Source organism: Dipteris shenzhenensis, chromosome 20, assembly GCF_047967505.1.
Source record: "Dipteris shenzhenensis isolate YYH24624 ecotype China chromosome 20, Dip_SZ_1.0, whole genome shotgun sequence".
Lineage (NCBI taxonomy): Eukaryota > Viridiplantae > Streptophyta > Polypodiopsida > Gleicheniales > Dipteridaceae > Dipteris > Dipteris shenzhenensis.
Genome location: NC_141615.1, coordinates 38,699,816 through 38,771,904, shown reverse-complemented (window position 1 = coordinate 38,771,904; position 72,089 = coordinate 38,699,816). Strand labels below are relative to the sequence as shown.

Here is a 72,089-nt window from a genome sequence, read left to right as displayed (position 1 = left end):
TGCATCAGACTGATACAGTGTACCCAGACACACTGATTACAATCCCAAAGAGGATTTCAACTATCAAGTCGACCAAGTGGAATAGGATCCTTGGTATATTGACAGTAATGCATCATCTCACATGACAAATCATCAGGAATGGTTCACAGAAATGAAGCCATTAGAAGGACAAAAGAATGTCATCTACACAACAGACAATACACCGAATCCAATTCAAGGGACAGGTGTTATCCCTATGAACAATTTCACTGGTATGAAAGGATTAGTGAAAGATGTGCTCTATGTTCCGAAGCTCAGCACGAACCTTTTGTCAGTAGGTCAAATGACGGAACACAATTACAGGGTCATCTTCGACGGTGATGAATGCACTATCGAAGACAAATCTAAAAGATGTCAGCTAGTAGCAAAAGGTGTCAAGGAAGGATGCTTATACAGAATGCTAGCTATAGTACTAGATAAGCATGCCATGTTAGCTCAACTGCAACAGATGCCACTATCTGCAAAATGGCACAAGAGATATGGTCATGTCAATTTCAAGTACTTGTTAGATCTCAAGAATCAGAATATGGTAATTGGGATTCCGAAGCTACAGTTTCTTGGAAAAGTTTGCGAAGCATGCTGCTTTGACAAACAAAAGCGAACCAAATTTATCAGAAGTACCTCTTGTGCACGAGGTATTCTTGATTTGATACATATAGATGTATGGGGTTATGCCCAGACCTGCAACATCAATGGTCCACTTTACTACTTGACTTGCATCGATGACTACAACAGATATTGTTGGGTCTACTTTCTAAAAGAGAAATTTGAAGTGTTTTCCAGATTTTGAGAATTCAAAGCCATGGTAGAAAACCAGACAGGCAAAAAGATCAAGGTCATGAGATCAAATAGAGGAGGTGAATACATGTCTTTAAAATTCATGAACTTTTTGCAGAAGTCATGGCATTCAAAGACAATTCACATGTGTAGGTACTCCTCAGCAAAATGCAAGAGCTGAAAGGAAGAATGGGACTTTAGCAAACAGTGCTAGAGCAATGCTTAGTGAAAGCATCTTCCGAATCAGTATTGGGCAAGAGCAATAGCTACAGCAAACTACTTGCTCAATCGGCTTCCTACCGAACCGATACAAGGAATGCCTCCTTATGAAGCATTCACTGGACACAAGCCACACATTGAGCATCTACGCATATTTGGTTGCATAGCATATGCGCACATACATGATGATCATTGCAGGTTGTTTTTGTCTATTCCTCATGCCTCCCTCACAAGCACTGCTACTAGGCTTGCTTACAGTGCTAGTTGTTTTTGTCTATTCCTCATGCCTCCCTCACAAGCACTGCTACTAGGCTTGGCTACTCTAATCCTCATTTGGCCTCTCTTTGCAACTCCACATCATGGTCCTCACGAGGCCACAAAGAGCCTCCTTGCTTTGGAAAGTCTCTATAGTAGTGTTGCTATCACACTAGTTCGTCGCATGCAGCTATTGCAAGCTTCAAGTCACTGCTCAAATGGGCTTCTATCAAGTCTCTTGTTCTGTAGTCACGCTCGACCATACTCAAATTCTGTATACAAAATACAAGTAATCATCACTCATCTAGCCATAACTTCTTCTTCTCAATTATTTAGATTAGACTGTATAAGAAAATTTAGATGATTTAGATTAGACCATCTTCAAATATTTGCCAATGAGTACTATTCATTTATTTCCTACCAAGGCCTAAAACTAGCCATAGCTCGGGCTTAGTTCATGCACACTTGGCACATGACTGACTATCACTAGTAAAATGTGTATGTGTGTGTCCTTTTGATGTTTAGGGGGTAAAAACTTGTATTTTCCTACACCCATCCCTCTCCCCCCCCCCAAAAAAAATTTTAACTCCCCATAACTTAAATTTGAGACTGGAAAAAAGCAAAAAGGGCCCCCACCCCTAATGTATAATAGCTTATGCCTCAACTCCCAAAACCCCCCTATTGTACACTCATGTGATATCATAAGTTTCCCCTTGTGAATCTCCGAGGATGACCAGACAATTTGTTCATACCACAGGACCACAGTCTGTAGGGATTCAGCTCTAGTGGCTCAGGGACTTGCAGGCACATATGCACACAAACCCTCAGGAGATCTCAAGATGATCACGGTCTTCTACCGACATCTTTTTCCAGTTGGAGGAGGCTTCCCCTACCACTTTTCTGGCTAGAGAGGTGATATGGGAGTAGGTTCCCCGAGTTGTTATGCAAACTTTGAGCAAATGGTTGGAGGTGCCCTCTACTAATGAGGAGCTTTGGGAGGCCTTCTAGGCCCTTCTAGCCTAGAAGTTCCCTGTAGAGGAGAGCTTGACTACGAGCTTCTGTCGGTGCTTCTAGGAGTATATCTCCACCCCACTCAGGTTAGCCTGCTAGCAGATCTTTGACTTCGTATCTCTTCCACATTCCTTGAGCAAAGGCTGGACATGTCTAATTCCAAAGGGGGGAGATAGGTCAAATATTTGTCAGTGGAGGCCGATCACCCTTCTTGACACACCTTACAAGATATTGGCAGAGGTCTTGAGCCTACGTTTGAGGCCCCACTTACCACATTCACGAGACACGAACCAGTTTGTCTAGCAGCATAGCATCTTGGATAATATCTTCACTTTCTGGGAGCCATGTGGACTGGTCTAAAGACCTCTTGCAATTCTTCTTCTGGATTTTGAGAAGGCATATGACAGAGTGGAGTGGTCTTTTTTGGAGTGTACTATGTAGAGAATTGGCTTCTTAGAGAGATGGATTAGAGGAATTTCAGCTCTTTAGGCAGGCAGCTCCAGCCAGGTGATTATTGGGGGGCACACAGTCGAGGCCTTTACTATTTCCCATTCAGTGAGACAGGGATGTCCTCTGGCCCCTTATCTATTCTTCTTTGTAGTAGCGGAGGTCCTAGTTCCTTTCTGCGCTCTCAGGAACTTGGCCTTACAAGGATGAGGCATCTAATCAAATAGGAGGAGGAGCTCCTAGACTCGGAGTTTGTAGATGACACATCTCTCTATGTGGATGGCTCAACATCTAGTCTAGAGAGGGTCAGAGAAGCCTTGTCCATTTATTGTGAGGCTTTCGAAGCTCACATAAATTCGACTAAAGCTTTTGGTTTCTTCACAGGCCCACAGGAGATCCAACAGGCTCAAGATTGGGGAGTTGATTTTGGCTTTCAGTGGATCTCGAGAGGGGAGATGGCGAGATACTTGGGCTTTATGTGGTCAAAATCAAATGGAATGCATAACACCAAATCCAGGTGGCTTGGCAGACTGTGATCTTGCCCTAGGTGTAGGGTGAACTGGGCATTGTTGATCTAGAGATGCAAAGCTGGGCCTCTTGGGAAAGTTGGTAGTGAGAGTCCTCACCCCAAGAGCAAAAACCTGGAAGCTCCTCTCCCAAGGAAGGGTTCTCCACTACTGAGGAGTCTCTATAGAGTGTGGTAGAAATTGGCAGGATGACTCATTTGGGCTAGGCCATCATGTAGAGAGGAGCCGCTATGTAGAGAGGAGTTTGAGAGACAGCCGCTAATATGGCACTTGGAGGTCAAAGGGGTGCATGCTAGGTCAGCGGACTCACATTGGATGGGCACAGTGAGACAATGGACCAGCTAGATCCTTTAGGGCTTGGCCACAGAGACCCAGACAAGCCTTCTCTCATCTTTGCGGGGCCAGTACCAAGATATTGGAGTTTGAGGCCCCGATTCCAAATTCATGGTGGGATGGATTATGGATCCCTTGGACCCCCCAATGTTGGTCAGGACAGTTCTCGTGGATAGGGTTACCTCTCAAATATGCTTCTTTCAAGAGTCTCTTGGATCTTACCATTCTCGATTTTATAGGGTGGGACCTAGAGGCTCACCGCAAGTAGAGATAGAGGTGGATGATGACAGGCCTAGAGGACTTAGAGTGACAAAGAGGGTTAGGATAGTGGGACGCTTGGGTAGAACCTCATACATTGATCCCACCATAGTCTTATCGACACAGGAGGGAGCCATGTGGTGCTTGTGGATTTGGGAGGGTAGACACTTATGCAACATTCAATGGGATCTAGGTGAACGGTTTTGGCTAGCCCATATAGGGCAATCAGATCGAGTGGAGGAGGTCTCATTCTTTTCCTACACGACTCATATTTGGGTGTCTCTTACAGCTTGAGACAACAGCATGGTCCCACTCGAGGGAATGCCATTGGCTAGAGCAAGATGTCCCAACAGAGATTATTTCCCATTTTTGGTGGATGAGCTTGCACCCATGGAGCACCCATGCAAGATTTCCTATTTCTTTTGGTTGATGGCTCACTGAGGTCTGCCCATTGGCCCATGGCTAGAGCAAATGCAAGTAGATGGCAGATGCATTGGTTGCGTAGAAGGTGTTTTTTAGACGATTCCCCATTGCCTATGGGTATGCCCGATCGCACGGTGCATATGGTTGGCATCCCTCAGGATTGTGGCTAGCACACAAAGGATGGTGAGAGACTTCACTTGGGGGATGGAAGCGTGGCTCACAAAGGGAGGACATGCCTTCTCGATTGATCCTGTCTCATTGGCATACAAAAGACATGGACATCAGGCCTACCGAGAGATCCATGATGCATCTCAGCCCTCTTGATCATGATCATGCCCAAAACCTCTACTGAAGGATAGTGTGTGGGAGATGGTATCCAACATTACTGCTTGGAACATCTGAGTCACTCGATGCACTCGGGTGATGGGAGGCTAGCCGATATCTCCAATGGCTACCCTAGTAGCCATCTGGCAGGACATCATTTTCACTTTGCACACCATTTGGGAGCACGGTACTCCAAGTTCAAGAGCAAGCACTGAAAGGCAGGAGCACTTTTGCAAGGCTTGGCCTGCAGGAGTCTTCTACATCCTTTTTGCAAGGGGTATTGGATGTATAGACCACCATCTTGGTTGCTATCACCGATTTCAAAATCTCTCTAGGCGATGAGCCGAGAGATATGAAAACAAGTGGCTTCCATATAGCTAACAACCTGTTCTTTTTTGTATTTTCATCAGCAGCTCCTTTTGGAAGATGTTTGTATGGCATTTTCAAGCATTAATAGAATTTACCTATTTACCTTTTTTTGGAAAAATAATAATCTCTCTTCCTTGGCTCATGTGTTTGTGTGAGAGAGGAAGGGGGGGGGAAGGGGAAGGGGGGGGGGAGAGAGAGAGAGAGAGAGAGAGAGAGAGAGAGAGAGAGAGAGAGAGAGAGAGATAAAAGTCAATAAATATAGTTGATGTACATATCTAAATCAAAAGTATAAAAAGGTAGACATAATTCCGCCCTGAATCCCTGGACTACCAAAAATAACTATAGAAGTGTTACAACTTGTCTACGAGTTTCATCACTGTTTGAGCTAGCGGCCCTAACACCGATGAGAACTCCTGACTAGAGGCCCTCTAAGACTCAATAGTCTCCTTATGTTGCTTGTTATGACCCACCTCTACCTCATGTAAGGAGTGCATGATGGATTTGTTTCCCCCCTCCATGTATTGCTCTATCGTGCGTCACTTTGACTTCTTCCGTAGTCCAGTGGACAAATCCATCCTCTCCACTAGAACAATGTCACAATCGTGGTCCCCACCTCTACCTCATGCAAGGAGTGCATGATGGCTTCATTTCCCTCCTCCATGCATTGCTCTATCGTGCACGCCGCTTTGACTTCTTACATAGCCCAACAGACGAATCTATCCTCTCCATTGGAACAACGCCAACATTGTGGTCCCCAGCCTATCCCACATGCATACGTGGGCTCCTCGCATTTCCCTCTTGATCCTCGTTTCCTACGAGTACTACAAATAAGCATCAAGCAAATAATTGAATGTCATGCTACTTTACATTACTCAAGCAAAAGGTATGTTTGAGAAGTACCATCATCAGATGTGTCAACCACATCAGCACTAGGATTGCGAACTCCCAAATATTTTGTATAGAAGGTTGTAAACATCAAAGGGAAAGTTGTATACTTGTGGCAGTCTGGTTCCCGCTCCTCAACTGAAATACTCTAATAGAAAGCCTTTCCTAAGTGTATGTTATTTTTGTAATCACAAATGGTGGTGAATGCAGGCCCAATCCACTTGTACCTATTTTTCACTTGCTTTATCGTAACATATAGGCCTCTCTTGTCACACATCTTGGCTATGCCGTCCACTTCTCTTGTGTGGTGCATATCTTCCTCATCACACCACCCTCGTTTGGCGATACTCCCCATACTATTTTACTTCTTCAATGACGATCCCAATGGACCTCAAAGAGGTCCCACTCCATCCTTCATTGCTCTCCATGGAATACATTACAAGGTTTAGTCTTCCTTTGCCTAGGTTGTGGTGGCTCAATGGGATGGCTTGAAGCAGTAGCCACAGGAGGGGTTTGAGGAAGAGGGGAGGTGGTCGGGTGTGAAGGAATGAAAGAGAAGTTGGAGCCCTGACCAGCAGATTGGGGGATAGAGTTTGAGTCAATGCAGCCCCGCTAGATGTGTCCTAAAACTGAGTAGATAGGACAACATCAATTTGAGAGAGAGATGCATCCAGGGAGTCACTATTTAAGTCTACAGTATGGCGAGAATGCATATAGAGCGCGATAGTGGGAATCGAGTGGACAGTGAAGGGTGCATGGCCGAAAATTGGCACAGGAGGAATGTGATGGGGGTCATGGCTAAACTCGGGCTTAGCTAGATCCAGACACCCTAGGGACCTGAGGAGGGCGAATGTCAAAGAAGGAGAAGGGGAACTGGTGAGCCATGAGGAGCTGCACAATACAAATTCAAAACAAGTCATTAATTGTACTTTTGAGCACAATTTTGCTATCTTAATCTACATAAAAAACACACTTCAAGAGGCATACCTTATAAATTAACAGCATTTTGTATTTGTAAATTTTCTACACAAAACTATGCACTAGGGGAAAAACATTATTCTAAATGATATCCTACATTAATGCTAGACTACAGTAACAACTTGAATGTGCAAGAAATAATGCCGTGTACAGAGCACGCATTCAAGAGATTAGCGCAGCCAGTCAGGAGTATATTGCATCCCAACCACATCATACAAAATCAAATATTAGACCAAAGGGCACATATAGCTTCTTCCTCCACTCTTCTGATGCCACGTGCAACTTGGCTCAACTTAGCCATAAAGGGTTTCATGAAATTAAAAAATCATTGTGTTCCCACCAAAGGTTCGTCCTAAATCCCAATGACAATAGAACTCATCCAAAGTGCTTGTACAAATGCTATATGAATTGTTGCATGCCTTCTTGTTCATGCTGACAAGTCATATAACATATGCCCTGCATGAGGTTTCTATTTCCTTTTTTTGGGGTGGCCACCAGACCACCGCCTATAGTTGTTGTTGAATGGATATCCAAATTATCTCCATTTAGACAAACTTGTGTCGTTTAGATGCAAAAGATGATTGTAGTGGAATCATGCATGCCTGAAGAGCTGACCTACTCTGTTGAGGGGAGTAAAAAAGGTGACCTTTTCCTTGCCCTTCCTCACATATGAGGGTCTGTTTACTGCAGATCTGGGAGGAGTGCACGAGGAAGAGGCCCCAGGCAAGGCTACTACTATCTGAGAAGGTGGAGTGGGGGGTGGAGCAGGGGGGGGAGGGTAATCACATTTGGAGGAGTAGGTGGAGGAGGCGGCGGGAAAGGTGTGGAGGGGAACTACAGAGAAGGGGCAGGCAGGTGGGGGGGACAAGGGTGGGGGTCCGATGGGGGCATGAGATGGAGGTTGTGTGGTATCTTTCGCTACCAAAGTCGAAGGTCACTGCGGCAAAGGCACTTGAGGCTCCTGCTTCACACTAAGGGGAGGGTGAGTCGGAGGGGCTATGGTCATTGATGCTATAAAAGCCTATGGTGTCTACTCTTGCTACTGTGGAAGATCTAGCAGGCATGAGGTCTCACCTCCAAAGGGGCCTAAAGAAAGTCCTAAAGTCGAGGACCCTCTCTCTAGATCTCATGATACGCTTGGAGTGTGTGCGAGGAGCAAACTTTTTGAGCGAGTTTTTTTTGGCAACCAATGTGTTTTGTTCCATGTATTCCACTTATAACATCTCTCTCTCTCTCTCTCTCTCTCTCTCTCTCTCTCTCTCTCTCTCTCTCTCTCCCCTCCTTTTTTGTAGTGATAATTTATCTTTTTTCCCCACCAGTTTGGGCAAATTATTTAGCTCAAAAAAGCTTCCAAAGGAGACTAGCATGCACAGAATTACATTAGAGATGGAATTTCATGAAAATAACAAGAGAAATGAGCTCATTTGATGTATTCCGATTGTTTTGATACCAAGCATGACTATATTTGAATATTTTTAGCAAAAGTTGTGAAATTCTCTTAAAGCCCAAATCGGCGTCCAGAGGAGGGCGTCGGCGCCCTCCTCTAGATGCTAATTTGGGCTTTAAAAAATTTATTTGATTTCTTGTTTTATTCTCCCTCTCTCTCTCTCTCTCTCTCTCTCTCTCTCTCTCTCTCTCTCTCTCTCTCTCTCTGTGCCAGTTTGGGCTAATAAAAGTTTCACAACTTCTGCTAGGAATGTTCAAAGTTAGTCGTGTTTCGTATCAAAACAATTGGAACACATTGAATGAGTTCATTTCTCTTGTTTCATGAAATTCCATCTCTTATCTAGAAGCCCTGTTGGTCAAAAATTTTGCCCAAAATGGTGGGAAAAAAAGACAAATTATCAAGGCAAGAGAAAGAGAGAGAGATGCCGCAAAGAGAAAGAATAGAGAGAGATGTCCTAAGTGGAATAGGTGGAACAAAACATGCTGGTTGCCAAAAAAAACTCACTCCTAAACTCGCTCAAAAAACTCGCTTCTTGCCCTTCCCCATATGCCTGCTGCCTAGGCGCCTCCAACCTGGTCTCCCTATGACTAGGCTATGCTTGTGCTCACCTCTTACGGTTGGCACACTATCGTTGGTTCTTTCTGGTCACTTACTCTTCTTCTTCCACCTTCCCTCAAAAGGCTCAACCTGGGGGGTCTAGGACTCTGGCTAGTGTGATTGAGACTATTGCTATGTTTGCTTGGGTGGTCGTCATGTCCCAACCTCTAGAATGTCACTATGTTGTTCTTGTGTCTCCTGTGGGGGGTTATGGGCCTTGCTCAAGCCTCTCTTGCAATCCCTAGCTAGGTGCCCCATCTGTTTGCACCTCAAACACTGGCTTGGTAATCTAGAGACCTCCAGTCTCTACCAAAAAGTACCTCCCTCAAGTGTCTCTGAGAGAATCACCTCTAAGAGAGAATCCAAGTTCTTTACAACCAACCGGGGATCAAGAACCCCATCATCTATCACAACAAACATCTCCGACTTCAAAGGGTACTTTAGAATTGTGTCGACTGCTTGTCCAATAGAAGGAAGGATGTCCCTATACTCCCTCAGAAGCCCCGGAAAGCTAAGCATCACTAGAAAGTGAGGAACATGGTGAGTCGAGTCCATGTCCTCCCCCATAAATCCGTGATACCAAGGGCTAAGATACACCAAATGTGGGCCTAGGAGAATAGGGCTCCTCTCCACGAGAGCCAAAGCAGTATCTGAGGAGCCAAAAGCTAGAGGAGAAACACACCCATAGATGGTGACCCCCTGGATGTGGTTGCATCTAATGCCAGGCTAGCCACAATCCCTTATCTATTTCCTCGATGGAGTAAGGCCAACTATCCTACCAACAATGGCCCTATCCTATAGAAGGTTCACTGCTTGCTGTACCTATTACTTATCATCTGGTGATAGGAGAACTTTGGTGCTGCCATAGAGCAGAAAGGTCGCCACCAAAAATCCAATCACTGAACAAAATAAAAAAGCTACACCATCCGATTGAGAACATAAGAGGGGGACTAGAAGAGGTAGAAGGAAAGAATGCTCTAGATAGGAACAGCTGACGCACATTTTTAGTAAGAGAAAAGAGAAACTCCCACATGACAAAGAGGACCACCATGCGCCTGTCTGCTAACAATGGAAAGGAAGTACCTACTTAATCGTCAAAAGAAGTGATATATTAGCCATGATGTATTAACAATGGAAAGGAAGTACCTACTTTATCGTCAAAAGAAGTGATGTCTTAGCCATGATTCAGAGGGGAAGGAATATGCAAAAATGAAGACGCAGCCCCAAAGTACTTCCAAAAATTGCATGCCCTTGAGGAAAGCTTGTAAGACAACCAAAGGCAGTGGCTCAGACGACTGGTCACGCGCTGCAAGCCCAAAAGACCAAAGGCCAATTGCGTGAAAATGATTGGATGCCCAATGAGTAGCCTATACACCTTCATCAAGGTAGGATGTGCAAAGCTAGGCTGCCATGTTGTCGGGGAGAGCCAAAAAATGTGAAGAAAGGGGGTCGACTTGCAACACCCCCTCACCTGCTACTACTGCCCGCCGCTGATAACCACCTTGCCCGCATGATAGGCGGAGCACTATAGAGTTGGGCCTAATGCAAGGGGTGGTTGCAAGCATCGAGTTGGATCAGGGTTGGCAACGTCAGTGGGTAGGAGCAAGGCCGAGAGGTGGCCTCTGAGTTGGTAGGGACATAAGGGGAGGGGGGGTCACATGACAATGTGCCCCAATGCAGTAGGTTGTTGTTGCCACACGCTAACCCACCTAGGGCTTGGAGCCTGAAGGGGTGGGCTTTGGAGCTAGAAGCACATGAAGGGTCGAGGAAGGAGGGGGGGTGCACCTCTCAGCATGAAGTAGCTGCAATGCATGGCATATCTAAGGAAGAAAGAGAGATTATTTCATGGAATGTCTAAAATTCAAGAGTGTTTGAATTGGAACGTAATGGAAATGAGGATTTAGTCATGGAATGTCTTAGAATCAAGTGCTTCAAATCAAAACATATTAGAATCATGGAATTATTGCATAAATTGCCTTATATTCAAGTGCTTGGAATTACAACCTATTTTGAACATCGAATTATTTCATGGAGTGTTTCTGAACTTGTTACATTGAAATATATTAGAAAATTATGGATTGCTTTATGAGATCTCTTCAACTTCTTGAAGCATGCTTGAGTTCTTAGAGGTTTAAGTAGAAGCAACAAATATCCATTACAAAAGATTCAAAATTATACACCATGGATTCCATGCTTGTGTCCTTCTTGAAGAGTTTTGAAGAATTCCGCTAGTCCATTCTACACTGTGTTATGTACGTCCCATGGCACTCTCTTGTGCATAATTTAAAGAATTCCACTATAGCATTAGCTTTGCATGCATGCATGAATACATAGTACATAGATGTGTGTGTGTGTGTGTGTGTGTGTGTGTGTGTGTGTATGTGTGTGTAGATTAAAAAGTCCCATCAATAATTGAGCCATACAAAATAATTCCATCAATTGGATAGAAAGTTAAAAAAGGAAAACATATAAGGAAAAAATGTTTGAGACATCTAAGCTGAAAAATGCAACAACTAGAGTTAACAAAAATTAAAAATTTTTAATATTATTGAGTTTCACAAACATAATATTGAAAAAAGACGTCGAATCCTCAGGCATTCAAGGTTTCGAGGTCAGGTCCACTTACCGGCCACCATCCAAACAAACTAGGTGTTAGAACATTGTAGTTACGTTTGGGTAGACAAGTAATGCTTGTTTTCCTCGGCTTGTTATTGCTTTACCTAGGAATATAGACAACCATATGGATTCTTAGATAATTAAAAAAATAATTTAACCACAAGTGAAGTTTAAGTCACAAGTGGAGTAAGGAGCGAATGAGTGCATGGGTTAAGAAGGGACTAGAGGAGGTATGGGACGATTAGTGGGCTTGGTATGTGGGGTGGTTAAAAAGAAAGTGTAAAGGGAAGATTTCACGGGGGTACATAAAAGAATAATTCATAGTTAAGGAAGTATTCATGTGTGTGTGTTTTTCCTATCAAACAACTATCCTAATTTACTACTGGACCAGTTTCCAATGTCAAAATAAATCAATTGCAAACATCTGCTATTGCCCTTTTCAAACACTTAATTATAGTAATTCATTGTTAACCAGTCTCTTAATACTGCCTAAGTGAGAATAATTCATACCATACCATTCCTTCTGACAAAGTAACAAAGTGAAAGTGAATTTTTTTACTCACATTCATGTAGTCTCCAATAGAATGTTCAATTTTATTTAATAGTACTTGGAGATAATCTGCTTTTGAGTATGCTTCAAAGTTGCCAACACCATCTTTATGCTTCAAAATTTTCAATGCAAATCTGATGGAGAGGTATGCCAACTCACTTGCATCCATCCACAAACATAGCATGTTAGAACATGCACACTATGAATTGTGGGACTGCAAGCTTCAATGTCGGCACACAGTTGTTATCCGTGTCACTCGATCTAGATTAATCAAATCTTGGCATTTTACTATTTAATAGTAATCAGAGGTGGGCAATTAAAGATAAGAATAAATGCATATAAAATATTAGTGAAATTCAAGTAATAAGCAACATTGTCAAGTGCTAGTTCCCAGAGCCTATCACAGAGTCATAACAGTAAGATAATATACTAGTTTACCTTCTCATGCAAGCTTCATTTGTACACTACAACCTCTCTATGTAAATGTAAATATTTGATTCCGCAAAGAATATCCCCTTAAATAATATAGATTTCATAAAAGTTGAACAAAACATAGTATATAATGACTATAGACAAGAAACTATGAATGTTGTCATATCGTAATGCCTCCTTATGTGGTAATACTTTCATAGTGTCTGTCTCAGGCCAAAAGCTTCATCCAAACGCATCAACTTGGACCATCATAATCATGAGGGTCTTGCTCAAGGATTCCCATGATTTCGTCATCGCGGTCAAAAGACCAGACTCTATCCGAAGAGTTTGCACTCGAGGTATAGGCTCAAAAGCTTGCTAGAAGTGCATAGAGTCATTTCTTCTAGGTATGCGACTAAGATGGCATCTCGGCTGATCAAAATCTCTAAGGTCACAACCATAATCCACTGTAGAAAATTAAAATGTAGGTGCTGGATCTGTCTACCATCATAGAGGTAGTTTCTCCACTTTCCTTCATCCGAGGAGCTACTTCGTGAAAATAAATGGTAGGAGTAACTATCTAGTGCCTGAAGCACAACTACATAACTGTTTTATGGGCAGCCTCCATAGCCAGTAGAGCAAGAAACAAACAATCTACTAGACTAAGGTTTGAGAGACGATGCTTGATGGTCTCTCCAATTTTGCTTTGTGGGGCAGTATATGATCTCCTGTAGCTAGCACGTATCATCACAAGAGGAGTCTAAAGCTAACGCCAACTAGACATAGCTTAATTCCTATTGTAGGGAATGAATTTCCAAGACTGAGTTAGACAGGAACTCTATGTGCAAGCTGTACATATATACGCTCAAGTGCAACTCTACATGCAAGCTATATATACTCTATATCATGGTCCCAATAATCTTGCTACTATCCAAAATCTTATGTCTGGGTTGAAATAGTGTGCTAGTCTCCGGAATCCAGGACTAAGTCCTTCCCGCCAACTCGAGCAAGTATTTATATCTCATCCTGCAAGCTTAATCCTCTTGTCCAAAAAACTCTCCCCAACTAGCGCTATTGGCTCTAGTAGAAGCATGAATAGAATAGTGGCCAATCGAGTGGCTCAGAACAAGCTGGATGGAATGTGCAAACCTCCCTGATAGACAGATATGGGGCATTTTGGTAAGGAGTAATGGAGAGATCTACAGAGAGATGCAACGAAAAATCCTCTGCGAAAAGAAATTCAAGAAAACTACTGATGCTCCCACTAGCTCGTGGGAAGAGCATTGTGTTAAGAGGCAATATGAGTAGAGTAGTAGTGTATCTCAAGTCTATTTGCAAAGAGCTCATCTCATTAAGCAAAGGTGACTTCACTGAGGGACTGCGTCAAACTAGTGTTATCACGTCTTGAACTATCTCAAACTAGTTATCATGTCGCGACCTAGTAGTATGCTATGTTCCCAAAAGGTAGTTGGCCTGGAAACTCCATGGGTGGAGCATCTAACCCACAAAAAACCTCGGTGCTCATGAACAAAAGCTTGGAAAATAAAGATATTTAATGCAGACAAACCTGCTAGTAGATGCATGTCCCAAAGTGTGTTTGCAAAATGAGTCTCCCCCAAAAAAAATCCCCAAAGATCTTACAAGATCCTAAGCCATCTTTAGTCATTACTTTTTTTCCCTTTTGTACATTTCCCACTACTATCCGTGTTTAATAAAAAAGGTGGGTACCGTGTTCTATTTATATACCATCAACTAAAATGTACAAGTGTTAGTAAACCCTTCTTTTCATTGTGGAAAAATAAATATTTTCCAAGCCATGAGGACAATTACTATCTAGCTGTGGCCATCCATATATCGTCCAAGCAATATAGGTGGTGTGGTCATCCATCTCATTAACTATAGTTGATGTGGTCTCAAATTATTTTTCTTTTGAGGTCAATACCAAAGAGGAGACAAGATAAAGACCAATTAGGTCTTATACATAGTCCTCATACAAGGAAACCGTAAAGATCCACAAGGTATAATAAATCTATAGGGTCTAAGCATATAATATATATATCCAACCCATTTTTGTTCCGAGGCAAAATCACTTTTTGTTGTCAAACATGTAGAGAACCTTTTCTAAGTGCATGCCAATAATCCAAATTCATGGCAGATATCCGATCATTGCCATAAGCAAAATTCTCCCATTGAGTATATATGCATCCAATGTTCAAGCATACACATCATCACCCAACCATCAGTTGAAGGACACCATGATCTCCAAGGTGATGTATGGTGCTTCCGACCCATAGGCCAACACAGAAAATCTCCTAAGCTCTAAGTACTCATCCAAACCTTTTCAAACATGATTAAACCCCCAATCACAAGTCCAAGTTCTTTTTGTGGGGGACAATGCCAATAACGTATCCCAAATTCTTCCTCTAAAGTGTTCTCACGCATAGACTAGGTCCCCCAGGGGGATGAGTATGCATACTTAAAAATCACAAGGGACCCCAAGGGGAAAAGTGTGTGTGTATGTGTGTGTGTGTGACCCCCAACCCAAAGGGTAAGCCCACCATGTGGAACTTACTCCCCACCTACTGATAATAAGTGAATAAAAGTGGATCTGTATTGTTAGATATCAATGCTCCACTCTCATGTAACTACGCAGGAACCAGCTAACTCTATTTGTAAGCCTCCCATATGAGGAGAAGGCATTTGAGTAGCTCGGTTATCCGGTAGGTCCTAGTTTGGACACCAGCCATGTGTGGCCTGATGGTTGGATGGAGTTGGCACACTGCCAACTAGGCTACATGCAAGTGCAGGAAGACATCCCATGACTGACCGCATTGAGGGTAGATGGAGCATTTCCCAGGGCAGCCCACTCTTGGGTTGCGGGGCCCATTTGGAGCCCCAAATGATCCCGGATGGCTTTGGGCCGAACGGAGATCGTAGGTTAGTTGCTCTATTTTACGCCACGGTTCTATCGTGTGGTCGGTGGCCTATTTCAGGGCCAACCCCCAGTCGACCGTTTTGGGCGAACTGGGTCGGTCACCCAATTGGGTCCAACCGACTACGACTAATGGCTATATAAGAGCAAGCCCGTGAAGCCCGTTTCATCACTGGCTACAGCAACCCTGATTCCTTAGCATCTAGCCTCAGTCCTTTACTGTTTCCAGCTCACCATCGAAGCTTCTTTCACAGGAGCGCACGGCTGGGAGGCAGCGCCATCTATTGTATCAGTTCTACAGTAATCAAATTTTTGATTCTCCATACTATCTGTTTTTCTCTCTTGCGTACGAGATCCTGTTATCTGTTGAGCACAGACGTTGTATTGTTTTCTTACATGGTATCAGAGCTTGGACTCTAGCAAGAAGATTTGGTAGTGTGTTTCTGTTTGTGAGTAGATTGTGAGAGATGGCCTAGCCTGCAAGACTGCGAATCCCACCATTTGGCGAAAGCAGAAAGTTGGACGGCTCTAATTATCCACTCTAGAAGTTCAAGATGAAGACCATCCTAAGCGCATACGAGCTTTGGGATACTGCTACTGGGGTGGACGTGAGGCCAGTTGCGAGATCCAGCCAATGCAAGACAATAGATAGTACCAACTACGGATGAGATTCTCACGTGGACAAGAAGAAATGCAGATGCGCTGTGTTCTATTGTCTACAGCACAAGTGATTCCATCATGGCGTTAATTCAACATGTCATCACAGTGGAGGAGGCATGGATGGTCTTGGAAAATCAGTACAAGACCACGAATCAGATGCAGATTCAAAATCTGGAGACTCAACTTGCGAACGAGAAATTGTCTGAGTCGGAAGCGACAGAGAAGTTCATCACAAGGGTGAAGAATCTGTGCGATCAGATGACTACGATTGGCATCACCATCACCAACGAGAATCTAGCATGAAGGTGCACACGGATTCTCCCACCAAAGTACGACGGTCTTGTTACGGTGCTGAATATGCAGAACAGAAATCCACCCCTCAACTTTGAGGATTTCAGCGCGATGCTTCTGGAGGAGGAGATGCATCATTGATCAAATTCTCATTAAGTCTCCTTGGGTAACTCAATCCTGGTTGCTCCATCTTTTCAATGTTAGCTTGAACTTACTGTAGTTTGGAGTTTGGTATGGCTCTTTAGTGACAAGTCAATGCAATGCTCAAGAATGTCAATAGGAACTCCTTTCAGGTTTTTGTGAGACCATGCAAAGATGTCTTGGAAGATGTCAGTGATAATAGTTGGTGTAGAAGTTACATCGTGAGAGGGAGAGTGAAGAGTGAAGGTGTCAAAAGAGATGGTGACAAGACAGAGGCAATGACTGAATCTGATTGATTTTGATAGCAAGTACAATGCCTTATTTTATAGGTCGAGGATGCCTTATCTTCCTCACACACATTCATCATTGATGATGTCAGTGAGTTCTTCTGATGATAAAAAGAGAAAGAAGAAGATCAAGTGCTTCTATTGCAACAAGGCAGGGCACAAGCAGAATGAGTGTAAAACAAGTCTGAGATATGGAGCTTAAAAGGACCCCTTGAAAAAATTAAAGTTTCATTAATGTTGATCAATGATTTGCCTTCCCCTTTTTGTATAAACTGTTGGTATTCAAGAAATGTAATTATTTGTCTTCTCCATTCTATTATAAACTGTTGGCCCTTCAAGAAATGTAATGCATTAAACTACAACTGTTGGTGTTTACCTAATTTTTTATAGAAAATCAACATAATTAGAAAATTTGTCTTGCTATCTTTTACTGATATGACCCTATTCTTTTGCAAATCAAAGTAGTCATAATTCTATAAAATATATATCATTATACACCTAACCTTTTCAATAGCTTGCAAAAATGATCCTCTAGTAATTTCCATTACTTTTTATAAATAGTAATATTGAGCTTGAAAATCTAGTCTCTATATCACATGAAACCATGTCTTCTGTTACCAAGGTAAATGCGAGCATCTATTTATAGTCAGTGTTCAGAAGTATGGCCTGAATCAAAAGCATTGGACTACAGCATAAATAGAAATAAACTTTTTAATTTAACCAAACTATAGTGCTTCATATGGTCAATCATAACTAGCAATGGTGTTCTTGCTCAACCATCTATCCAAATTATTTCATTTCAATAAAGTCATCAGATTTTCACTAGTTACTACCAATGGCGCTAACAAGGGCCTGGGTGTTGAACCTGACCCAAGCATTTTGCTTGTTCTAATGCATTAGTTACTACCAATGGCGCTAACAAGGCCTGGGTGTTGAACATGACCCAAGCATGTTGCTTGTTCTAATGCATTCACTTGCAAATTCTCAAGTTTTGAGGATTTTGCGCCTTGCAAGTGTACCTTCTAATATTTCTAGATGAGACTGTTCCCACAAGTTCATCCAGTGTGGAACTCACATCTTATTGTTGGAGCAGCATGATTTGTGTTCAATGTGGCGCTTGGGTCGGGTGTGGACAGTGTAGCTCGAATAGGTTTCACTACTGATGATGGCAGTGATGGAGAGGCTACAACTGTAGGTGTGCGTGAATGTACGAGAGTGCATTGTGTATGGGAGAAGATGGTATAAATTGGAAAGAACTCCAAATGTGCAGGGGTGGCATAAGTGGACATGCAATGGACAATATCAATGGGGTAGGAGGAAAGTGCAGACGCACTGGAGGACATGTAAGAAATGGGGGATAGAATGGTTGGTGTGCATGCGATGGAGGATGTCCCTAGGCTTGATGAAAAATTGGAAGATGTAGATTGTGCCGACTTGAAGAAATGGAGGTCGTGGTATGAGGATATCTAGCTGGTGAATGCATTTTTTGTTGTGGTGGAATAAGATGTGCTCCGCCTTGTGCATGGTGTGGTTGCTTGTGAGGTGGTGGTGATTCCTTAACCTTTGAATGACTTCCAGGCATTCTTAATGCAATCCACTTTAGAAGCTACACCTCATCCCTCCCACTTTCTGTCACACAAGAGGTGGTCTTGATCTATTTGACCGATACATGGTTGAGTCTCAAGTGCAAAGTGATGTCAATATTGTTCTCCACGTTTATCAGGTAAGACATCTAGGAAACGTTTTCTTAAAGTCCTTAGTTCCCACTCAGCCATGGTAGAAATGAGATTCTGTACATTGCTTTCACAACTAGTCATTAGTCATTCAAAAATGCACATTGTTGTTCTTCAAGACCTTTTTTAAAGGCCACCTAAGCTTTGGATGCTCATGTTGCTTCCTTTTCTCACCCATGCGAGCCATCCATGACTTCGAACTATCAAAATCATTGAATATTATAGAAAATAAGGACTAGAACGTAATATTCATATTTAATACATGTGATATCAAAATTTAGCTAGGCTATGTTTTTAATCTTACCATAATATGCATGACATACATGTTGAATCTTTACTTTGTGTATGATTTTTTGATATTATATATATGGTACATCCTATTGTATACAATGTTGATATGTTGTCTATCCTACCTTATGTGCATATGATAATATAGATGTTATCTTTGGAAAAGGTAAACAATCAACTACGGGGGTACTATGGATGGTTTCTATAAGTTGGTTGCAATACACAGTCTTTCCTTAAGATTGAGTGTCAACAGCAATTCCTATTGCTAATCACGATGACAATCTTTACTTTGTGTGTGTTTTTTAGATTTTTTTATATGGTACATCCTATCATATACAATGTTGATATGTTATCTATTCTACCTTATTTGCATGTGAAGATAAAGATGTTATCTTTGGAAAAGGTAAACTATCAACTACGGGGTATTAGGGATGGTTGGTTGCAATACACAATCTTTCCTTAAGATTGAGTGTCAACACCAATTCTTATTTCTAATCACGATTTCTTTGGTTTGTAACACACTCTCTACTTAGCAAGAATAGAACAATGTTTCAACCTGAGAATGGTTGTCGCAGATAATCTAATCTACATCCCATAGTTGTAACGCATTACTGAAACCGAGGTAACATGCCAACTTGGGATCATGATGCAGCATGCTACAATGTCTCAAAGTTGTAAGTTAAAGTACCAACATCATACAAGTAACTACAAACAATAACTTATGCATGCAAAATAATCTCAGAATTGCAATAAAGGATCCAAATTAGGATAGAGTGTCTAAGACAAACCATAATGAATACATAACACAACATGTCATAGTTGCAACACACCATCCAAAATAGTATCTAGTGTTAACTAAGACTATGATGAAGATCTAACACAGAATCAAAATTAGATTCAATTCAAGCCACGACATACAAACATAACCATTTCACATTTTTTCAAAAATCAGCCACAGAATAATAAATTAAACCCAGATTGCAATTCACTGCTCTCAAGAGAGTCGAGTGTCAGCCAAGTCTTAAAAACCTTCAAAAGCAAATAACATTTAATATTAAAAAGCAATGGCTAGACATCTTAAATTGAACTCAAACTTTAACACATATTAAATTTAATTCTCTAGAGACAAGAGGGCCTACCTTTTTAAAAAAGCTAAAAGCTAAAAAAAGTAACCTAATGCAAGGTTAAAAGTAGCAAGATATGGATGTAAGAAGGTGTATGAACATGGGAGAATAGAGCTAAGAGCAACGCCTAGAAGGTATTTGTAAGAATAAGAAATATTCATAGTTTCCCATATGTACTCTTCGTTTTTCATACAAATACCAATTCATTCATACAAATACACGAATAAAATAGGATAAAACGTTGAATATGTTTTACATCAAAATTTACACCGATCTTTAAGGAAACTTCAAACGATTTAATGCAATTGGTGTGTGTTTGCATGCACATGCATGTGTGCGTGCACACACACACATACACCTTCCATTACTACTCTCATCCTCAATAATATTGCTTTCCACTAAATATGTAATGATTCTCTAAATGGAAATTGCAACTTAGTCTAAAAACGTTTGGCTCTACATATCACGTGAAGTTCAATTTATGTATTGCCTTATAGGAATATTTGTTTATTGCATATGTATGTATGTACACACACACACACACACACACATTCCATTATTGCTCTCATGTCAATATTTCTTTGCGCTGAATATGTAATGATTCTCTAAATAAAAAGTGCAACTTAGTATCTAAGAGTTCGGCTCTACACATCACATGAAGCTCAATTTATGTGGTGCAGTGTATTTAGATTTGTTTATTCCATATGTTAATATGTGTAGCCCATTCAAAGCATGGAAGTAATTAAAACATTAGTCTAAAAATTATTTCTTCTCCCTTGGAATCTTTATTTAACACCTAGACCTTTTGTGGTAATCACAAGCCTATCTTTAACAATAATAAGTGTAACAAGGAAAAGCACATTGGAATTTTAACTGGTTATAAAATGTTAAATGCCTTCATCAAATCAGGCCAAAATTTGCACTTATGATAAAACATATTATTCTAAATGATAACACATATTAGTCCGATAATGATGATCCTTAGTCCTGAATGTCCAAACTAGTAAAAGCACACTTATTCAAGGCATGTAAACTACATGCCTAGTTGATTGTGAGGGTAGTACATTTTTAGTCAGAGGGTGTAAACATTACAAGCATATAAGTAGGATAATGTAGGACAATAATGCTGAGGCTCTGTTAGTCAGCTAGCTCAATGTATATCATATTAGAATTATTGTAGGAGGCCAATGCTGTTGAGAAAATTATGAGTTCTCTATTAAAGAAGAACATAAAAAACATATGCATACACACATATGCACACATCTAGGGATGAAGTTTAAGTCAAGTATTCTTGCATGTCACTAAGATTATTGATATGGCATCAACGTCATATCCCTTATGGTATTGTTATTAGGAAGTATGCATAGAAAGGGTACTTACTATTAGCCTTGGACATCTTACATAGTAGGGAGGACATCTCTAGCATGAGTGTAACTTCCACCTAAAGCTAGAAAAGACAAGAAGCAACTCGACCAGGCTATTCGAAAGGTCACCTCCCCATCTGTAAGCCCCCAAATGAGGAGTGCGTGGGGGAGGGAGACCTAGGGCAGGATGTGCCCAAGAGAGAAGAAAGAGAGGGGGCTGCCACATGGGCAGCACCTAACAGGATTGGGACCTGCAGATGGCGTCAGCATGGTGAGGGTAGTGGGCAAGTGAAGGGCCTGCAACAGACCCTGATGATGGCGCAGTACAGGCGGGTTAAGATAGCAGGATGTACAGGTTCATTCAAACATCCAACAGTTTAGCAGAACCGCAGGAGCAGCCAGAAGACATTTTCTTGGGCCTCATCTTAGAGGTGAAGGAGAGTAGAAGGTGTGCTGCAGACTGAGCTCTCAAGGGCTGAACCTTGGCTATCTCTCAGGGCAGCAAGGTGTTGTGATCTCGACGGAAAGTCTACAGAAGGTCCAGGTGGAGCACGCGGGCTCGAGTCTAGAGATAGCCAGCAGATAGGAGAAGGACCTTGTGGTAAGATCAGAGGACCACACCATTGGTGGGACTCTGGATCTATCTCTTTTGTATTGTGTCCATAGTTGTGGACGGAAATATATATTTTGGTGGTTTCTCTATCTGGTTGGTTCATTGTCTATTGATGAGTCTACACACCTATTGTATGCACATAAGTAAAGAAGTTTGTGATTCCACAACCCACACCGCACAATGTGTGAGCTCCTGGGCATTACTATAAGTCTTCTGTTGCGTGTACCCTTGCGTGTACCCTCTGTTGGGTATTTTCTAACATGGTATCACAGCCCAAGTAGGAGGCTCACAGGTGTGGGAGCCTGAAGGCAGGGACCTTGCTGAAGGACGACCCTGATTCAGAAGCTCTAGGGAATTGACTTCCACGACTGGAGGATTGTGCCCTTGCGAGAAGGAGGGTGACTCAGGTTCAGTCAGGTCCGTTCAAAATTCTGGTTTACTGAAATTGAGTTTTGGTTAACTTTGCTGTGTGGTATATATAGCAGAGATGTCGACCTCTACAGCCTCTTCAGCCCCTGCTTTCCCTTCCTCCTCCCCCAGTTTTCTCTCTTTCACTATCCCTAACTTTGGAGAGTCTGGGAACCTGGACGAGACTAATTACCCGATCTAGAAAGTGAAGATCCGGAGTCATTTAGTGGCTCGGAAGTTGTGGAAGCTGACCACGGGAGAGGAGTCAAAGCCGGAGGACATGGTGGACAGGAAAGGGGAGATACTCATGGCAGTAGACAGAGAGGAGCTTGAAGCTTGGGAAGATAGAGATGCCCATGCCCTGGCAATAATCATAGGGACTACGGTGGACTCTGTTCTTCCGCATATCCAACTGGCCGAGACGTCAGTAGAGGCGTGGGCCACCCTGAAGGATCTGTATGAGACAGACAATACCTCCCGAATTATGCTTCTTCAACATCAACTCTACAATCTTGATATGGAAGAAGGAGATACGGTACATAGCCATTTGACGAAGGTCAAGGTGGTGAGGGATCAGCTGGCAGCAATTGGTCAGAAGACAGACTCATGCCATCTAGCCTTGATGGTACTGAGGAGATTGCCTCGAAGTTTCAAGAGCTTTGTTACGGCTGTGACAGCAGGACAAAGAACCAAACCTCTGACATTTGAGGAGTTGTGTCCATTACTGCTACAGGAGGAAGCTCAGGAGAAGCTCTACAACGAGGATAAAGATGACAAGGCGATGCTAGTGGGATTCCGCTGGCAAAGGAAAGGGCAAGCCTAACGGTGGCAAGTCCAAGCAAGATGACTCTGACGACGAGGGGACTTCGAAGAGGAAGCACAAGAAAAAGTGTTTCTATTGTGATACGCCCGGACATTTTGCAAAGGACTGTAGAAAGAAAAAGGCGGATCTGAAAAACAAAAAGGAGTCTGGCTCAGATTCAGAGGGAAGGCCAAAGCAAATGTGGTAATCGAAGAGTTGTTCCTAGTGACATCACCGAGTGTTACCGAGGTCAGATATGTTGATCCAGAAATCACAGTGAGGATGTCTGACATAGAGATGTGGGTCGACGAGGAGCCAGATGCCTTTGTGAAGGTGAAGGACAGCATGGAGCGCTTGGTACCTTCCAGGTGTGTGGCTGTTGACACTGACACGAGGGTGGATTCCATGGAAGGCCCTGGGGTCTCATGGTCAGATGGATGCTGGAGTTCAGAAGGAGACAGTATAGGATTACACAAGCGCTTGGTGGGTGCCTCAATGAGAGTTTGCTTTCAGAGCGAACATTCAGGCAGTACAACAGTCTGGTATGTATTTGATATTTTGCATTTGAGCCTTTATAGCATGCTGTGGAGAGACTCTGCTCTTCATTTGTCTCAGGTGATAAGAGATTATAAGGAATTGGCCTTCTTCGAAGGCAGAAGGGGAAGTATTGGTGCTTCTTTAAATCTTGGATGCAGATTACTAGAAGGTGATGGACAAAGAGTACTGAAGCCAGAAGAGTACCTGCTTGAGAACTCAGCGAGAGTTCATGGTCCAAGTTATCTGGAAATATTCATTGCTTGCAGACCTTGCCAAAGGAAGGACGGGTTGAAACAGACCCTCAGGGCATGGTGCCTGGAAGACTCCAGGTTGTTCACTCACTATGAGGGGGACGACTAGAAGATCATGACAGCTGGATTGCTCGAGTTCAGAGGCGAGAACGTGACTAAAGGAGGTGGTATCGAACCTGGTGGAGCAGGAGCCACTGGATGAAAAGCAGAGGACTACGACCAGGGAGTTACTGGAGCATCGTCATCGATGTGTTGGCATTAGGCCGAGATGTGTCGGTGAGAGGGGGTGTTGGAAAGGTCACCTCCCCATCTGTAAGCCCCCAAATGAGGAGTGCGTGGGGGAGGGAGACCTAGGATAGGATGTGCCCAAGAGAGAAGAAAGAGAGGGGACTGCCACATGGGTAGCACCTCACAGGATTGGGACCTGCAGATGGCGTCAGCATGGTGAGGGTAGTGGGCAAGTGAAGGGCCTGCAACAGACCCTGATGATGGCGTGATACAGGCAGGTCAAGACAGCAGGATGTACAGGAGTACGGCGTAGGACACGTAGCTGGGAAGAGGACCTGGCAGAGGCGCAGATATGGCAGGATGTGCAGGCCCAGATGTGGAGCAGGAAATGTGGCTGTCAGTGGGCAGTAGGCATGCCTTATATAGGCTGGACCCTTGCCTTGAATGGAGGGCCAAAGGGCCCTGGAAGCTTGGGCCAAAAGCCCTGGGTTGTGTGCCCTTATAGGGCTGGACCAGCCACAGACTGGTCGGCCAGTCTGCTGCAGGCTGGTCGGTATTTTGCCAACCCCCTTGGGGCCTATATAAAGAGGCCATTGGGCCTCATTCAAACATCCAACAGTTTAGCAGAACCGGCAGCAGACAGGAGCAACCAGAAGACATTTTCTTGGGCCTCATCCTGGAGGTGAAGGAGAGTAGAAGGTGTGCTACAGACTGAGCTCTCAAGGGCTCAACCTTGGCTGTCTCTCAAGGCAGCACGGTGTTGTGATCTGGACGGAAAGTCTATAGAAGCTCCAGGTAGAGCACGCGGGCTCGAGTCTAGAGATAGCTAGCAGATAGGAGAAGGACCTTGTGGTAAGATCAAAGAACCACACCATTGGTGCGACTCTAGATCTATCTCTTTTGTATTGTGTCCATAGTTGTGGACGGAAATATATATTTTGGTGGTTTCTCTATCTGGTTGGTTCATTGTCTATTAATGAGTCTGCACACCTATTGTATGCACATAAGTAAAGAAGTTTGTGATTCCACAACCCACACAGTGTGTGAGCTCCTGGGCATTACTATAAGTCTTCCGCTGCGTGTACCCTCTATTGGGTATTTTCTAACACAGGCACCCCAACAAAAAACATTAAGAATGGGGGATGCGTCAAGGATTAGGTTATAAAATGTAGACTCCCAACAACTATTTAGACATGTGTGCAAAATCTATATAAATGAACAAAGATATTATATTACAAAGTCCTCACAACATTTCACCATATCAATCCAATTGCTTTACCTATCCTAAGAAAAAAATTTTGTTCTCTTTGATAGAGTACCCTCTGAGCCAAGGTTGGTGGCATCTTAATTCACCAAAAAATGAACCACCACCACACTAAATACTTGAGAAAGTGCAAAGAGATTTCAACCCATGGCTTCCTTAACCAAGCTGAGAAACATTGTTGTTCTAGTAAGGAAGTACGTAGATATTACATAAGGGAAAGGTTACACCATCCTTGGGTGCCCTCATTACTCCTTGGATGCCCTCATTAATGTTCTCTATAAATAAGATGACAAGATCCCCTTCCTCCAAGCATGCCTTCATTAACATACCTCTCTCTCCCCTCCCCATTTGTTTCCTAGCATTGCCTTTTATCCCTCTTCTCCTCCCCCAACTAACTAAATCTCTTTGTTACTATAAGGGCCCATATTCTACAAAGTTATTCTACTCTAGTTTAAATACATATATTAGTCCTTTTTGCTCAAGAAATTAGCACCATATCAAAGTGAAACCCAGTAAGGCCAACTAAAAGTTGCTAAATATTATTTTCTTCAATAATAAAATAGCTTCTTATATTCAAAGAAGATCAGTAGCAAACTTGACCTTAGAACTTATTTGTGAATAAATTGCTAAAAGTAGCAATAGAGACTTTAAAAAAGAATCTTTTCGAGGCCATATAAAGCTTATGGCAAAGTATCAACATAACAACACTACAATGTTCTCTTCAAGGATTAGGAGTCCATTTCAAGGATTTGAATTTCTCTTCCAAGATTTGACATCCACTTCAAGAGTTTCAGTTTGACCACATAGCTTGAGATGATAAAGGTGTCTACAAGACTATTTTATTTGTTTAAAACCATTGAAGTCTACCATACCAAATCATTTTTTAATTATGTTCTTCGCATGTTTGTTCCTTTTCCTAGGTAACCACCTTCACTCATGCAAATAACCAATGGCAAGATGTTTGAATAAGAGGCTATAATAGATGAACCAAGGGACTTTTCAAATTTTAACATAAGGTTATTTTAAGCACACTAAAAGATAAAACACATGGGAAGAAATAATGGATTTTACCACATTTCACCGAGGAAAATGGTTCGTTGGTAGTTAGTTGAAACTTTTAAAGACTACAATGATAGTGTCATGTTTGGATAGCGTCATGGCTTGAGTCTATTTTAATGTATGGATTTGTGCAAGTGGGAAGCTATAAAATTCAAAATTACTTTCCAATATTTAAAACCTTCCAAATAAGTCTTAAAATGATCATTTCATGTTTCTTCACGTTAATTTAAGATGATTGTCATGCCATGCACAAAAAGTCACAACAAACCCTTCCTCCCAAAAGCTCACAAATGAAGACCTTAACCCATTCGATGTATGAAACATCCCAATCCGATTTCTTTCAGCTTTTCGTTGAATCATGGGCACAGGCACTTGGTTTATCCTCCCAGCCAACCTCGTTGGTTGCAAGCTTCTCTGCTGAAAATCCAGAAGGATATGTTTTTCGTAAAAGCTTTTGCTTGCTTAATCCCAACGAGCCCCAAAACTCCCTAGATAAATCTAGTATGCCACATGTCTTAAATTTACGGTCCTTCCTTAATGCATTATTTACCTCTCTCTTGGGATATCTTTGAAACATTTACTCCTAGGCACATTTCATGCATTTAGGTCCCTTAGCCTTAGATCCATCTAGTCTAATGCCATGTCACCCACACCAAGGACCTTGACCTTTATTCTTTTTTTATCTTTTACATGAAGTCCAAACAAATATAATACAAACATTGATCCTTTAAAGGAAAATGTCGACTGACCCTTCCGAGGTCATGTTACCTCGACTTGAGCGTAACATTCCTTTCCTCTTCAGCATCAGCGTCCTCGATGATAAAGTCTGAGAACACTCTCAGTAACTGGTATACGGATTCCCAAGTAGCTTCTGATAGAGGTAGACCATGCCATGCAACCAACACCGTGGGTACCTTCCGATTGCATACTTGCATTGTTTTTCGGTCCAGGATTCCTGTTGGTTTGCGTCTTGCATTATATTCTATCTCCTGAAACAAAACAACACCCTCGATTAGTGAGTCACCTGTATGCAAAAATTTCTCTAACAAGAAACATGAAACACTGGGTGCACCTTACAACCTTGTGGCAATTCTAATTTATAGGCTACCTTATCTATTCTTTTTAGAATTTACCATGGCTCACAATATCGAGGTGATAACTTAGCACACTCTCCTGCACTCAAAGACTTAGAGTGCGAAGGAACTCTGAGAAAAACTTTTTCTCCTTTCTTAAATTCTCTAGCGGATCGGTGCTCATCCGCATACGCCTTAGCTCTATCCATAGCTTGGCGGATGTTAGTTCTCACAAGTGCTAGCATCTCCTGCATCTGAACCACAAAGTTTGCGGCACTAGGCACTTTCTGAGGTATTCCAACTATTTCACTGGCCTATAACCATAGTTTAGCTCAAACGGACTGAACCCTGTAGAGGAATGTTTTCTATCATTGTAGAATTATAGGTTGAGTTTTACTGAAGAGGCAGAGGTGCGAAGACAACTGGAAGAATACCTCAAGTTAAGGCAGATTCAACCAAGTTTCTCACCTTTTGCTTCGCCGGTGATATTAAAGAAGAAGAAAGATGATACTTTTCGAGGAGCTAAAGTGCCTAATATTGCCATTCGAGGAGCTGGGATCTTGTTTTACGGGATCAGAGAAAAGACTAAGGTTGTAGATTGTTTGCATCGTCTGATTCAGGCGATCGAGTAGTTCATCAGTTGGTGGACGTTGAACATCAGCGTGGCGCATGCTCTGATACCAAATACAACATCCCAATCCGATTTCTTTCAGCTTTTCATTGAATCACGAGCACAGGCACTTGGTTTAGCCAGGCCCTGAAAGAAATTCCTTAAAGTGTAATACAAATCTTTCCTGTCGATTAAAGAATAGCCCTAGCTATAAGTTTCACCGAGTTCTGACTCTGATCTTCCATAAAATTTCAATGTTGTAAAGCCTGAATAGTATTACATTTGGTCCCCATTTGATAGCCTAACATGCCTTGAGCTGAAATTAGAACTAATAAAACTCTTTGCTGCGATCTTAAAGAAAGAAAGTGTGAACATCACAGCATACATGTCAGACTTATCCTAATCTAGCCTCTATTGCTGATCACGGGAGCAGCACCATAATTCTCCTCCCAGCCAATTCTTGCTAAGGCTCACAAGCGAGGCAGAGATCTACGTTACTAAAATCCACATGAATCAAATTCTTCTCTTCTCTCTCTAGCCTTAGCAAACCCCAAATCCCTAGATAGATCTAGATGCCACATGTCATCTACATAAGGCCTTCCTAATGCAACATTTCACCCCTCTCTTGGGATGCATTTAATTCCTTGCCCCTAGGCAATATCTCAGCACTAGGCCCTTGGTCTTAGATCTATCTAGTCTGGTGCTATCAGCCCTCACCTAGGACCTTGACATTAAATCCCTCCCGATCATTTACATGAAGCGCATACACATATATTACAGAGATAGATCCTTTAAGGGAAATGTCGACTGATTCTTCCGAGGTCATGCTACCTCGGCTAGAGCGTAACATTCCTTCCCTCTTCAGACATCAGCGTCCTCGATGATAAAGTCTGGGAACACTCTCCGCAACTGATATACGGATTCCCAGGTAGCTTCGGATAGAGGCTGACCATGCCATGCAACCAACACCGTGGGTATCTTTTGATTTCGTATTTGCATTGTTCCTCGGTCCAGGATTCTTGTTGGTTTGCGCCTTGCAATATCCTCTATCTCCTGAAACAAAACCACACCTTCGATTAGTGAGTCACCTGTATGTAAAAATTTCTTTAAACGTGAAACATGAAAAACCGGGTGCACCTTACACCCCTGTGGCAATTCTAATTTATAGGCTACACTGCCTATTCTCTTTAGAATTAACCACGGCCCACAGTATCGAGGTGATAACTTAGCACACTCTCCTGAAGTCAACGACTTCGAGTGCGAAGGAATTCTGAGAAAAACTTTTTCTCCTTCTTCAAATACTCTTATAGACCGATTTTCATCCGCATACACCTTGGCTCTATCCATAGCCTGGCGGATATTAGCTCTCGCAAGTGCTAGCATCTCCCGCATCTGAACTACAAAGTTCGCGGCACTAGGCACTTTCTGAGGTACTCCAACTATAGTCGGATTGGCTGGTCTATAACCATAGTTCAGTTCAAACGGACTGAACCCAGTAGATGAATGTTTCCTATCATTGTAGGCAAACTCCAACAATGGCAACCACTTGTCCCATGTATGTTGCCTCAATGACACATATGCCCTCAGCATATCTTCTAAAGTTTGGTTGACTCTCCGTCTGACCATCCGTCTCAAGATGATCCCCACTACTCATTCCTAACTCAGTCCTCAGTGTCTCAAATACCGCTGTCCAGAAATGACCGGTAAATCTGACATCTCGGTCTGACACTATGGATCTAGGTAATCCATGCAGACGGAATATGTCTAATGAACAAATCCGCCACTTGCGGGGCACTAACAGACTCTCTAGTCGGAATGAAGTGAGCCATCTTGGTTAGACGATCAACCACCACAAGGATAGAATTATATCCTCCTTGTGTTGCAGGTAGCCCTACAATAAAGTCCATGGAAATGCTCTCCCACTTACTTAGTGGTATTTCCAAGGGCTGTAAAAGTCCGGGTGGCTTCACCCGCTTGGCCTTACTTACTTGACACGAGAAACACCGTGTCACATATTCATGAATATGCTTTTTCATCTTTGGCCAAAAGAAATCTCGCCTCACGAGATCATATGTCTTCTCGACACCTGGATGTCCCGCACACGGGCTATCATGGCATTGTCGAATGACTCTCTGCCTGAGATCATTCTGACAAGGTACTACAACCTTGCCATTTCTAACTAGCATACCATCCCTTATATATATGAGCCTTAGGCCATAAGCTCTGGACAAACTCGTCCACCTTTTGAGTTTCTCTGATCTCGGTCATTAGAGCACTCTCTAATACCGTGAAACTCAGGTTGTGCATAATGCGAGACAACGCATCAGCTTCCTTATTGTCTTTTCCTCTTCGGTACCGAATCGTTAAATTAAACTCCTACATGAGCTCTGCCCACCTAGCTTGGCGGCCCCTCAAGTCAGGCTGTTTACAAAAATGTTTCAGAGTATCATGATCCACATCCACATAAAACTCTGAACCATACAGATAATGCCTCCATGTTTTCAAAGCATGGATAACAGCATACAACTCCAATTCATGAGTTGGCCAATTCCTTTGAGAGGGAGAAAGCTTCTTGCTTTCAAAGGCTACTGGCCTTCCCTCTTGAAGGAGGACTGCTCCTACCGCAATGCCACTCGCATCGGTTTCTAGGAACAACGGTTTTTTGGGATCAACTATTTTTAACACCGGTCCTGAGACCACAGCTTGTCTTATGGTGTTAAAACTTTCCTGTTGATTCTGTCCCCAAACAAAAGGTACTTTATCTGAGGTCAGATCAGTCAATGGCGATACTATTCCGGAATATCCTTTGATATGCCTTTTATAAAATTGGACAAATCTCAAGAATGATCGCAACAACGCGGTCAGACTCTGAGGGATTGGCCAAGTTAGTATCGCAGCCACTTTCTTCGGATCCATTTCTACCCCTGTGGAGTAATTATGAACCCTAAATACTCAAGCCTAACCAGACACAGTATAGTTTTCTTCTTATTCACATAAAGACTGGCTTTCCTCAAAGTACTGAACACTATTCTTAAGTGTTCACGATGCTCAGTAACACTTTTACTGAATATCAAGATATCGTCAATAAAATGTACTACGAACTTTCCGATATACGGACGTAGTAAATCGTTCATAAGCATGACGAAGGTCGCTGGAGCATTGGTAAGTCCGAAGGGCATTACCAAAAACTCATAATGACCAAACCTGCTCCTGAAAGCGGTTTTATGCACATCCTCGGCTCTAATCCGGATCTGATGGTAGCCGCACTTAAGATCTATCTTGCTGAAAATCACGGCTCCATGTAGTGCATCTAGCAAATCATCAATCCGAGCCATCGGATACCTGTGCTTAACAGTGATATTATTCAATGCTCTGTAATCTATACAGAGGCGAAACGTATCATCCTCTTTCCTCTTTAATATCACTGGTGAAGCAAAAGGTGAGAAACTTGGTTGAATCTGCCCCAACTTGAGGTATTCTTCCAGTTGCCTACGCACCTCCGCTTCTTCAGTAAAACTCATTCTATAGGGAGGTCTATTTACAGGTTCTACCCCCGGGATCAGCTCAATCTTATGCTGAACTTTCCGCTCTGGAGGTAACCCATAAGGTAGTTCATTCCTAAAACATTCAGAGAACTCCTCTGTTATAAGATTAGCCAGCTTGGCCATCTCACCACTTTGCGTAACATCAGTGCTAGTCGAAGAATCATCCATCGACTCTACCGATGCTGTGCAAAGGTACAAAAACTCTACTTGAGCCTTTTTGATTTCCATCACGGAAACCAACGATCCCTGAGGTATATCTCTTTCACCTCGCAAGACATAAAGCACATCATTCATCTTGAATTGATATACGTGCTTTTTCCAATCAATGGCTGGATTCTTCCTAGAATGCCACGCCATTCCCAGGGCTATATCCGCATGAGCAAGCTTGGTTATTTCAAAATCAAGCTTCTCAGCATAGTCCTGAATCCGAAGCTCCAACTGGGTAACCCTTTGGTCCCATACTTCAGTTGAACTTCCATCGGCCATCCTGACTGTATACGCATAGTCAGATGGACTTGTCTTTAATTTCAGCCTCTTCACGAGCTTGGAGTTAATCACATTGTGAGTTGACGCTGAGTCAAACAACACAATGACATCATGACTGGCCACTTGCCCTTTCATTTTGATTAACTCCGTATCATTGAAGGCTGTATACCCCGTTGCTGCGGGCTTAGATAGGATGTTATCAGGTGCACTCGTCACTAACTTAGTAACAGACACACTAAACAAACAAGGTACTAACCTCTGAGAAGATCCCGCTAGCTGAATCTGCATCTCTTCCGCTCTGGGACTTCCCTGCATCTCCACGTCGCACTCTGAGATCACCATCTCAGCCATCCGACGATCTTTATTACGTGGACAATCTCTCCACTGATGAGGTTGAAGGCAACCAAAGCATAAGCCTTCTCTCCTCGCTTTTTCCCGCTGTTCTGGGTTCAAGGGAGATTTAGACCAAGCCCGAGCTGCCATTGGAGTTACTTTCCTCTTCGCTCCAATGGTGGTACTTGGTTTAGGAGTTTCAGCCGGTCTCGCCTGCTTGGCTTGACCACTCGGCTGCGAACCACTCCCTCTACTAGCCCACTTCTTCTTAAACCCAGATTTTTTTGGATACCCATACTGGGTTCCGACCTGTGCAAACCCACTTGGCTTGCTGCCCTTGGCATCCTCGTAGTTCAGGGCTACAGCTATTGCATCATCTAGCGTGTTCGCGTATTTAGCCCGAACTTCCATTTTTATTCGATCATTCAATCCAAATATGAAATCTTTCACTTGGATTGATTGAGGCAAGGGTTCGTCAACCTTCATTACACTCTCTCGAAACTTATCAGTGTATTCTGCCACTGATAAATTTCTCTGACGAAGGTTCCTATATTGATCCCAAGCTCGGGATGCCTCGTCAGGAGGTAAGAAGTGTTTCCTGAACTCTCTTTTAAACCCCTCCCAGGTAGTGGATGCTATGCCATCTTTTTGTTGTTTAATCCACCACCGATCCGCTGCCTCACTAAACATATGGGTGGCCTCGCGGATCTTTTTGATGTCATTTCTGATCTCACAAATGGCGAACGCCTCGTCCCATTTGTGTAACCAGGTCTCAATGACATCGGAGCTACGGTCGTTCATCCGACCAGAATACTTTTCCGGTCTGTAATTGGCAATATTTGGCAATTTAGCCTTCCTAGGCTCGACCGTATGGACACTAGACTCCAGTTCCATTGGAGCCTTTCCCTTCTCTTCTCGAGAAGGTCTGGCAGACATAGTCTGTAACGCTCTCCTAAGTTCAGATTGCCCTGCGTTGGCTTATAATTGCTGCGCTAACAACTGTTGCAAGGCATCCTCCAGCAATGCAATCCTGCCAGATAAAGTGTGAGCTACTGGGCGCGATCCCTGCTGGGTCGGCCGGACTCTGATTCACCAGGGTCCCTCCTGGAAGCCCCTTCTTCTGCTTCCATTTAGTTCAATAGGTGTTTTGTTTTGGGGGTTTTTTTTTTTTTTTTTTAAACACCCCTAGAACACTGTAATCACAAGCTGACACAATTCAGTGTACTGACACTCTGAACACAATTCCCTATACTAGAGAATTCCTGCAATCTGACATGCACACTAACTACGCACTTGACACAGGCATATATTCAAATCCCGCTTTTCCCTATACTAGGGAAATTTCTGCAAATTAACTCAGACTCAAGTATACAGGCATCTGCACAGGCATAATCTGTCCCTATAGCATCGCAGACTAGAAACTCATATGCAAGCAGAGCATCACCAAACTAAAACAAGAGAAGAAAACACAGCATTGACAGAAGTGACAGAGAGCCCCCTGGTCTATGAACTCCGATCGAAATCTGTCTGAAGGAATCGAAAACTGGCACGGGTCGAGGCAGCCAAATATTCCGAAGCTTGTGGGTCCTATGCCTTCGTGCTCGCTGCGCCAAATCCTGACTACGTGCTCACCTGAGCAATTTGCTCCTGCTTCGCCGCTCACGAGCTGCTGCTGCTCCTTGAACTTTCCGTTCATCTGCGAATAGTTCCCGGACTGCCCACGTCGGAAGGCCTCATAGTCATCCGTAATCTCCGATTGCATATGCGCCAGGGAAACAGTCGACAACCGTATTTATGGCGTAGACCGACGTCAAACGACCAGTCCACGTATCACGCCACGCTCGAATTCGTCGTCTGCTTTACAGGTCTTCCGTTTGATCGTAGACCACGAATCCCCTATCTTCTCCACGCCAATCGTTCGTCGTCAGCACAGCTCCACGTGAGCGCCAATCATTACGCACATCGTCAACCGCGTCGGATCTCCCTCGACGCTGGTCAATAATCGTGCGGCCTTTTCGCTTGCCTAGCCTGTTCGTCGTCACCGTCGGGTGATTCTTGCCTAGCTTGTTCGTCGCCACCGTCGAGTGATTCTTGCCTAGCCTGTTCGTCGTCACCGTCGGGTGATTCGTCACCAACACTCCACCTTTCCCCTTTCGTAAACTAGCTCTGATACCAATTGTCAGACTTATCCTAATCTAGCCTCTACTGCTGATCATGGGAGCAGCACCATAATTCTCCTCCCAGCCAATTCTTGCTAAGGCTCACAAGCGAGGCAGAGATCTACGTTACTAAAATCCACATGAATCAAATTCTTCTCTTCTCTCTCTAGCCTTAGCAAACCCCAAATCCCTAGATAGATCTAGATGCCACATGTCATCTACATAGGGCCTTCCTAATGCAACATTTCACCCCTCTTGGGATGCATTTAATTCCTTGCCCCTAGGCAATATCTCAGCACTAGGCCCTTGGTCTTAGATCTATCTAGTCTGGTGCTATCAGCCCTCACCTAGGACCTTGACATTAAATCCCTCCCAATCATTTACATGAAGCGCATACACATATATTACAGAGATAGATCCTTTAAGGGAAATGTCGACTGATTCTTCCGAGGTCATGCTACCTCGGCTAGAGCGTAACAATACAAATGTGTATAACAAGAACTCAAGATGCCTTGAGCTGAAGTTAGCGATACTAAAACTCTTTGCGGCGATCTTAAGAACGAGTGTACATCAAAGCATACGAGTGTTGTATAACAAAGATTCCAGTTCAAGGGGTACCTCTGCTGCAGATAGACCCGTCTGATTGTTATCCATACTATCTCAACCTTCACATGAAAGCTGTAAAAGAAAATGCAAATTACAAGGCAGCAGAGAGCTTACTTTTTTTTTAACAGAAAAAGGAAGCAGAGAGCTTACTAGAGAGCCATCCCGCGAAAACAACTTAAGCTACCACATGCTTACTGCCACACCTGAGAGAGCCTTGCCCAGGACATGTTATCTGCAAGACAATTTATAATCCAACTAGCTTCCCAGTAGCAATGCCCGTGAAAACAATGGCTCCAAACCATCTGTTTGATACAAATCTGGCAGACCGGCCAAAAGTACTCATTATTTATTCCCTTTTTTTTTAAGACTGAAAGCAACACTCACAAAGATGCTCAGCAAAAGTACTTATATGAAAAAGGGTAAAGAAGTAGTACTTGAAGTTGCAATCAGCACGGTCCTGAAGGTCAACTGTTAAAATTTGCCACAACAAATGGCCAGTTGCAGCACACATACTAATATAGAAGGGCAATCCTGTGATGAAACTATAAATAGTTAGTGCTCATACAAACATTGACACTCACTGCCTCTCTTCACACCTGTCCATGAGTCTCACTCTTGTCCACTCAAAGCTCTCAGGGACAGCCTGAATGGTGAGTGCCCTCCCGCCCCAAAGAACTTAAACTGCTTGAGAGAACATTGTCAGAGTAAAACTTCCAAATGAAATGGACAAAGTTTGGTACTGCGAGCCAAGTTATTATCATGGGTGTAACTCCCTCATCGCACCAAGAATCCTAGGCTGTGGTAGCCGCTTAGCAATGCTTTCACTTTACTGCATCCTGATTTGAACCATAGTGTGATTTTCCTCTCTATACATAAGAGGTAAGGAATTTCCAAATTATTACCAAAATACCCTCTGAAAAGCCTATATCCCCCTGCCCGCCCCCCCCCCAAACGTCCCCTCACCAGGCTTTTCAAAAGCCTTGGTGACATAAACACAAATTTTCCTAACAAATGGCAGGCAGAACCAAGACATACCAAGACCAGCATTATAACCAGCTAGGCAAAGTGAGCTGACACATGCGACGCCAAATCCTCCCAGCCAAAACTTTGTTTCATTGCCAAAGTACAAAGCAGTTGACTTCACACCAACCTTGACATCATCTTCCTTGTCCTGCATCACGCAGTAAAATTATTGATTTTGATCAACCCTATCATACTGTGGAAATCCACATAACTCTTCTGAATGACAGAATCAATATAGAGTTTTAACCAGATCTCAGATACGCAGTCAGAAGAACATAGTTACAGCCCGGCCATGTAACCAAAAGATAACATTTCAAACAAAGGGAAAAGAAAACAATCATAAAATAAATACATATGTGTGTATGTGTGCATGTGAAAGTGTTCATGTATGCATCTTACATACATAGGTGCATACATAAATGCATGCATACACATACAGAGATACTAGCTCCCTTACATAATACATAAATAAATGAATACATACATGATGTGTGAAGCATGTCTCCTAGTGCATGCATGTGAGCACACGTGGCTTCCCCTATTATACAAATTGAGATTTTGTTTGCATGAAGTAAAGAGGAGGAAAACCCTCTCTCTCTCTCTCTCCCATCGAGTGACATTGATCGTCCAGTCTCTAGCCGCAGACGTGACAGAGACTCCGACCCCACGACCGCAGCACGACACACGAGACATCGAGGGGACACACAGATCACTCTAGGGGACCTCCCGTCATTGTTTAGACCCGGGATACGTCCCACGGGAGTCGCAGTGGCTCTGGTCTTGCGTCGAGCCTCGTCCAAGAGACTGAGACGCACGGCACCCCTTGATGGGCGCCAACGTCCCATCACCGACATTGCACCAGCCAGGACGACATGACATACGGAGGATTCCGCTCCGCTCCAATCCTTTTCTTTTCATTGTTACATCCAGATGTATTTGATTATGTATGATCAGACTTAGGATTCAGCACGGGTGATGATGCCCGTTTCAGTAGCTCCACCCTTACTGTGATTTGTATCAGGTTTTCTTTCAGTCTCATAGACCCATCGATCTTCTGAAGACTCTAATAAAATTTCTCTCTCTCTCTCTCTCTCTCTCTCTCTCTCTCTCTCTATATATATATATATATATATATATATGCTTCCTCTTCTTGGAAGTGTCCTCTTCATCTCTAGAATCATCCTTCTTGGGCTTGCCCTATCCTTTTCCGGCTTTATCCTTGGCTTGTCATTGTTGTCTTTGTTTTAGAGCTTCTCCCTAGCTTCTTCGTGTAGCAGTAATGGATCCAACTCCTCAAAAGTTAGAGGTTTGGCCCTCTCTCCTACTGTCACAGTCGTAACCAAGCTCTTGAAACTCCGAGGCAGCATCCCAAGTACCATCAAGGCCAACTGGCTTGAGTCTAGCTTCTGACCAACCGATGCTAGTTGATCCCTCACCACCTTGACCTTCATCAATTGGTCATGTACTGAATCTCCTCCATCCATATCCATATTGTAGAGTTAATGCTGAAGAGTCAAGATCCGGGATGTATTATCTGTCTCATACAGATCCTTCAAAATGGCCCACGCCTCTACTGCCCTGTCAGTCATATGGATGTGAGGAATCACAGAGTCCACCGTAGTCCCTATGATCAATTACACGGCGTGGGCATCTCTATCCTCCCATGCTTCGAGTTCCTCTCCATCTACTAGTATAAGTATCCACCCCTTTTTGTCCACCATATCCTCCAGCTTCGCCTCCGCTCCCGTTGTCAGTTTCCACAATTTTCAAGCCACTAAATGACTTCGGATCTTCACTTTCTAGATAGGATAGTTAGTCCCATCTAGTTTACCGGACCCTCCAAAGTTAGGGATGGTGAAAGAAGGAGCTCGACAAGAGGAAGAGGAAGGGAGAGAAGGGGCTGAAGAGGCTTATGTTTCTGAAATCGACATCTCTGCTGCTAAACCACACAACAAAATCGAAAAGCAAACTCAACCGTCTCTAGGCAAGAACTCTATATAAACTTGACTGAACCTGAGTCACCCTCCTTCTCGCAAGGGCACAGTCCTCCAGTCGTGGAAGTCAATTCCCTAGAGCCTCTAAATCAGGGTCGTCCTTCAGCAAGGTCCCTGCCTTCAAGCTCCTACACTTGTGAGCCTCCTACTTGGGCTCTGATACCATGTTAGACATCGACCAACAGAGGATACGCACAGCGGAAGACTGATAAATAGCCCAAGAGCTCACACTGTGTGTAGGTGGGTGGGTGGAATCACAAACTTCTTCACTTAATGTGCTTCACATAAATGTGCAAACTAGCAAATAGACAATGATTCAAGCCAGATATAGAATCCACCAAAACAATATATTTCCGTCCAAAGCTATGGACACAATACAAAAGATAGATCCAGAGTCCCACCAGGATGTGGTCCTCTGATCTTACCACAAGGTTCCTTCTACTATCTACCGATTATCTCTAGATCTCTAAGCCTGCGTGCTCCACCTCGAGCATATGTAGACTCTCCATCCAAAGACCTCAGCACCTTGCTGCCTTAGAAGACAGCCTAGGCTCAGTCTGCAGCGCAACTCTTGCCCTTGCTTTGCCTCCTGGATGTAGGCCCAAAGGTGAGGTTGGTGCTGCTCCTTCTGCTCCCTGAACTGCTAGCTTGCTGAATGAAGTTGGGCCCCCCAAGGGGGCCCTTTTATAGGGGCTGGTAGCCCCCTATTTCCACCGACCATCCTAGGGTCTGCTGACCGACTTTTGCTGCTCCCCCACTGACCTGTGGGCTCCATAAAACCGCCCCCTCTAGGGCTCAAAACTAGGGGCCTTTGGCCCACAAAACTAGGGCACTAGCCCTCACATCAAGGCAGGGGCCCAGCCCCTAGGTCTGCCCCTTATAAGGCCTGGTTGGCTGGCTCCAACCACCCCAACCAGCCTCTCTCTTGGCTGACCCATATGCTGGTCTGTCCCACCCTGCTGCACCCTTTTCTGGCACCCTGATCTGCCCACACGTGTGCCTCAATTCCGTACAGATCCGTCCTGCTACTGACATCATCCCTGAGCTCATCACCTCTGCTCTCAAGTCCCTACTGCTGCCCTCTGCTCCACCTCATGCTCCTGCAGATCCTGCCTAACAGCCAGGTAACCTTGTTCTTTCTCCTCTCTTCTCTCGGCATATGCCCTAGGTCTCCCTCCCCCACGCTCTCGTCATTTGGGGGCTTACAGATGAGGAGGTGACCTTTCCAACAAACCCCACTTCTCTCAAGAAGGTAAACGCCTAACAGGTGAACACGGGAGCAAGCTTGTGGGAGTGACTTTTGGTTGTATGATTCAACCCATTGTCCAAGTTTTGGGACCAAAAAATGTATAAAATATGGTATATGGAAGCCCAAACTGAATTGCGATCAAATTGGATGCTCGTGTTCCAGATCTTAGCACCGACAAACTCTCTTTCAGGATGAAGGTTCATTAATTCTTCCAAATCGCTGTTGTCCTTGATCAAACGGATAATTCTTTGGATCATTGCCACGAAAGAAGTGGCAATCTTGGCTCTGATACCCCTGAAACCTTAACCACACCACAAACTCATCTCCAAGAACAAAACACAGCTGCTAGAGTTAATTCGCACCTTGGAAATAAGCCTGGAGCTGAATGGAAACTTCAATCGTAGTATGAAGGATGAATTGCATCACTTTGGAGCAAATCACAGATGGAAGCAGACCTCGTCTGGTAGCTGTGAACTTCAGACAGAGCATTAAAAACTCAATGATGAAGCTGGTAGGAGAATTGTTGTAGAGAGAGAAGATGGGAGAGGGAGAGGGAAAGAGCAAGATCACAACACTAGGCGCCACAAATCCCCCCCGGAGGGTCTTCATTGCAGTTAAAATCTCTTTGTACAAGGCGGTGAATAGAGTCTGGGTGCAGTTCTCAATACAACTGGGAGCCTACAGGCCATAGACTAGGCTAGCCAGCCAGAACGCATGTAATTTCTAAAAGTTGGGCCCTACTCTTCTTGCCTAAAATAGGCGCTCTCCCTTTCTCCAAAGTCTTGGGCTTTCCCCAAAAGCACATGCTTTTCTCCATAGAGTGGGGTGCCTTTAATGCTTTTAGCTCAAGTGGGCTCTTAATTAGTTGGGGCGCCACTTGTCTTGGGATTTTCTCCTTAAAAAGTGAGAAAATTTAGCACTCTCCAAAGTCTTGCACCTTGCACAAACAATATCCAACAGTTTAACCCATAAGAGGTTAGCCAAATGCATTGTTAGCAATATTGGCCTATAAAGGGCCTTGGTGTGGTCCTAACCCTCTCATAGTACCTTGGTAGTATGGAAAAAATTAAGAGGGTCAAGGAGGCCCTTGATGCGCAATGGACACGTGTACATGATTATCCCATAAGCATGGGATTCACATGTGGTACTTGGTATATAATGAAGAAGATCCTCACATCCTAGCTAGCTCTTTTTGGTGGATGTGGGAGAGGTTTGCGTGGCTATGGGACGGGGATTGGGACCCCCGCACCCGGCGCTTCTTTGGGCTGCCATGTGGCAGCCAACATATGGTATTAGAGTAGGCCGACTACCTGTAGACTGTGGCACGCGACTGCTGCATTGAAAGCAACTCCGTGCTCTGGACTATTGTGACTATTGTGTGCAGACACGAATTGATGGCAGCACACGAATTGATGGCGGTTGGCGCATGGAATTGATGGCCTCCATCAATGGGAGCTGCAGTTACTTGATTGGAGGACTCTTTCTGGGCGACCTCATGATTGGCCGTTCGGGCCCAGTGTGGGTGGACAGCGTTTGTTGGTGACCGGCAATTCTTGATTTGATTCGATTCGTGGGTTAGGCCCATGGGGGGGTGTTAGCAATATTGGCCTATAAAGGGCCTTGGCGTGGCCCTAACCCTCTCATGGTACCTTGGTACTATGGAAAAAATTAAGGGAGGCAAGGAGGCCCTTGATGCGCAATGGACACGTGTACATGATTATCCCATAAGCATGGGATTCACCTGTGGTACTTGGTATACAATGAAGAAGATAGCCCCTCTCCCATCCTAGCCGGCTCTTTTTGGTGATGTGGGAGAGGCTTGCGTGGCTATGGGACGGGGATTGGGACCCCCACACCCGGTGCTTCCTTGGGCTGCCATGTGGCAACCAACATGCATGCATCCTTTGTGGGGGTCCCCACAGTGTTATTTAACAAATGCCAAGCAAATGAAAATAAAACTTATTCTAGTTAACTGACGTCAACTTTCTTTGACCAAAGTCAATCTTAAAGATTTCTCTTTATTTCTTGAGAGAAGTTACAAATGATGTTGCCTTCCCCATCTTGACTTGGTTATCGGAAACCCCTTCTTAACTCTAGATGAAGCCTCAACCTTCGTGTTAACTTTGTTTTTACTCCTCCTCACCATTACAACCCCTAACAATCAAGGCATATCCTAACTCTAGATGAAGCCTCAACCTTCTCCCATGTGTTACCTTTTTTTTAACTCCTCCTTACCATTAATGACAAACCCCTAAACAATTAAGGCATCCACAAAATTCCACTTGAATCTATTCCTACCAGCTAGTTGTATATCAAGCTTTAGCACAACCTAGCTCTACTTCTCCCTTGCTTGAATTTCAACTTGAAGCCTCCATTCTTCTATCATAAGATTATGGGAGTCCTTAAGGCATTCATGCTCTAGAGCTTGTTATTCGAGGTTCGATGCTTTTATTTTTCCCTCCATTGCCCTAGAGCTCTTGTGAAGCAATTGGGCTCCCTCAACAATGCTCCTATCAAAGAAGCAAGATGGCTTACGGATCAATGGATGTAGCTCTGATCAATAAGGTTAGCTCAAATGGATGTATTATGGAATCAAAGATTTTGCCATTAATCAATTTCCACATTGTCATGTTAATTTATTCAATCAGGACACTTCCCAACGGAACCACTTATTGCCTTGGATGTTGGTTCCTTTGCAAGTCCATCAATTAGCAGTGCTTGGTTGGACTTCCTAGTTTCGATAGTCGGATGGCTTCACTAGTGGTTGGGTGGCTCACATCTTGTATACATGCACTGGGTGCCCCCCGCCTTGACCCCCAGTTGACTCCTAGATAGGCGATTTGTACAAGCTTTCCTAGATTATGGTTAGTCCCAAAATCTTGGTGGAACTTCACACCAAATTTTCCTAGTCATTGTTCTTAGTCTTGGTCTCATGAACCCTCTTGGTCTTGTATACACGTTAATATATATTCTTCCTTTCACGTCCTATTTAGCTGCCCATTCACCTATATTGGAGCTCTAGAGACACATAATGGTTCATGCTCCTATATTGCTCTAGGGGAAACGGAAACGGGAACGGAAATGGAAACGAAAACGTTTCGGGATTTCTGGGAGGGCTGAAACGGGGAAACGCCACGTCAACAAGGGGGTTTTTAGAAAAGGGGGTTTTGAGATGAGAACATACACATTTAGAATGCTACATCCTAGAGCCTAGCAGATTTCATGTCATTTTGGAGACCTAGCAGCTTGTGTTGTCTGAAACGGCCCGTTTCAAGGCTTTGAAACGCGTTTCAGACTGGCTGAAACGTTTCAGCCAGCCGTTTCAAGGTCTTGAAACGTTTCAGCCAGCCGTTTCAGGGTCCTGAAACGTTTCAGAATCTAGGGCTTCTCTGAAACGGCGTTTCAGGTCTGGCAGGGCTCTGAAACGCGTTTCAGCGTAACTGTGATGTGAACTACATACAATTTTTCATCCATTATTTTTTCTTTCCAATCACAACCAAAGAAAATACTTTGGATATTTATTGGCTTCTTTGTTGAGCTATGAATGTTAATTAACCATTATCCTTATATAATTCTAGGCCAAGGTTATGAGTCAAATTTCCACCAGAACACATAAGAGGTTGTCCCATCACCTATATTGGAGCTCTAGAGACACATGATGGTCAATGCTATGTGAACTACATACAATTTTTCATCCATTATTTTTTCCTTCCAATCACAATCAAAGAAAATACTTTGGATATTTATTGGCTTCTTTGTTGAGCTATGAATGTTAATTAACCATTATCCTTATATAATTCTAGGCCAAGGTTATGAGTCAAATTTCCACCAGAACACGTAAGAGGTTGTCCCATCTAGAATTATGCATCTTTTCACTTGCTTTACAAAAAAATGATTGACATATCTACACTCATGCATCTTGTCAATATGCAACCATACTTTCTAAGACGAAGCTATACAAAATACACAAAAAATTTGCACAAGCTCATTGTAATTTCCAACTGAATGAGCACCTGATGTGCATAGATCGTGTCGTAAACCAATGTCCAACAAATACCAGAAAGATAGAGGGGTGCAACCACATATGGGTCAATGCTCCCGTGAACTGCCGCCCAGCCTAGCAAGGCACCCCAATTGAAAGTCAATCCAAGGTATGCTTGAGGCTGCAAAACAAAATCCCCTTAATCATCATCCCAAATAGCAAGGATATAGTACAAAAGTGCAACTCTCTCTCTCTCTCTCTCTCTCTCTCTCTCTATCTTTTTTTTCTCTTTTTCTTTTTTTTTTCTTTTTTTTTTGCACTCCTACAACCACCCATCTACAAAAGCAACAGCAATATAACCCGAAAAGACCCCCTCATGCATTTAGGGGAGGATATAGCCAGGTTCTCTAAAGATAGTACAATTATTCTAGCAAGGGATTTCAATGCACGAACAGCATCAATGCAAGGAGCCATAACAATGGAAGGGAGAGACTCCATATGGATGGATGAAGAGAAAGAAGATAATGAAGAAAGAAGAGGCTGGAAAAGGACATCAAATGATACCAAAGAGATCACTCATATGGGAAGGCAACTCCTCACATTGTGTAGAAGGTTTGGGCTGCAAATATGTAATGGTCAAACAAAATTTCAAAACACGGGAGGATACACATGCAAGGTAGCCCAAGGATCAAGTGTAGTTGATTATGTGATCACAAACTCACATGCTTTTAAGCACATGATTGAATACATCAAAATTGAGTCTCTTGAGACAGACCATACAGCAATGTCTACAGGCATAATGGGGACACGCAATGCTGTGAAAAACAGAAAACTATGACACATCCCAAGTTAAGAATGAACTACAAAACAGTGCATATATATGGCAGGGAGATAGAGGTGGCAATGGCACAAGGGCAAATGCATTCAACGTGTCAAGAAATGAGCAAATAAATAGCAGATATTCTGCTGTCGACAGCCCAAAAATGCCTTCACTAAAAGCAAGGGGAGAAGTACGGGGATGCCATGTAATCACTTGTATGACCAGGATTGTAAGGATGCAAATAGAGCCTGGAAAACAGCCAACACAACAAAGAAGCATAAAAGAAAGGAAAGAAAGAAAGATATATTAAAGTCCTTGGGAGGCCTATGGGACAGAGTACAGCAAATGGAAAAGAAACTCATACAAGACACGAAGGGTGCGCTAGGGCCCCTGTTGAGTGCTATGCTAAGCTAATCTTATATAGATCAAAATCTCAAAAACAAAATCTAGTAGCCGAAACCCAGCACTGTGGTAGCTCTCCGGTGAACTGCAAAGATATCCCCAATATTTGCGTCTATCGAGCTGTCTCCTGTGTGGCGGAGGGCATGGTCTCCTCAATCTCTGTATCTGAAGAGCAATATCAAATGTGACACCTCGTCTCAAGCAGTCTCCTCCAAGGAGGGCAGAGATAGGTCGGACCTCGATCGTGCGTGCTCTGATCGCTCTCTGTGTCATGTGTGGGATCTGCATCCCTCGCTTGGCCGTACTGTATCACCCCTCTCTGATGATCCATGCTGCTCGCATGTCTGCTAGCTCCTCTCCTCCTCCACCCCTCTATGGCTAGGAGCCAACCCGAATGTATAGAAGTCTATGACATGTTGCTGTGATTGGTCTGCCTAATCATCCTGTGGTGCTGTCAATGCATGTTGCTAGCTGATCTGTCATAGTAGCGCCTCTCTGTGTCATCGCATCTCGATCAAATAAAGTCAAATACAAACCTGGTCATGAAAGTGGACCAGTCAGAAAAGTGAACCAAAGCCATGCCCCTCCTAAAAGAGGCAGTGATAACATCCCCGGATCTCATAATAGGATCGGTAGACACATAAGAATTGCTCCTTTATCTCAATTGGCTCCAATGTGCATAATCTGCAAATCCATTGCTCTCTAAGTATGCCTGCAACTCTCCCTGCCTTGATCCCCAACTGATGTGACGAGACCCCCATCTGTGATCAATAGCAATCCTCAATGCTTATGAGACCCCTCTGTCCTCAAGGTACTGGGGTCTAATGATGAGTCTATCCTTCAATACTCTCAAGAAATGATCGCGATAAAACTGGATCTTGGTAGGAAACTCCTGGTCCCCTTCCCAAGTCCGGGATGTACCGTATGATACGGTAATCTCATCACGAGGGAGCGACTCATGTGGTGCATCCATGCTATACTGGAAGGGGGGCAGCCAATCCATTTGGATACCGTGTCTAGCAAACCATGTGGAGACGCGTGCATACCATGTATCAACCCCGCTCTCTGCTAGTCGCATGGAAGACTCTAGTGCCAATCTCGATCATCTCCCGTGAGGTAACTGTGGAGGTAAGTCACAGTCTGGAAGATGGCACCAACCTAAAGAGGTTTCATTGCGAACTCTGCTTGTACTATCTGATGTGGGACTGAGGGCTTGCTCCGAATGATCCTAGAACCCATAAGCACCCATAGCTGCTCAAATCTCTTCCACTCTGTTGCCGAGGGGTAGCTCCCCCAGAAAAATACTGCGTACATAGAAGTTAGTCTCACTAGGGTGTCGAAAAGCCACCCTTCATCGGTAGGTCCTGAAAGTGAGCCCCCTCTTTCTCTAGTCAGGCCAAGGTTCCCTATCCACATGTGAGTCGTGCTCCAGCTGCATGTGTCATCTTATAAATTGGCCCTGTGAAGACTGCTCCCAAGTATGTGTGCCAATGGCATTCTTACCACCAGAAGGCAAATCACACAACTCCCAAGTGTTATTCTGATGGATAGAATCCAATTCAGCTTGCATAGCTTGCAACCAACAATCATTCTGAAAGGCATCTTTATGGAATAATGGTTCATTGCATGCTGTAGCAACCAATGCATAAGCAACAAAACTAGCATGCTCTTTCCGGACAGGTGCTCTAGTATGGGCAGGCATAGGAGTATCGTGTTTGCTGTCTTTTGATGTGTCAAGGAGACAATGAGGGACCTTTTTGGGCTTTTAGATTTCAGCTCTTTCCTAATCAAGAGCTCTGTGCACATTGTCCTGATCAACCGGAGGCATATCAGGCTGAATGTCATGTTGCATATCTGGCTGCACATGTGGCTGCAAATGACCAACAGATGGAGGAGGTACAACCTCATATGGAAAATCATCATGAGCATCTGACTGAAACAAAGGCATCAAGCTGTCAAAGATATTTGGGGCATCAAAAACGGGCTGTTTTTTACAGTCCAGCAAAGGCACAGTGGAAGATTCGTCAAACACAACATCCTGACTGACAAAACACTTGCCTTGCAAGGCTGGTAGAGCTTATAGCCCTTGCTCTATGAGCTATACCCAGTAAAAAAGCACTTGATAGTTTATCATCCAACTTGGTGCGTGTCTGAGAAGGCACATGAGCATAGGCCAAGCATCCAAAAAAGCCCCAAAGTAGAGCAAAATTGTTGGCATGTTGGCAACAAAATTTACTGACCAAATGCTGTCCATTTGCCACCTCTACTCTTAGCCCATGATCAATCTCAGTAGCAATCAGTCCCACCTTCTGTAAGGTCTTAGAATTGATGAAACTATGAGTGCTACCGCTGTCCACAACTTACAAGCATGTGGGCTGAGTGTCATCGGATTGTATACCATGCATATTATGTTCATTAGCACCACCGGGATCAAAGGGGAAATCAGCCCCCTTATGGATCCAACATCTGGAGCTTCTTCCCCAACCTGTGCACCCTCTGAATCATCATGAGTGGCATCCAAAGTCTCAGAAGCATCCATTAAATCCTCATCATCTGATATCTCAATAATCATGCTGAGTTTTGCAGTACCACTGTTACGCATTTTGCAAACTTCCCGATGCTCAGGAGTCCACTTCTCACCACATTTAAAGCATAAGTTTGCCCGCTTTCTGCCGTCCATAATAGCCATGGTATGTTTTTCTAACTTTGATTTTTCATTTCCAACACTTGGCTTAGCTCCTGGCTTAGCATCAAATGATCCGTAAGGCTTAGCATATGGCATCCTACTGCCTGTAACGGTGGGAAACCTTAGAAAAGGTGCTGCTGCTGATTTTCTTTCATGCCAATCAATCACCTTAGGCTTCTTCTCAATCGCATTTGTATTCCCATAGGCGCTGCCCGCTATCATCTTATACTTGCTGGCATATTTGGGCTCAAATACCTCTGCCAATTGGGCTGCACGCTCAATTGTTTGAGGGTCACATCTCTAGCGAGAGAAGGACTCAATCCCTGGATGAAACGCACCAGCTTCCCTCTCTCAAATACGTCCTGTACAAACAAGGAGAGTCTCCAAAAAGGTTGCAAGTACTCTTGGACAGTGCCGGTCTACGATAATACATAGAATTCAGCTAGATATTGCTCCAGTATGAGTGGGGATACAAATGTGGAGATCATCAACTCCTTGAACTCTTTCCATGTGGCTGGCCTCTGAGGCGAGTCCCTCATATAACGCCACTAAGTATGTGCATAGTCTTGCATGAGCATACCCGCAAAGATTATACGATCCTCATCTTGCTTTGGGTACTTTGGTCCACTCTCTCGGTTGATCCACTTTCATGACCAGGTTTGTGTCGGCTTGTATCTGATTGAGATGTGGCAACATAGAGAGACCCTACTGAGATAGTTCAAACAGTGGTGGCAGTCACACAGAAGACTGAGATAGACCTAGCATAGAGACATGTCACAGGCTTCTATGCATTTGAGTCAGCCCCAAGACAAAGTGGATGAGCTTTGTAATACAAGGGCAAAGTGGGAAGAGACAACACGGAGATGCGGACCCAGAGACACAGTGACCACATGAAGTGTAGAGGTTGACCAGAGCACGTGCGATGGAGGTTCAGCCCATCTCAACATTACTCAGACGGTACTGGCACAGTCCAACTGTCACTCTCCATGTGGCTCATCAAATACAGATATCACAAAGAACACGGCCCCCACCGCAGCGTGAGATGACCCTACAGAGGAAGATACACAATTTCTTCACATCCCACCGAAGAGCCACTATGGCACCGGCATTTGTATTTGAATAGTAGTTTTGAGTTTCTTAGTATAGCACTTAGCAAGGGCCTTGGCAAGCACTTTGCCTCAGCCCATAGTGGCTTGTATGAGTTACTTTTCCTACTTGTGCCTTGTCTAATAGGCCCGTGATCTTCCAACTTCGTAAGCCACTCCATCCTATCTGGCGGAAAGCACCCTGGAGCATACAGGAAAGGGCATCCAAAAATTGTGTCTACACTGCCTGCGCTTCCCAGGATGCACAAGAGGGAGGCTGAGTGGAAGGAACCTCTGTACCACCAGTGGATGCAACCACTGTGGCACGCACTTGCTCATACTGAGCAGCCTCATCACTGTCATGCAATATATCACGAGGGGCACGCTTCAAAGTCATGGTGATTGGCCCTGGAGAGAGAGCTCGAATGTAGGCAAGGAGAAATGGATAGCAAATCCCTGCTGTAACGAGTACATGAGATAGTGTGTGGAAACACGACAAAGGTCAATGGAGCGGCTCGGAAGAAAGCTCGTCGAAGAAGCTAGCAGCAACCCGTTTCAAACCCAGGTCGCGCAGGAAGGGGACACCCTTTTTTTCGCATATCATCAGCCTAAGAGAGGTACAAAAGCAACCTATCTTCAGCCCCTCGGTTGAGCTAAGCCCTCGGCTCAGTCTGGAGTGTTAGAGATAGCAAGAGGGCCCCAGGTTCTTCACAGGCCATCATGGAGCCCCCAAAGGTGAAGACCATTGTTTCAACCCCACCCTCCCTACTCCGACATCGCCACAACACCCAGCCCATTGTCACGGGGACGTGAATTTCAATGTGCAACTAAACCCGTGGACATTTTGGCCGCGAGGGACTGGCCTAGAGGAAGCGCCAACTTCCTAGAAGTCCCTAGTCCAGTTCAAAGTGCACCCAGTAGGCCCAAATGCTAGGTCAACACAAGGCTAAGAGGGGCAAGGAAAACCAACGTTTCATTGGTTAGGAGGGTTAGGACTTTAATGCGGGGGCCAAACCAACTGTTTCATTGGTTTGGAGGGTTAGAGCATTAATGAGACGCCATGTGGCGATCCTCCATGCATGCTTCTTTCCCCCTTCACCCTTCTAGACGTTTTTGGAGGCAAAAACCATAGAGTACGGATTATCGCGTGTCACCACAATGTAAATATCCTAAGTCAAAGCACAGTTGAACATTTATTTGATCATAATTAAAGAATTTTCCATCTAGGTTAATTATGGTCAAAAGATTTCTTCTATTGGTCAAAGAATTGACTACGATCAAAGATACTTGACTTCGGTCAAGTAAGCCTGACTTCAGTCAGAAAGACTTGGTTTATACCAAGAAGGTTAACTGCGGTTAACCAAGATGTGCCAACTTCGGTTGGAGAGGTAGGAATTTTACAGGTACCTTGTAAAATTCAAGAATTATACGGCATTGGATGCCAAGTGGATGGATGAAGACATGTTGTTCGATCATCCACAGCTTTTGGATGTTTACAAGGAAGCTTTTCAGTTGAGGTCAACTAAATAGAAGCCGAGGGGATGTCACCACAATGTAAATATCCTAAGTCAAAGTACAGTTGACCATTTATTTGATCATAATTAAAGAGTTTTCCATCTAGGTTAATTATGGTCAAAAGAGTTCTTCTATTGGTCAAAGAATTGACTACGGTCAAAGATACTTGACTTCGATCAAGTAAGCCTGACTTCGATCAGGCAGACTTGGTTTATACCAAGAAGGTTAACTACGGTTAACCAAGATGTGCCAACATCGGTTGGAGAGTTGTGCCTAGATTGGTGTGAGAGGAACAGTGTTGAGTTTTTCTTCCTGCTTTGACTCACTTATGCAGTTTGTTGTTTGAAGTTCTCTCTGGGCCCTTCGGGTTGTGAAAAGACACTCAGTTACAAAGGGTGTGCCTGGGAAGGAGCCAAAGGAGTTTTTGTGTTGCTTTTTTTATGCCTTGAGGCCATTTGAGCATTTGTTTGAACTTGTGGAACGTCATGCCACTCACAGTTGGACACAGATGGTGGAAATGCCTTAGCCTTGCTGGGCCGTTGGGTGCTAGTGTGCACTGGAATTGGATGCAGGTTGTAGCCAATGATTGGCTTGCACAGTGGAAATTGCTAGTAAAGCAAAGTACAAGGGTGAGCCCTTGTGGGATGGAATCTCTCTCTCAAGTTTTTCTCTGAACCTACAAGTTGGTTGCTAGGTCTACGGCTGTGTGTCAGCTTTGGACAGCAAGGTTTCAGTGTATGGAATTCACTACATGGAGGATCTCCTTCTGTATTCTAGTCAACTATAATATCCACAGCTGGGCAGCAAAGGATTGGCACGGGTAATAGCCTAGCTAGAGGGGTGTGGGTGAGGCTAGTTGTTGGAAACAGCTCCGGGTTGTGTACAAACTTTCTGTGCCAGAGGGATTGTTGCTAGACAGTGCCTAGTTTGTTTACATGGATTCTTAGAGCAGATTGCCAAAGAAATTCTGCTGATTTGGATGTCAGCTTGCCAGAGAATTTGTTTTGCTTATGGTTGCTAGTTTGGCCATGGATTACACTTGGATATGTGCTGGATTTTTGGATGCCTTGTGCTATGGAATTATGTGTTGAGGTGGGATGCCTTTGTAAGCCAGGGATTGTTGGCTTGTGTTGCAGGTTGTTGAATGCCTGCCAGGATAAGATTCAGTTGGCTGGTTCTGGATAATTGCCAGGTAGTGACCATGTTATATTGTTTTTCTTTTGAATAAATTAAAGAAATACCGAAAGGGGCGCCAACGATTTTGGGGCTAATCTGGTGTTGCACTCAGGGGCAATCTAGCTCGTGAATATTGTTTCAATATGTGCTTGGCTTTCGTGGATCTATTTCTAAGTGGCTGTAATAAGTATTGAAGTGGCTGTAATTGAAATGTATGTGAGTTTTGTTATGGTTTACTTCCCTTTAGGAAACTGAAGCCAGTTTCAGTGGTTCCATTGCCAGGATATCACAGACTTTCTCAAGGGGGTGAGCTTGTGGTTGTTACTGGGGCAGCTAGATCAGGAATGATACAGCCTGAATTGTGCTTGGATGATGTTGGGATGACAAAGAACACCATCTTTCCCAAGAAGTGAGCATGTGGTTATGCTGGGAAGTCGTCCTATTTGCTGGAATGAAGCAATGGAATATTTACAGCCAAGAGAATTCAGCAAAGATGCTCTTTAGATGGTACCACGAATTGTGGGTCCTTTGGGATGGCCATAACATCGACAAGAACATACATGTCTGCATGATGGAATGCTTTTGTGTGTACTCATGATGTACCACTAGTTGTGGGTCCCTTGGGATGGCCATAAGAGAAGTTGATAGTGCATCTTGAGTAATGCTTGTTTGCACGCAGTGCATGCTTGTTTTTGCCCTTTGGAACTTTTGCTATAGGTTCTGATGGAACCAATCAAAAAGCTAGATGCAAACGGGGATGTTTGCAATGTTTCAAGAGGAGGGTATGTCACGGGGACGTCAATTTCATTGTGCAACTAAACCCGTGGACATTTTGGCCGCGAGGGACTAGCCTAGAGGAAGCACCAACTTCCTAGAAGTCCCTAGTTCAGTTCGAAGTGCACCCACTAGGCCCAAATGCTAGGTCAACGCAAGGCTAAGAGGGATCTAATTGTTGGGCCCAAGGAAAACCAAAGTTTCATTGGTTAGGAGGGTTAGGACTTTAATGTGTAGGGCAAACCAACTGTTCCATTGGTTTGGAGGGTTAGAGCATTAATGAGATGCCATGTGGCGATCCTCCATGCATGCTTCTTTCCCTTCACCCTTGTAGATGTTTTTGGAGGCAAAAACTAGAGTACGGATTATCACGCCTCTCTATCTATCTCACGTCACGCGTTTTAGGGTCTCCTTCTCTCTCTAGGTTGGCACACATCCAAGGCGCCTCCATGCTGCTGTACGGCCTTCATAAAACGCTGTACAGATTGCATAAGCCTGCTGTACAGACAGAATTCACGCTTCCCAAGGTTGCTCTCAAGCTGTACGGACAGTCCTTGCATGTATTTCGAGGCGCCAGCTGCTTGTACAGCTACTCCTGCATGTATTTCGAGGTTCTTTCTATGCTGTATGGTTCTACTTCCTGCATTTCGAGGCTGCTCCTCTGCTGCTCAGCACTTCACTGCTGCCCTGCAAGCATTCTACGCTGCCTTTCAGCTCCTCTCCTCTTCCCAGTTGCCAATTCTTGCTGCTGCTCTCTTACCCTGTGATTCTACTGCCCCCTGCAGGTGTTCCACCTTGAAACAGAGCACATGGGAGCTGGTTCAAGAGAATTTGTTTTGCTTATGGTTGCCAGTATGGCCATGGATTATGCATTTGGATATGTGGTGGATTTTGTGCTATGGAATTATGCGTTGAGGCTAACGACTGGAAAGCAAGAATCAAGATTCTTGTGCAAACAAATAAGTTGAGAGGCACCAAGGTATGGATATCAGAGGAGCTCACACGGATTCAGCTCAAGATGAAATCCACAAAACTGAACAAAGTGAAGGATGTTAAGCCAGGCAATCTCCAATTCTCTAGGACCAGATAAACAGGTACAAACACCACTGGTGCCTCTCCAAATCCTGTCAAAGAAACCCCGAATCGGAGGCAAAAACCACAACCAAAGAAATGTCAAAAGCCCCGGTGCAGAGGAGAAACAAAATAAAAAATTATTTAAAAAATGTTTTTTTTTCTGGTCTGACCAGATCTGGCCGACCAGATCTGGCTGACCAGATTGACCTGGTCGGTCAAATCTGACCAGGTCGGTCAACCTGCTGGTTGACCGACTTTTCTGCCCCTTCCTATTTAAAGGGGGGGGGGCTAGGTATTCAGATATAATCTCTCCTCCAGCTCCAGAGGTTCCTGCACACCCTGAGCTACTTCTGCCTCCTGGCTGCCTCCTCTGCTGCCTCAACTTCTGCCTCCTGGCTGCCTCCTCTGCTGTCCTCTTTTCTGCTCCAGATTTGCCCTCTTTTCTGCCCCAGATCTGCCCCTCCTTTCTGCTCAGATCTGTCCTCCTTTCTGCTCCAGATCTGTCCCCTTTCTAGCTCCAGATCTGCCTTCGTTTAGCTTCAGATCTGTCCCAACTTCTGCTCCAAGATCTGCCCTCAACTTCTGCTCCAGATCTACCTCCAACTTCCGCTCCAGATTCTGTTCTTTCTATTCCAAATCTGCAGCAACCCCTGCATCAGTTTGCTGTCTCAGATTTGGTTCAGTTCCAACTTGTGGAGCTAGTGCAGAAGTCCACTACAGTTGTCAGGACTGAAGTTTGTTTCCTCCAGAGCTTCTCTTCACTTGTACTAAGTTCCGTTTGTGATATATATATCTTCTTCAGCCATTGATTGTCTTCAGTATTGTTTTATTTGTCTCCAAGTATTTTCTTTATATGGTATCAGAGCCAGGTGTGCCAATCGACACCTGAGCCTTGATCTGGAAAGCTTGGAAGATAAATCATCACCTGAAGATGTCTTCTCCCTCTTCTCCGAAGCGATCTCAGCCTGAATCAACCTCTATTCAACCATCACCTTCGACATATGTCGAGAGAGAGTCTGCTAGGATTGAAGGTGATGAATACCTCTCCAAACTCTTTAAAGAATTTGCTGAATTCCAGAAATGGAAGGAACTTGAAGCAGGTACCCGCACACCTCGTGCCTCTACCTCTCCACGGTTCTCTCCAATACGTCAACAAGGACCTCTATTCAACTCAGAAGAAGCTGAGCAACATCTCAAGTTCGGTGCCAACGAAGAACAAGTATCCCCTGACGAAAGAGGACAGGCCGGCATGAGAACATTGGATTATTCGACAGTGCCTATTCCACAAGAATCAGTGCAAGGTATGATGCCCTATTCCCTTAGTGCAACTCCTTCTGTTATGCAAGGCATAGGAACAAGTAATCACGAGGACACAGATCCATACATGCATGTGAACACTCGCAGAAGAGAAGGGAGAAATGCGTCTGACAATGAGTTTGCTTTCGGTTCACATCCCTCCCTCTCTCCCTTCCCTCTCATCTCTTCCGCTGCCATCTTTCCTCCAGTGGTTTCTCATCCTCCTCCTTCTCCCATGCCACTGGATTCCTATAGTTTATTTCCCTCTATCTCTCCCGCTGCCTCTTTTTCACCTCTCATGTCTTATCCCGCCTCTCATATTCATCCCTCCCCCTCAGGACCTTTTTCAAATTCCTTTATTCCTCCGGTGATGCCACCTCTCCCTTCTTCTCACTCTGCTACTATTCCCAATTCTCTTCTGCCTCCACCGGTTGCTTCTCCCTATCATTCTATTTCTTCCCCTCACCCTGTCTCTGCAACAGCCAAACATGCTTTCACTGATATGACTCGTTTTAAAGGGTCTAATTATACCACATGGTCAAATCTTATGCGCCATGTGCTTGATTCTCAAGACCTATGGGAACTCGTTCAAGGTACCGAATCGCCACCTGATCCTCATGTTTATCCTCCTCAGGTAGTTCGTTCGTGGCGACATCGTAATGCCACTGCCATTGTTGAAATTATGCAAGGTCTTTTACCTGAATTTCACTCTCAATTACAGCATTTTGATCTTGCCTCTGAGCGATGGGCACATCTCACTGACCGCTATGCAGCTCGAGATCGTACTCGTCGCATCAATCTTGACCATGATCTCCAACAATTCCAGATTCTTGCTGACGATGATCTCAAGGTTAAACTAGCCGATTACCGGCGGTTAGTTGCTGAATTTGCCATAACTGGTCCTCCCAAATCCGAGGATGACCAAGTTACTTTCTTTTTAAATAAACTTCCGCCCAAGTATTTCAGTTTTATGCAACAAATCATTTCTCAACCTTCTCTTCCTACTTTTTATGAGTTTGAATGTCAACTTTTGCGTTATGCTCGTCTTTACTCTCAAGTCCACCAAAAACATAGCATTCCTGCTTCAGAGGGGGCTCTTCTCTCCGGGATTCCAAAAGATCAACCTAGCTCCGGAAAGCCCTCTCCTACTCCTAACCCCTCTAGTAGTAAACCCGCCTGACACTCCCTTCCCAAAAAGAATAGGTTTTGTCAGCATTGCCAGAGAGTTGGGCATATTGACGATGAATGTCGCTCCAAAGCCAAAGGCCTTCTTCCTCAGCCTCCCACCATGACTCCTCAACCACCCCGTTGGACTCCTCAGCTCCCTACCACGACTCCTCAACCACCCCGTTGGACTCCACAGCCCCCTACCACGACTCCTCAGCCACCTCGTTGGCGTCCTAGGGGTGGTCCTCCTCCTCCTCCTTCGAACACTGGTCTCTGGAGACCCCAGGGCCATGTCACTAATCACTTCACTCCTTCTCCTCCCTTTATAACTCCTGAAGGTCTGTCTGACTGGTCCACCGGAGATTCTCTAGACTTCACTTCTCAAGCCTTGATCCATATCACCGAGCTTGACTCCTCCTCTTCCTTATCTGGGTCAGCTTTTCATACTCTTTCATGTGACTCTAAATCTTCTTGGATTGTGGATAGTGGAGCCACTCATCATATGACCCCTCATCCTGATCTCTTCATTTCTCGCCAACCGGCAACAGGGGGAGTTCGTTGTGGCAATAACTCTGTTGCTACTATTCATGGTGTTGGTTCAATAACTTTTTATACTGACAAAGGTCCCAAACTTGCTCAATTGGATCAAGTGTTTTATGTGCCCCAATTAGGAGTCAATCTTCTTTCTGTTCATCAACTTTGCCTCCTTAGTCGCACAGTGCTATTTACAAAGATGCATGTTGACATCATAGATGAGTCCTCGGGACTCCTTCTAGCTCGAGGTGATGCTCAACCTAATGGTCTGTACTTTATAAATCAATTTCTTGCGACTCCCTCCCATTGCGGTTCTGAGTTTCATCGGCTTTACGGTAATGCTATCCTAAAAGATCCTACTGACACAGAACGATTATGGCATTATCGTCTGGGACATTTGTCCTATGACTCTTTATATGAAATGTCTCAGGATCATCTAGTTGATGGCCTGCCTAAATTATCGCGCGCTAAAGATATTTGTCATCCCTGTCAATTAGGTAAACAAAGCCGCACTCCTTTTCCTTCTCATTCCACTTCTCGCGCCAGTGAGATTTTGCGTCTAATTCATCTCGATATTAGTGGCAAATCTCCTGTTCCTTCCCTCAATGGTTCACATTATTTCTTCTTAATTGTGGATGATTACTCTCGCTATCAATGGGTGTTTTTCATGAAAGAGAAATCCGACACTTTTTCTTTCTTTGCTACTTGGGCTCGCTTGGTTATGAACCAAACAGGCAAGTCTATTGGGATTGCTCGTAGTGATAATGGTGGTGAATTCATTTCCCATGAATTCGCTCAATTCCTTCAAGAGCATGGTATCCAACGCCATCTTACATCTCCAAATTCGCCTTTCCAAAATGCTCGTGTCGAACGGCGACAACGTACTGTCATGAACATGGCCCGTTCCATGCTTCTTGCAGCCGAGTTGCCTGAACGTCTCTGGCCCGAAGCCGTCAATACTTCTGTCTATATCCTTAATCGCTGTCCTACTCAACCCATCCTGAACATGACGCCTTTTGAGGCCTTTTATGGCTATCGTCCTTCTATTTCTCATCTTCGAATCTTTGGTTGCCGCGCGTACACTCATACTCCCAATGATACTCGCGGTAAACTCGAACCTCGTGCTAAACTTTTTCTTCTAGTTGGCTACTCGGCAGAAGCCAAAGCTTATCGATTATTTGATCCTCGTACAAACAAAGTTTTGGTTCGCCGAGATGTGGTCTTCGATGAAAGAGCAGTGCTTAAAAATTCCTCTATTCTCTCTACTGATGACGTCTCCACTCCAGTTCCCTCCGACAATTCTCCACCCGAAATTCCTTCCTCTCCTCCCGAAACATCTCTCCCCCCACCCATTGCTTCTCCTCACGACCCACTGCCACGCTGGTATCGTCAAACTATGAAGGATTCCGGGATTATTCCTGTCGAACTTCCTCCTTCTGGTCCTCGCCGCTCTACTCGAATAACTTCTTCTACTGCCACTACCTCTTTTTTTACCACGGCCTATATCATACATTCTGAACCTGCCACTTGGCAGGAAGCAGTTAAAAATCCTGCGTGGCATCGTGCTATGGAACAGGAGCTTGAAAGTATTGATCGCAATCAGACCTGGATCTTGGTCAATCGACCCACTCACAAAAAGGTCATCGGAACCAAGTGGATCTTCCGAACAAAACTCAAAGCCGATGGCACCCTGGACAAATACAAAGCCCGCTTAGTAGTGCAAGGATTCCGCCAAAAACATGGTATCGATTATGAGGAAACCTTTGCCCCTACTGCTCGGTTAACTTCCTTTCGTCTTCTTCTTGCCTTAGCTGCTCATCACCACTGGACTATCTATCAAATGGATGTCAAGAGTGCCTTTCTCAATGGCTACCTTGATGAAGAAGTCTATGTGACTCCCCCACCAGGTTTTTCTCCTCCTGGCCATGAAAATAAGGTTTTCCGTCTCCGCAAAGCTCTTTATGGTCTCAAACAAGCACCTCGATCATGGTTCCACCGGATAGACACCTTCCTCAAAACTAATGGTTTTCATTCTACTCCCTTTGATCCAAATTTATATATCCATCATTCGTCAGAGGGGGTCTGCTTTATTTTACTCTATGTCGATGATCTTTTGCTTTTAGGCTCCACTCCCACTACACTTCAGTAAATTAAAACTCAACTCAGCATCACTTTTGAAATGACTGATCTTGGTCGGCTCTCCTATTTCTTAGGCATGGAAGTTGTACAACATTCTGGTGGTACTTTTGTTTCTCAACAGAAATATGCTCTTCAACTCCTTGATCAAATCATTCCTCATGAGCCTAAGCTGGCTGCCACTCCCTTAGATCCCACCGTAAAGCTCTCAAAAGACTTGGAGTCTCCTCCCTTCGATGAACATCTCTATCGCCAGGTTGTTGGCAAACTCCTCTGGCTCCTTCACACTCGTCCTGATCTTGCTTACTCCGTCTCTATTCTCAGTCAGTATTTTAATGAACCCAAGCTCACTCATTGGCATGCATGTATTCGTATCTTGCGGTTCATTCGTGGTACTTACTCTTATGGTTTACATTTCAGACCAGGACTAACCCTACAAGGATACACTGATTCCGACTGGGTTGGTGACCCGGACAATCATCGTTCTCATGGCGGCTATATTTTCTCGTTTGGCTCGGCACCTGTTTCTTGGTCTAGCCGTAAACAAGAGACTGTTGCTGGTTCTTCTACTGAGGCTGAATACCGGGCCTTGTATGATTGTACCACAGAGGCCATATATCTCCGACAGTTTTTGGCAGAATTGCACTTTCCTTGTACTGAACCCATGATCCTCTACGTCGACAACAAAAGTACCATTGCTCTCGCAGGCAATCCCATTTTTTCCAACCGCACCAAACATGTCGGTGTTCACTTTCATTTTACTCGCCAAGTGGAATTAGATACTATTCGGTTGATCTATGTTCCAGCTGCCGATAATCATGCTGATATTCTTACCAAGCCGGTTAATCGCCCTACTCTTGAGCATCTCTGCCCACGGTTAGGGATTGGTTTACCTCCTCCTCTTTAACAGTTTTTTTCTCTTTGTGTACTTAAGGAAGTGAACAAATCCCCTGCGAGGGCACTCCTTCAAGTCTTTCTTTTTTGTACCATCATCTGGGCATTTAGTGAAGATGAAAACCTACTCTGTAGGCATCTCCATCTAAATGAAAACCCAAAAAAAAAAAAAAAAAAAAAAGGCTGATGAAGATGATAGATCACTCATGGAACACCTCTTTGCTTCTCCTGTCTGCATTGGACATTGAGAGGGGGTGTTAAGCCAGGCAATCTCCAATTCTCCAGGACCAGATAAACAGGTACAAACACCACTGGTGCCTCTCCAAATCCTATCAAAGAAACCCCGAATCGGAGGCAAAAACCACAACCAAAGAAATGTCAAAAGCCCCGGTGCAGAGGAGAAACAAAATAAAAAATTATTTAAAAAATGTTTTTTTTTCTGGTCTGACCAGATCTGGCCGACCAGATCTGGCTGACCAGATTGACCTGGTCGGTCAAATCTGACCAGGTCGGTCAACCTGCTGGTTGACCGACTTTTCTGCCCCTTCCTATTTAAAGGGGGGGGGGCTAGGTATTCAGATATAATCTCTCCTCCAGCTCCAGAGGTTCCTGCACACCCTGAGCTACTTCTGCCTCCTGGCTGCCTCCTCTACTGCCTCAACTTCTGCCTCCTGGCTGCCTCCTCTGCTGTCCTCTTTTCTGCTCCAGATTTGCCCTCTTTTCTGCCCCAGATCTGCCCCTCCTTTCTGCTCAGATCTGTCCTCCTTTCTGCTCCAGATCTGTCCCCTTTTTAGCTCCAGATCTGCCTTCGTTTAGCTTCAGATCTGTCCCAACTTCTGCTCCAAGATCTGCCCTCAACTTCTGCTCCAGATCTACCTCCAACTTCCGCTCCAGATTCTGTTCTTTCTATTCCAAATCTGCAGCAACCCCTGCATCAGTTTGCTGTCTCAGATTTGGTTCAGTTCCAACTTGTGGAGCTAGTGCAGAAGTCCACTACAGTTGTCAGGACTGAAGTTTGTTTCCTCCAGAGCTTCTCTTCACTTGTACTAAGTTCCGTTTGTGATATATATATCTTCTTCAGCCATTGATTGTCTTCAGTATTGTTTTATTTGTCTCCAAGTATTTTCTTTATAAAGGACGCTCGCAAAGAAGGGTCTACAGAGATGGAAAAGCACTTATCGAAGATTTTGAATCCAAACTCAAGGACTCTCAACCTTAAACTGATGTAATACAGGCTGACTATCTCACCTAGTATAATGTAGCTTATCTATAATATATTTGGAAGTGGTATATGCACTCCCAAGAGACTCAGTCTATAACTGACGTTTGGTGTTTACCCTTTTGATGTGTGTGCTTTGTCTCATAGTCCCGCGAGGGCTTCTGAAAACGTTTCTCTCTCTCTCATGTATGCAATCCATTAAAAACTTCAGAACTCCAATGTAAGCAGGCATACCCAATATGTCCACCTCTTCATAAGAGGATATGTTCCCACCAGCAAAAGAGAGGATGCTCCAAGGATTTGACTGCATACACATAAAATGCACATCAGGTCTTATGTCCCGTCATTATGCTAGAATAATCCAATCTTACAAATTGAGAGTTTAATCGAAACAGAATCAACATACACAAATCAAGTTTTTCATTCCAGTACTTCAACAGGCAAGGACATAGGTCTGTATCCAGTCTTGTGCCCTTTTTTTCATTTTTGTTAACCCGTGCACTGACTCTATGCAATATAATCTCTGATCATTTAGATTCAAAACATATGTCTTTCCCTCTCATCACATTCTCAAAATTCCCATTTATCTTTGTCAAGATAAGTTGCCAGCAGAGGTATTCTTAGAATCTACACAGCAAAAGCGAACCATCAATGCAAAAACGGCCATGTTGCAAAAGAATTTCAGGGAGTTTCTACCTCAATACATCCATACCTTTGGACAACGTACCAAAGAAACATTCAGAACCAAGGCTTATTCTCTATTGAAAACACATCTTTCAATAGCAAAATAAAGAGCGGACTCTTCTCTGATATATTTTTTAGATTTTTGTATCGGAATCAAGGTTACCTTCTCTGTTTGAAACGTTTAACAAACGCCATAATAACAAACTCAGCAAGCACTGCGACAGCTCTAAAGCAAAAACTTAAGATAAAACCATAAAAGAGTAAGAAGCATCATTGAACAGACAGCTAGCTATAATTTTAGCAATAGAGGTATGTACGCTGTCCTGATGGTGAGCTAGGTTAAAAAGGCCATGCAGATATGGAAAAAGCAAGCAGAAGATCAGGATCCAAAATATAAATGAGGAGCCATGACTCGGGCTTCATTATTGCTTAGTCGGGGAGGTGGATTCTAGTGAAGAAACCTGAAGCCTAGCAGCAAAACTCTGAATGACTGGTTCCAGCAAAATCTATAGAAAATCGAGACAAAGTCAAAATCCCATTTACATCGTTGCTGACCTGAATTGGTTGAGCTGCAAAAGAATCCCTAGACCCAACAGGAGTTGCAAGCCGAGGAAAGTCAACCCTTGGAAAGGTGTTAGACATCCAGATGCAATTGGCCGTAGTTTTGTCCTTTCCACCTACAAATATATGAAGCCAAAGACTAAACCTTAAAGGCCCTTATGAGGAACCAAAATGAGCATGGAAATCAATCAACCCAAATGAGGACAATCGAGCTCAGCCCGTTTGAAATTTGTAATGTCACCTTGCGATCGATGTCTTGATCAAGGAGGTCATTCACTGTGCAACCTGCACCTCGCAACAGGACAGCACCCACACCAAACAAGGCAAGGATTTTGAAGTCTGGTAAGGTTCCCACTGGTGCTGCCAGAGCGATTGACCTAGAACAATAAAATTCGTTACTATCACATAAATCGCAATCCTCTTCCTGTAAAAAATCATTATGCTTGTATCTGGCAGAATTTTAATTTTCACGTTGGAAATTCAATCTTGCCATAGAAAATAGTAAATATTACTTTCTCGTGATAAGCGACACAGACACGAATTCTTTTCTTAAGAAGACATGAAGCAGTAAGAAAACATGTGTTAGGGATGGGCCAAGAAGTAAATAGCCTCTAACCACATGCAAGGCCACGCGAGGAGCCAAGTGCCAATGGGTTTGTCGAGTCGAGCCAAGAGTGCAAACGGTCTGAGGCGCTTGGGTAATACGGTATGAATCCATGAGTTATGAATAGTTAGCGTGCCGGCATTTTTCTTCCCTGTGCTATCCTGTGGTTTCTGGTCGTCTAGACCCAAAGACTTGTCCAACGTAGCATTGCTTTCTTGAGAAAACGAGGCTGTTTGCCCGATGCAGAGGCAAGGTTTAGCGGCAAACGGATGGAGAGCATTGAGCCGAGAAACCGCGCTAAAATTTGATGAAAGGTCAAGCAAAACCGGGGCAACAAGCAGTGCATTCGCTCGCAGAGGGTAAGCAAGTGCGTGGAACTCAAAATTTGAGAGTGAGGAAGACTCCCGCGAGGGCTCCCGGGTGCAAAGCACGGCGCCGCCAACTGATAGATGTGATGGGTGAGCCGCGTTCAACGAGCCAGGAGGAGAGGCGAAGGAAAATCCGTGTGTGAGATGATCGCGAGCTGGTTTTGGGAAACGGTGGTGCGAACGAGAAGAGGCAAAGCGAGCGAATGTGAATGAAGGGAAGCGAGGAGCCATGGCGGCAACTGCGAGCTCAGACGGGACGACCAACTGGAGAAGAAGATGGAAGATCCATGAATATACAAATGGCCTTGCACTAAAACACACACACACACACTTTTCTTTTTTGTTTTTTGAATGTGTATACACACACTTTTTTTTTTTTTTTGTGGGAATATACACACACACATATATATATATATGAGAGAGACAGAGAGAGAGAACACGGCGAAAGCGAGAGAGAAAGAGAGAGAGAAGAGAAAGAGAGTAGAGAGAGAGAGGGGGGAGGTGAGAGCCCCGTTCCCCACCACTCCTTTCCACACTTTGAACACACGTCGGATCGCCATTGAAGAACTAGTTGATGGAGACAAAGGAAGATCCTTGAATATACAAATCGCCTTCTCATTCTAGCTCTCGCACTGCACATGCAGACGAATGCACTTATATATGGTGCGCCCATATGTGCCTGAGGCTGGGTTCACACGGGGGTGACCATTCCCTTTTCAAACTGCGAACCAGACGAATGGCCGTTAAGCCTGTTGTTCACACCAGAGAACTATTTTGATGGAGAGGAAGAACTGGTTGATGGAGAGGAAGGAACATCTTTGAATATACAAATGGCCTTCTCATTGAATGCACTTATATATGGTGCACCCATGTAGTAGTGATATGTGTCTGAGGCTCATTTCACACCGGGCGGCGGCCATCCCTCCCAAACTGTAAAACAAGACGAATGGCCATTGGAGAACTAGTTGATGGAGACAAAGGAATATCCTTGAATATACAAATACCCTTCTCTTTGTAGCTCTAGCACAACATGAGGGAATGAATGCACTTATATATGGTGTGCCCATGTAGTTGATATTGATACGTGTCTCAAAGGCTGTTGGTGGTGACCATCGTTTCTAAACTGCGAACAAGACGAATGGTCTTGTTCACGCCGAGCGACGGCCATCGTTCGACTCACATGTTGATCAGAGGGCTGATTGACCTACAATGTGTGGGACAGTGAGGAAAACCAATCATAATCAACTCCCATATCTTATCCGACCTCTACATGCCATGCAGCTTTTTTTGCTTAAGTTATCCGCAATGTAGTGTGTGTTCATGCCTGGTGGTGACCATCGTTTCTAAACTGCGAACAAGACGAATGGTCTTGTTCACACCGAGCGACGGCCATCGTTCGACTCACATGTTGATCAGAGGGCTGATTGACCTACAATGTGTGGGACAGTGAGGGAAACCAATCACAATCATCTCCCATATCTTATCCGACCTCTACATGCCATGCAGCTTTTTTTGCTTAAGTTATCCGCAATGTAGTGTGTGTTCGTCATTGATCCACGTAGGATGGCAATACTTCACATATCATTTCGAAGGATGGCCTCTGCACCCAATGTGAACCCAACCTTAGATGTAGTCTTGAGCTGCACCATTCCGATCTTCCTGATGGGACACCTTCAGTTAGAGCCATCCCCATATATCGGGTACCAATGAGATCTCTATCCATTGGTAGGTCCCCATTAATCGGGCTGCTGCCACCACTGGAGAAAGCCATCCATTCCAAGGGTGGGTAAGGGCACCCCCTGGTGCTGATAAATGCCGACTCAAGGAGTTCTTCGACAATTGCTCGCCTAAGAAAGATCGCCCTTTTAAAAACTATCAACGATACATCTCTCAAGGCAAAGGACTACTAGAATGCTTGCAATCCTTGCTAAATTATGAAATTTTATATTGATTACAATGGTGACTTGCGTAAGCGAATCAACCAACTAATCACAAAAATCAACCCTCAAAATAGTCACATCTTTATCTTTCTTTGTTTACTTCTTCTAAAGTGCTATTTGACACTCAAAGGGCTATGCCATGTGGCACGGTTTCTCTTGCACACCCTCCTTGGTCTTTTCTTTGGTCACATGGGCACTCTTGGCTAGCTGCCTCCCTGCCATGGATCTGCTCACCGTCAAAATCCAACTAGATCTACTACTTGCACGAAAATCTTCATGGCCTCCCCGCAAAGCCATGCAAGGCATGAGATTTCCTATGGATTTCTTGCCTATGGAGGTGATCACAAGGATGAGGAGAAGCGGTAAACTGGACAGCATTGCAATTCAAACTATAGCTGACAATAGATTTGGTGGCCTTTTGTATTCAAGGAGGTGATCCATCAAGGGTTAGAGACAAAGGTGATCCATCAAAGGCGTTTGAGACACGAAGCAAGTTCTTTTATCTCTCTATATATAAATAATCATTGCCTTGCCATTCCCAAAATGAGACTAGGCGTATTGCTAGGCGATGCTGATTTGAATCATTGATCATTTTGTCTCAATATCATTAGCTGCTTTCTCTCTTGCAATCACAACCATTTTCTATTGCTCAGGTTGAAGAGGATTAGGTTGAGCGAAATGGAGCTGAAACTTTTTACGGACCTTAATAAGAGGCCAGGATGTTGTTAAGGCAGGCATGTCTTCCTCTCATGATCAAGAGGAGGGTTATTCATCTCTGCGAGCTGAGTCCCCTCACACTTCGAGCGAAAACCAGTTACTAGGGGAGAGTAAATAGGCAATTTACATTAGGAAGGGGGAGATTGTCATTGCCGAATGCAAGCAACAGCAAATCCCTCACATTGGCCATAGCTATAAATCTTGCTATGAGCTCTCTAATTGGAGAGGCTAGTAAAGCGCCCCTTTTCGATCATGCTTTAATTTGAAAAAGGGAAGTAATGGCGAAAATGTGCATGGTAGTGAGAAGACCTGGAAGGTGTGATAATCTAGGTTGATGAAGAAAGCTCAAGAGCTACCTTGGCTATGCAACGCTTGAGCTATCTTGGTTATGGAGAAGCTTTTGAAGTTGATGAGCATGAAGGCCGGCCCAATAGGATCCATGAGAAACTGCAAACCAAACAGGAATGCAACTAGTTAGGCTAGCCTTCCAATTTTTCAGATCTTGAACCACGAGATATTTCATCACAATAGCCATGTATATAGGAGCTTCGGCTCCAATAAGCTCAAAATATCCACCTTTTCTTTATAAATCTTGCAATCCTACCAAGTGGAGCTTGCTAGACTTGTTCCACACAACAATAAGAAGAATAGGATTATTCCTCTCCATATCCATCTTGCAATGAGAATTCAAGACATGAAGAGGCTCATTCAACACAACAATGCTTCGTGGTGGAAAGGCCAACCTCTTGTATTGCCTAACCCACATTTTTGCAAAGCCATCCATCAAAGCAATAGTAGTAGGTGCAGAGGAACTTGATACATATAACACCAATAGTTTGTGCTCAACACACCCAAATCATAGGATAAAGGACAATGTAGTTCTCACACACCTTGATAAAGTATAGCTCAATTTGGTTCTCGTTTGTATTCTACAATTATTAACATGAAGACCTTACAAAGTAGACAAGATATGTTCTATAGTCCATACGGTAGCTTGTCATTCACCAATGCAAGTCCTCAAGTTTGTTTCCATTATTAAAAAAATGATGGAAGCAAGCACTCTATGGTATCCTTAATTCGATGGACAAAATATGTAGTTAAAGAAGTAAGCAATGATTTCAAGGGCGTAGTGACTCCAGCATGTAAGCCCGTCATCGTAGATGGGTCAGGCTACTCGTCCTATAAAAGCATCACCCATACCCCTCGATTCTTCCCCATTCATTTTTGCAAAACCCTCTCTTTTTGAATCTCTAAACTCCCTCCTCCACCTTCATGTTCCATCCAGCATCTATTTTTTCCATCCATCATCTCCACCATTTTTTCCATCGATCTCCTCTCTTCCACCACCCCTTCGCTACCTCCAATTTCCGTCCATCATCTATGTCCCCTCCACCACCACTTTTTCTGTTTGTGATCCCATCCATCATCACTTTCTCAGTCTATGAGCCCCTCTAACACCATTTTTTTCATTCGTTGATCTCCTCCACCATATATTCTTTCTTCCAAGCTCTCTTCTCCCTTCATTTTCTATCAACCCTCCTTCTCTCTCCCTTCCCCCTCCCCTTCCCGTTCCACCCCTTTCCTTTTCGTCTATTTTCACCTTCCCTTTTCTGCCACTCACCTCACCCCCCACCTTTCTGCTCTCTCCCCTCTTCTCCTCACCCACCTTCCATTCTCCCCCCCCCCCCATCTCTCTCTCTCTCTCTCTCTCTCTCTCTCTATATATATATATATATATATATATATATATTAGTTCTGGTAGCTCCCATTACAAGTGTCATTTCTATATATCACTATCCGAACATAATACATCTACTCTCTCTCTTTCTCTCTCTCTCTCTCTCTCTCTCTCTCTCTCTCTCTCTCTCTCTCTCTCTCTCTCTCTCTCATTCCCTGCTTCCATTGCCCCCCCACCCCCCTGCCATTCCCTTCCCCCTGTCTCTACCCCCATTTACTCCTCTCTTTACCCCTCGCTTCCTCCCCTCCCCCACTCTCTAAGTGCCTCTACATGATTCGACAGACCCCCCCTACCCTTGTGCCTCTCTGTCATGCCTCCCTAGCTACCATCCCCCATGAACCCTTCCCTTCTCTCTGCTTGAGTGTGCTAACTAGAGTAGGTCTCCAACCTGCGGTCGCCTTGGGCACCGTTGCCAACCCCACCCCCATTTTGGTGCTTGTTGTGGCTACCTCTACACCCCTAATGCCACCTTGAACGCTATGTCTTTGCCGTCCTTCCACTGCCACAAACCTTGTCCAATGTCAAATATTCGTACAAATTGACACACATACAAGCCTTGAAATTTGTTAACCTTATAGTCAACACAACTTTTGGTTTGAGTATCTACCTTTTGTTTGAGTCAAAATTGTGGACAAATGTTTGTGGATTATGAGGGTAGCTTTAAGAATTAGTGCCACTATTTGATTGAATGTGGCACTATCATTTAAGACCAATTCGATGCTAACACAAGTGTGTATGTATGCACGCCCATGCATGTGCATGCATGTGTGGGTATGCATGCTTGCTTGCATGCATGTGCACATGCACACACACACACACATGCATGCGTATCTATGTGTGTGCATGCGTGTATGGGCGTACATGCTTGCATGCATGCATGGCTGCATGCACACACACATGAATGCACATGTGTGTTGTTTCCACTCCTATCAAACAACACCTTTTGACCAAACAACTACCTTACTTTATACTACATATGCAACAAAATAGAAAACAAAAATATATTCCATGTGTCTCTTCCCCAAAAAAACATGATTAAGTTTCTATAGTAGTAAAAAACCTAACACTAAAAAGGGTCCTCATAAAGGGGAGTCCCTCCCTATGAGGGGGGCTTCAGAAAAAGATCCACTTGTGGGACTATTGCCACTGTCCACCTATGCGACGGGTGTTTCTAAGGAGCCCTTGCTGGAGGAGGAGCTTCAAGTGCTTTGCACCTGGGGTGAGACAGGGGTGAGACCTCAACCACTAGCTTGCCCAAGAGGGCTTGATGTGCATCTCTAGTTAAATGATACCCAATCCTTCTTGTGACTATGGGAATATCATTGTCTGCCATGCAATTTTGGCTTTACTATTCCATGTGCCATTTGAACCTGGCTAAAGGAAGTTGCACACCAAGCATTAGATCTGCCCCATGCACCCTCTATGAAATCACCACCAAGACACTATGTACCAGGACGTGGCAAGAAGGGACTAGTTGGCTACCAGCACTCTACCGGCTAGGGAGACTTTTGCCAAGCTCCATATAGAAGGGACTAGTTGGCTACCAGCACTCCACCTGCTATAGAGAGAGTTTGTTGGCTAAGCTCCAACATAGAAGGTTGTGTCAAATGCTCTCTAGAATAGGGGCAATCTTATGCTTTGTTGAAAATACCAATACCCACCTAGCAACTGAGGTATCTCACTGTCTGTCATCTTAGAATCCACCAAGAAGCCAAAGGCAGCCCCCTAGTCTCAGACTTTCTAGAACTACTCTATGCCTATGAAGAAGCAAATATATTTTTTCTACTAGATCCAAGCCTCAGAGGCTTCACAATATATAGCCAGGTCACCCTTGTCCACCATCTCAAGGCCTGCTAATGAAGCCTTTACATATAAGACGATGTCATCCTCAAACTCTGAGTGCAGTAGCTCCTCCTCTTATCGAATCAAAAGTCACATCTTGGCAAGGCCTGTAGCATGAGAGCACATAAAAATAGCCGAGGGTCTCAGCTACAAAAAGGAAGAGGAAGGGGAAACGTTGCTGTATTGAATGAGAAAGGGAAAATTCCTCTCCTATGTAGCCACCAATTGTCACCTAATTGGAGCTCTCTGCATAAAGAGCTGAGACCCCTTCAAAGGCCCTCTGGCCACTCTTTGCAAAACCCAATCTTTGCATAGTTTCCTCCAAGAAGGACCACTCCACCTTGTCATAAGCCATCTTGAAATCAAGAAAAGGATAGATAGAGGTTGTGAATCCTTTCTCGCCCAATCCGCTACCTCCCAAAATGTGAAGATGTTGTCTAGGATCTTGTGCTCCTAAACAAATCTAGTCTGCATGTCGTGGATGATATCTTATACTTGTGTGCACTATTCAATACATGCACCAACACAATGTCCTCCATAATGATCTGCATGCACAAAACCTTATTTGCCACATCTATGAAACAAATGAAGAAGTGTACTTGGGCATTGTTATTGGAGAATGATGACATTGATAGAACTACATTATCTACCATTGAAGACAGATAGACCCAACATGATGCAATAGTTTCATCAAAGATTTTGTCATGTGGCACCAAATGTAAAATTCACACTTATTGGCTGTAATCATCAATAAAGAGCTACAGAAATGCGAAATGACTTTGCCTTAGTCACCAAAACCTATTGAGGGGTTGGACATTCCCTTCTCACCAGCTTCTCCTACTATCACATTGGCAAATGTGGATACCTCAGAAGAAATACCTATTCTGAAGGTAGGAATTGAGGAATTGCCCCACGAGATGCTGTAGCTCAATGCATAATTGCAACCAATACATCTCCAAAAATAGTAACAACCTGAGCCTAAGGCTACATCGGCACTAGCATGCCATGCCAGTCAATGAGCCACAAGGAGACCTAGTCCTAGTTCCACAATACTACTACTATACCCAAGTGACTGACTTACCATTGGAGCAACCCCCAACAAGTACTACAAAATCATCAGGATGGCTACATGGGCACCAATTGTATCAGTAGTATCACCAATCCTCATCCTGTTTGTCATTATCCATCATCAAGCTAGCCAAATGCTTCAAATGTTAGAGCTATTCACTAGCTTGGATGAACATGCACGAGAATTGGAAAGATAGACGGTAGCAGCAATCGAAGACCAATTCCATGGAATCGCCATAGAGGTCAGGGCACTTCGGGTGCAAATAGATGAGAAAGAGGTTGAAGAAGTGTGCATGAACCAAGCCCTTCAAGCACTCAAGAGAAGGCAGTGAGAGATGTGACCTCCAACCTCCACCAGAGCCAAATACAGCTGACAGCAGTAGTACAAGCTACGACAATCCTATAGACATCCTATGACTACTTGACCTCCACACATGCTCAGTAGATGGAGGAACTACACAAGCTTGACACTCTAATCCAAAAAGAAGAAGAGCTACAGGATTGCCAAGAAAAGCTTGAAGACATGCAACGAGCATGCAACAGTCTTTGGTAACACGCACATTCAACATTGAAGAGCTTACAAGCGATTGCCGAATCTTAAAGGACCAACTTGCTACAACTAAAGAGGCTAGCACTTCTCAAGCACAAGTCTTGGACCAATGGTCCAATACCACTGAAGTCATTCCTCAACAAGCGTAGGTCACATTGCAAATGAAAAAGCTTAAGGAGGAATATACATCCATCTACCATAAGTACAAGGAAAAAATGGATGAGATGCAATCCCAAAAGATAGTCATCTCAAAGCTTGAACTTGAATTGCTAGTGCACAACAATGAGGCAATGGAAGACAACACCATTGAAGTCCCACTACAATGCACAACAGTGGTGTACCAAGAGCTTGTGGCCACTCTAGAAGTGAAAGATCGAGGGAAGATCACCTCAAAGCACGAGTGCTTATCCAATGGAAGCAACTCCAACTCAAGATCATATCCACTCATCCAACAATCAAATGGGAACGTTCCATAGGGGCCAAAACTCTGATCATAATTTGCCAAGACTTGTCCGAAGATGAAAAAAATATATTCTACCTATCTACACATGCCGGGTTTATAGCACTCAGGACAGACGCTTTCATTACATATATATGCCTCATGGGTAGTCCTCCCCTCAAGGTTATTGCTAGTTTGTTACCATTGCTACAAAGGCCATCACTACTATCTACAAGGCATGACATAACCAACATCCCACCCTTGCCAGCTGATGATCCATCGCACCAACAAAAAGAAGTGCCGGAGGATGACAGGACCTATCTCACATCTAACTTCCCATATCTAACCACTCTTTATGCCAACCTCATAACCTCACTTACCCTTGTTGATACCACCCTCTTAACCTTCCCTGAGCTCTAGCCTAACATCTACCCCCTTCATTGTCTCTTTGCTCATGCCTCTCACCACTTTCAACCAACCCAACAGTCACAAACTTATGACCCCTCACACCTAACTTCTTCCCTTCCCTTGCTAATCCTATGCTTGAGGATTACCAAGATGCACAAACCATTTGCCCAGTTCTTCCCTCCCTCCCCTCTGATTCCCCTCCCACAACTAACACTCTTTCATATTTCTCCCCCATGTCCCCAAATTCTATCCTTGCCCCACCATCACCTCCGACACTACTTGTACTGCCATCAACAGAAAATGACCCAGTATTTGATTTTGAATATCAAGATCCAGATAATCCAATTCACACTCCCATGCCAAATTCCAATGATGGGTTTGATTTTGATGTAAATACCAATTTCTAGTAACCCCATCAAGGACTTTTGGAGAAAATATCCTGATATGAAAACTTAAGGTGAATAAACTTCCCTACCAACATTTGTCAGCATGAAGTTGGGTCTGCAAATGGGATACCCAACCTGATTGGTGCCGCCCCAAGCTCTTTGATGTCATCTTCTTGAAAGAGTACCTGCATGCACCTCCATGTCTCAGAACCCATCTCAAGTTCTATGCAGTTCCATGACATCACGAATGGGAGGCCAACATACACACTTTGGATGAGGATCACACCATTAATTGGCCAATGATCGAGCCATACTTTGGTCTAGAATGGAACATCCAAGGCACACTGATCTGAGCACTTCAATAGCATGAGAAAATAATGCGCAGCAACATTGACCACATCCTTCTGCCAAGGTGCTATCTTCTGCAAAACATTGGAATACATTCTGAGGTCCCTAGCTACATCGACAGCCATTTGCATCCACTCAGTTTCAATCCCA

At 44.0% G+C, this 72,089-nt stretch overlaps 1 protein-coding gene across 4 annotated transcripts; it reads right to left on the bottom strand.

The window, feature by feature from the left end:
* Positions 1–28,278: 28,278 nt before the first annotated feature.
* On the bottom strand, positions 28,279–62,802 carry PPT1 (polyprenyltransferase 1). Of its 4 annotated transcripts, none has more exons than XR_015542892.1 (10): positions 62,148–62,802; positions 61,773–61,908; positions 61,526–61,647; positions 60,521–60,590; positions 43,540–43,689; positions 36,296–36,431; positions 35,695–35,791; positions 35,464–35,577; positions 35,273–35,332; positions 28,279–28,447 (listed from the first exon to the last, which is right to left on the bottom strand). XR_015542892.1 is itself a non-coding variant. In XM_087391540.1 (9 exons), exons 1-8 carry the CDS (start codon positions 62,732–62,734, stop codon positions 35,505–35,507), a joined length of 1,371 nt encoding a protein of 456 aa, XP_087247666.1. In that variant the 5' UTR covers positions 62,735–62,802; the 3' UTR covers positions 35,140–35,332; positions 35,464–35,504. The 4 variants fall into 4 exon arrangements, 1 of the variants encoding a protein (XP_087247666.1); XR_015542893.1 differs by having other exon boundaries at positions 28,279–28,432; XR_015542894.1 differs by lacking the exon at positions 28,279–28,447 and having other exon boundaries at positions 35,140–35,332; positions 35,411–35,577.
* Between the last annotated feature and the right edge of the window lie 9,287 nt (positions 62,803–72,089).

Bases quoted from the DNA above. Each gene is read 5' to 3' on its own strand.
- PPT1 (XM_087391540.1), bottom strand. From the start codon at position 62,734: ATGGCTCCTCGCTTCCCTTCATTCACATTCGCTCGCTTTGCCTCTTCT. The intron at 61,909-62,147 runs GTTAGAGGCTAT...TTATTGTTCTAG, and splicing joins CTCGCGTGGCCTTGCATGTG to GTCAATCGCTCTGGCAGCAC. The intron at 43,690-60,520 runs GTATGCCTGCTT...TTTGTTTTGCAG, and splicing joins TGAAGAGGTGGACATATTGG to CCTCAAGCATACCTTGGATT.